The sequence below is a fragment of the Hibiscus syriacus genome, unplaced genomic scaffold, assembly GCF_006381635.1.
Source record: "Hibiscus syriacus cultivar Baekdansim isolate YM2019G1 unplaced genomic scaffold, ASM638163v2 tig00110209_pilon, whole genome shotgun sequence".
In the NCBI taxonomy this organism is placed as follows: domain Eukaryota; kingdom Viridiplantae; phylum Streptophyta; class Magnoliopsida; order Malvales; family Malvaceae; genus Hibiscus; species Hibiscus syriacus.
In genome coordinates, this window is record NW_024062628.1 from 67,060 (window position 1) to 129,718 (window position 62,659).

General features: G+C 35.2%; 1 protein-coding gene across 2 annotated transcripts; it reads left to right on the forward strand.

Moving 5' to 3' along the window:
• The first annotated feature begins 33,134 nt into the window (after nucleotides 1-33,134).
• On the forward strand, nucleotides 33,135-36,209 carry LOC120113503 (double-stranded RNA-binding protein 2-like). 2 transcript variants are annotated; one of them, XM_039134644.1, is made up of 4 exons: nucleotides 33,135-33,666; nucleotides 34,923-35,142; nucleotides 35,246-35,904; nucleotides 35,935-36,208. In XM_039134644.1, exons 1-4 carry the CDS (start codon nucleotides 33,421-33,423, stop codon nucleotides 36,118-36,120), a joined length of 1,311 nt encoding a protein of 436 aa, XP_038990575.1. In that variant the 5' UTR covers nucleotides 33,135-33,420; the 3' UTR covers nucleotides 36,121-36,208. The 2 variants fall into 2 exon arrangements, with proteins under 2 accessions (XP_038990575.1, XP_038990574.1); XM_039134643.1 differs by having other exon boundaries at nucleotides 35,246-36,209.
• The last annotated feature ends 26,450 nt before the right edge of the window (nucleotides 36,210-62,659 follow it).

Below are 62,659 nucleotides of genomic sequence, written 5' to 3' on the forward strand. Positions count from 1 at the left end.
ATCTTTTTAGTACTAGATCACCCTCTTGGAATTCTCTTGGATGTACTTTTTTGTCATGAGACTTCATCATCCGTTTTTATACATCTGTCCATGGCAAATAGCTTTCAATCTTTTCTCCTCAATAAGGTTCAATTGATCAAATCTAGCTTGGATCCATTCAGATTCATCCAATTTTATTTCTCTCAATATTCGAAGCGATGGAATCTCAACTTCAATTGGTAAGACTGCTTCCATCCGTAGACTAAAGAAAAAGGCGTTGCCCCAGTAGATGTTCGAACAGTAGTTCGGTATGCATATAGAGCAAAAGGTAACTTCTCGTGCCAATCTTTGTAAGTTTCAGTGGTCTTTGTAATGATTCTCTTGATGTTCTTATTTGCTGCTTCAACTGCCCCATTCATCTTTGGACGATATGCCACTGAGTTTGCATGTTTGATCTTAAACTGTGCACAAAGTTCGGTCATCATTTTGTTGTTCAGGTTCAGAGCATTATCTGTAATAATCCTTTCTGGTAGACCATACCGGCAAACTATCTTTCTTTATGAATTTGCAGACTGTGGACCTCTTAATATTGGTATATGAAGCAGCTTCAACCCATTTGGTAAAATAATCAATTGCCACAAGGATGAAACAATGTCCATTCGATGCTTTTGGTGTGATTGCACCAATGACATCTATTCCCCACATAGAAAATGGCCAGGTGCTGTCATTACATGTAAAGGAGATGGGGGTACATGAATCTTGTCTGCATATATCTGGCATTTATGACATTTCCTTGCATAATCAATGCAATCTGTGCATGTAGCCCAATAGTATCCATATCTCATTATTTTTCTGGCCATGGAAAGACCATTTGCATGTGTTCCACATATTCCACTGTGTACTTCTTCAATGACATTTCGAGCTTCGCTGGTATTTAAACATCTCAATAGCATTTGATCATTGCTTCTTCTATACATAATCTCTCCATCAAGAAAATATCCAGCAGCCATTCTTCTCAAGGTTCTTTATCAATTTCCGATGCATTTGGTGGATAACTTTGATTTTTGATATATTGCAGATATCATGATACCATGGTTTACCATCTACCTCTTCTTCCACACTATAACAATGTGCAGGAATTTCATATACTTGCATTTTGATTGGCATCATATCAACTTTCTTAGTTGCCTGAAACATAGCAGCTAATGTAGCCAAAGCATCTGCCATTTGATTTTCTTCTCGAGGGAGATAATTGAAGGTAACTCTCTCAAATTCTTTTACTAATTCGAGGGTAAAATTTCGGTATTCCAACAATTTGGGATCTTTGTTTCCCATTCTCCTCGCAATTGATACACCACTAACGATGAATCTCCATATATCTTGAGAAATTTGATTTTTCTTTCTATAGCTGCTTTCAATCCCATGACACAAGCTTCATATTCCGCCATGTTATTGGTGCAAAAGAACTCCAGTCTACTTGTAAAGGGATAATAAACATTTTCTGGAGAAATTAACACTGCCCCGATTCCTCGTCCCAAAGCATTAGATGCTCCGTCAAAATAAAGCTTCCAAGTTGCAAATTTATCATTTGTTCTGACTTCTTCATTCATGGATATGCACAACAATCTTCATCGGGAAAATTGAAGTTCAAAGGCTGATAATCATTTGATACACGACTGGCCAGAAAATCAGCTATGACACTTCCTTTTATCGCTTTTTGGTTGACATATAATATCAAACTCAGATAATAACATCTGCCATCTAGCCATTCTGCCTGTCAAAGCTGGTGATTCCATTAAGAATTTAAAGGATCAAGTTTGATATCAACCAAGTAGTATGGTATAATATATTGTCTGAGTCTTCGAGTAGTCCACACTAAGCACAACATAATTTTGTATTGGTGGATATCGAATTTCACAATCGTAAATTTCTTGCTCAGATAATAAATAGCTTTTTCTTTCCTTCCTGATTCATCATGCTGTCCTAGTACACATCCCATCGAATTTTCGAAGACCGTCAAGTAGAGAATTAATGGTCTATCAGGCATTGGTGATACTAAAATTGGGGCATTGGATAAATATTTCTTAATAATATCCAAAGTTTCCTGACATTCTTCATTCCAGACTTCAGGATTGTTCTTTTGAAGTAATTTGAACACTGGATCACATTTGTCAGTTAATTGAGAAATGAACTGAGATATATAATTTAATCTTCCCAAAAAGCCTCGAATTTCTTTTTTTGTATTGGGTGGTGGAAGATCTTGAATTGCTTTGACTTTATCTGGATCAATCTCGATTCCTTTTTTGCTGACTACAAATCCCAAAAGTTTCCCGGAAGTTACCCCAAAAGTGCATTTAGCGGGGTTAAGCTTTAATTGATACTTCCTCAATCTCTGGAAAAGCTTTCTCAAATTTTGAATATGTTTTTCTTCAGTTCGGGATTTGGCAATCATGTCATCTACGTATACTTCAATCTCTTTGTGCATCATGTCATGAAACAAAGTTACCATGGCTCTTTGATATGTTGCCCCTGCATTTTCAATCCAAATGGCATTACTTTATAACAGAATGTGCCCCACATGGTTATAAATGTTGTTTTTTCCATGTCTTCAGGATTCATTTTTATCTGATTATATCCTGAAAATCCATCCATAAATGAAAACCATGCGTGCCCTGCAGTATTGTCCACCAGTGTGTCTATGTGGGGTAATGGAAAGCTATCTTTTGGACTAGCTTTGTTGAGATCTCTGTAATCCACACACATTCGAACTTTCCCATTTTTCTTTGGTACGGGAACAATGTTGGCTACCCATTCTGGGTATTTAGATGCCTGTAGGAAACCTGCATTGATCTGTTTCATTACTTCTTCTTTGATTTGCAACAACATTTCTGGCCTCATTCGTCTAAGCTTTTGTTGGACTGGTTTATATTCTGGATTGATTGGAAGCTTGTGTATCACTATATCTGTGCTCAAACCAGGCATATCTTGATAAGACCAGGCAAAGATATCTTTGAAATCTTGAAGGAGATTTATCAATTCTTGTTTTATCTGGATGGTCAGAGTAGTACCAATTTTCACCTCTTTTATTTCTTCATCTGTTCCCAAATTCACAGTCTCAACCTCTTCTTTGTGGGGTAGAATTTGTTTGTCTTCTTTTTCTACCAATCTTAATAGTTCAGTAGGAATATCACATTCCAGTTCATCCTCACAACCATTGATTTCTTCCAGACATATAGGCTGCTCTAAATTTATCACTGGATTAAATTTAGGAATACACATGCTATTAACACGGTGACACCTGCAAATTTAAGTCGGACATATTTCCGAAAGAATATAGTAAATTTATGAAATGTAAAAATGTAATAAAATGTAAAGAATGATTGCCATCTGAAAATTTTAAAGAAAATTTCTTATATTTAACATAATTTTTTTTACAAGATAACAAAAAAATTTTCATATTTTTGAGCTAAACATAAAGATTAGTTCTGAATATTACTCTGCGTTAATATTAAAAACTATAGGAAGATCTTCAGTGGTCCAATTGGTGAGTGTTTCTCCAGGAAGACATGGTCGAATCCTATCCAAGTATTTGCCAGTTTTGTTGTCATTCATGATCATGTTGATAAATAATCCATTCATAGCTTCTTCAACTATATCTTGATCTTTCGTCAACTTTTCTTCTTTAAAGGCTTCAACAAGCTGCTGTTCTACATTAATTGTTCCCCCTGATCTGAATGTGGTCTTCAAATGTGGGAAAGACATGTATTTCCAAAGGATTTCTCCTCCTTTCCATTTTGCCTTTCTGTCTTCACATCTTCTTTTCATCTCTTTATTCTTTTGCTGAAGATTGGGCTTAAACCCTAGCCCAAAACGATCTTTTTTACATCTTTATACTGATAGGAACTGAAATCCCTTGAAGATTCTTTCCTAGACCTTTCCCAGCTTTAGCTCCGATGCCTAAAGTTTGTTGTACTGTCATCTTGGTGCAATCAGACAATCTGGGATATGGAATTTTACTTCCTTCTGCAATAAAGGTTGCATTTACAAATTCAAGAGCTCGGAAAGAGCATTCAAGAGCATCATCATTGGTGTCGATATATGGAACATCACTTGTTACCGATGCAATGATTTTTTCTTCAGCTCCTACGCATATTAGTTGTCCATCAACAACAAATTTTAATTTCTGATGTAATGAAGAAGGAACGGCTCCTGCTGAATGAATCCATGGCCTCCCTAATAGACAATTATATGTGGGGTGGATGTCCATCACCACAAAGTCAATATTGTACACGACTGGGCCAATTAACAACGGTATTTCCATTTTCCCAAGCACTTCTTTTTGAGTACCATCAAATGCTCGTACTACATTCTGATAACTCTTCATGTGTGATTGATTCAGAGGCATTCTTTGAAGTGTGACTAGAGGCATCAAAATTGAGAGCGGATCCATTGTCAATCAATACTCCTGGCAACACATGACCATGACAGTGTGTCGTGATGTTCAAAGCTTTTACTGACCCCATTCCGCCTTCCGGTATTTCATCATCTGTGAACGTTATGTAATTGTCAGCGGCTATATGTCCCACAATTCTGTCAAGTTTATTGAGGGATATATCTTCGGGGATAAATGTTTGATTGAGAATTTTCATCAAAGCATTTCTATGTGCTTCTGAATTCATCAATAGATCAAGAATAGAAATTCTCGCTTGTTGTTTGTGTAGTTGTTCAACCACATTATACTCACTATGTTTCAGGAATTTCAAAAATTCTTGAGCTTGTTTTTCTGTCACAGGCTCATTGAATGCTGGAGGGGATTCATCATCAAATACCTTCTGAGGTATTACCATGGCTTTTCATTTTGCTTTAACTTGTTCTGAAGCATTGGATGTTTCGGGAGAGTAACATCTCCCACTTCTCGTAAAGAAACCGACTTCGCTCACTGCTTCAGACGTCGATGTTGTATCCAAACTCTGTATTTTCTCTTCTGTTTTTTCTAGAGAAACAGATCCTCCTACCATTGAAACATTGGTAGTATAATTCCAAGGTACCCTACGGGTATCTTTGTATGGAAATGGTAGAGGAGTGGTGATAACTACTTTCGGCTTTATTGGTGCAGGAATCACCGTAGATGATTTCACATTAATGATCACAGGATCATTTATTCTTTGACTAGGTTTAGAATCCTCTGACGAGCAAATATCATCTTCTTTTTTTCCTGGTTCTTCCTCAAAGAATTCTATTTCTCTATTGTTCATCAATTTTTGCACCAAATCCCTAAATTTAGGACATAGTTGAATTTTATGCCCTTTCTCCTGATGATATTCACAATAATTCCTGCCTTCATTTTGCTTTAGCCTGAATTGTTGTGGAATTATACCGGCTAAAGAGAGTTGTTGGAATACCCAAACAAACGGAGATTTAATTTCAGAAATGTCAGTTTTTGCTTTCTTTCTGTTCTCTTCCTGAATTGCATTCACGTTTTTATCTCCATGATTTGGCAATGGATGATTTGATGCAGATGGTGTATTGAATTCCAATTTCCCAGTGTTGATCAAATTTTGAACCACCCTTTTAAATGCTAAACAGTTTTCAATGGAATGACCCGTAATTCCTTCATGGTAAACACAGTGTGCCTTTGTATCATACCAAGGAGGGAATGGTGGTTGCATGGGAACCAAAGGATAAGGCCTTATGACATCTGCTTTTAACAGTGAATCATAGATCTCCGCATATGGTACTGGTAATGGTGTAAAAGACAACCTTTCATTTTCTTTTCGAGATCCTCTGGACTCTGTTCGATTAGTGTTTGTTTCCTCTTTCTTAACCCTTGGTTGGGTTATTGTAACACTTTTCGATGAATCCTTGCTGTAAGAATTTGCATTGTTGACTTCATTCTCCTTTTTCCGGTACGTAGGTCTTTTGGAACTAGATCCATCATTTGATTCAATCTTACCACTTTTCAAAACATTTTCAATGAGTTCTCCAGAAATGACCAAATCTGCAAAATTTCTGGTTGCATTCCCCATTAGATGATTTAAATAAGGAGCCTTCAAGGTATGAACAAATATTACTGTGGCCTCTTTTTCTGACAAAGGTGGTTGAACTTGGGCCGCAGTGTCACGCCATCTCTGGGCATACTGTCTGAATGTTTCATTATTCTTTTTCTCCAAATTTTGGAGAGTCCATCTATCAGGAACCATGTCTGTTACATGGCGATACTGCTCTAAAAATGCTTTAGCCAAATCTTTCCAGGATCTAATGTTGGCTTTGGTCAATTGAGTATACCATTTTAAAGCCGGTCCTGTCAAACTATCCTGAAAGCAGTGAATTAACAATTTCTCGTCCTTCACATATCCTGCCATTCTTCGACAAAACATAGTAATGTGGGATGAAGGGCATGTAGTATCATCATATTTATCAAATTCGGGAGCCTTGAACTTGATAGGGAGGATTAGGTCTGGAACCAAACTCAACTCACTAGCGTCAAACCCATAGAATGATTCAGTTATTTCCACGGATTTCATTCGTTCTTCTAAACTTTTGATCTGTCTGGTCAGCTCTTCATTTACTTTTTGTTTCTCATTCAGCTCATTCAAATCTAGGATCAAATGCTCAGTATTAAGATCCCCTATTTTCACATCGGATATAAGCGGATTTTTGCTTGAAGATGCAGGATCCACTTGTTGGTTTTCATGTGGTTTGGCTTCTTGAAATGTAGATGTACGAGCATTAATTTGTATAGGTGTAATACCAGAATGATAAATTGGTTCTGGTGGAAAACCTAGAGGATATATGGGTTCTTGGTCGAAAGATACAGGATTTTCATGCATTTTTCCACTGATAGCCTGCCTTTTAAACAAGTCCACTATTTTCTTCATCATACTGTCTTGTGAATTTGCAATACTGGCTTCAATTTTTTCCAGCTTCATTCTCATTTCTTCTTGTTCTTTATGATGTTGTTCCTCAATACGCTGTATTTTATCATCCATAATTCTCTTAGTAGCTTGTCTAGTACCGTAGTGATGTTGTATTTCTCTTTTGGCCAGAATAACTGCGATTGAAAAATATTATTTTTTCCAAATTTTAATTAATGAATTTTATTATAAAATTATTCATAAAGAAAATTATGAAATGAATGATGAATGTATGCAAAATTTATGTATGCAAAAAAGTATTGATCCCAAAAAGTTAACTGTCATAGAACAACTTTCATCGGCATACAAAAGTTTCTTTATAATAGTTCATAACTACAGATAAGGCATAGCTTTCCTATTAAGCTCTATAATTTCTTTCATTAACCATGACACCTTCTTTCCGCACTTAGAAACTGGATCAACTTGATGCTCAATTATTTTGGCTTCAACAGCTAGTTCCCCAACATATCTAGCAACTTCGCTCATTTGAACCATGGCCTCGAACACCATATTGCTTCTTTCTTCACTTCTTTCCACATAGAACTCAGTTGACTTTTGCCACTGTTCATTCATTTCTTCAAGAGTCTGCTCTAATTCAGTGATTCTGACTTGACAATTGTGCAGAATTTTTTCAAGATCTCTAATGCGTCTTCACAGTGAAGCATTTTCCTCATTACTTTCTTTGAGGTCATTAGGTCCTAGACGAACCTTTTCTTGGAACAATGATTCCTCAAGTTGCAAAATGTAAGCATTAAACTCTGAGTTTTTATTTCTAGACTGATCCAGATCTTCTTCAAGTTTTGTTCGTGCTTCTTGCGTTCTTTGATTAAGCTTCTGGATTTGCACATCTTTGTTTCTGCATCTTTGCATCCAATTTCTAGCCACTTCCTGCTCTACCTCAAGTCTGGTGTTGAAATTTTTTCTTTCTAGCTCCCATTTTTCTTTTTCAATATTGGATTCTTCCATCTTTTGGCCTCTGACTTCAATTTCGGCAATCAACTGGTTCATTTCAGATTCAAATCCCTTGAACATGATATTTTTCTCACCTTTAAATTTATTAAAGATGTCATTCTTCATTTCTTCTAAATCTTTGGCTCGATCTCTTTCTCTTTGCATTTCATTCATGATCTCGCGATGCTCAGCCTTGTGTTTTATAATTCGCTCTCTTCTGTCGACCTCAAAATCTTCCATTTTTTGCTTTCCTTTCTCAAGGCTTTTGAGTAGACGGCTATTCTTTCCTTTCAGATCTTCAACTCGTCTTTTCTCGATGTACAACTCTCTAGTTATCTGTATTGTTGCTTGGCTTGATCCTGATGCTTTCCGGGATTTATATAACTCCTGGTAATTTTTCTGTAAGGCTCTGTACTCATCCTCACCTTTTTCTTTATCTTTTCTCAACATTGCACATTGTGATGAATGAAATTCAATGTCAACCCCCAACATAGCTTTATCTTGTCTCATTTGCTCTAATTCTTTCGACCATCCTTCTCTTTCTGCTTCAAACTCAGCTCTCAAGATTTCAATCTCTGACGGAACCACCTTAATGCGATCTTCCATAGAGATATCCTCATTTTGATCTGGTAGAGGAATATTTTCGTTTTTTCTGACAGATCTCCATTCTTCATAATCAGGAGTTAGCATTTCTTTTGCTGCTTTAGCTCGGATACAAAAAGTTGTTTTCCAAGCTGTAACGGCTTCCATAATACTTATTTTATAATTTTTGCTGTGAAATGTGAATTCAGATGACTGTAATCCAGCAGTGACAGGTACAAATTGACGACCTTCATACTGTCTTATGACCAGAAGTGGTGCATATCCAATTCCTCCCCATAATCCGAGCAACATTATCCAGTTGTAATTTCCACATTTGTAAATGAATTCCCTTTGTATTTGCCACGGGACTCGCCAAACAATGTCATTGCTTTGCAAATTTCGAAAGGCATTAATCCACATATCTTTCTTAATTTCTTTCGGCCATTCCTGCTCTAGAAATTCTTTTAATGGTGAGTAATCCGTATTAAAGTGTCGGTATGAAACCTTTTCTGTCCTCCAGAAATGACTACGGATCCAAACATATAACAACTGGGTACACCCTGAGAATCATCCACCTCCTAACTTTCTACAAGCATTTAACGATCTGAAGGTCTCTGCTAGGATTGCAGAAGCAGGATTAATCTTTTTCGGTAGCTGTTCAAACAAATCTACCACTGCAGCTTCAACATATCCCAATACTTTTGGGAAAATGACCGTACCATATATACCCAGAGCAAATAAATCGAATCGTACTTTAATATCTGGATGGCTCTGAATAAGTTCTCTAATGTTGGTCCAAGCAATGCCTTCGCTTTCGCCTTTTTGTTTTGTACGGGATGCCACCCATTCTTCTCGTACCCCGACAATCTTTGCTAATTTAACTCGAAAGGGTTGAGTTTTAATTGACTTTGAATAGATTCGATTCTCCAAAGCCCCATCCATATGTAGCAAAGTTGTGTACTCTTCAATAGTAGGGACCAAATCCTCTTTATTGAGAGTGAAGCAATTGTATCCTGGATTCCAGAATTGAATTAGGGCTCGGAGTAATTCATCATCAACTTCTACATAGAGCAAATATGGGATGTCTCCGTAAGTCTGATAAAACTGCAATTTTTTGTTTGAATCCCAACTTTCCCAAATGCTTCGCAAATCTTGCGTATCATTTCTTTTTAGTGAAACTGGAGCATAACTGGCCAAGTCAGATATATAATCATCCTGCAGACTATCTCCTTCTTGTCTTTGTAAGTCCTCAGCCCACTGTCGTACTTCTGAGTTTAGAATTACTTGATTTGAACACTTTTTATCCATAGATGAAGGCTTTCCAATGAGACAATTAACACAAGGATCAATGTCTTTTATCTTGTATGATGTTATGCAAACAGAAAAATAAAGAACACACAAAAAGAAAATAAATTAGTTTACATAATAAAAAAATTCAATAATAACATTTACATAAATATTTTTTATTTAAACATGCTTTAAATAATTTAAATATACATGTAATTTAATCAGTAAAATAAATAAACTAGAAAGTTAGAATTCATTTCTCCTGTGTGTACACCTATTTTAGACAAAATTTCGGCATAACTTCGGATCGGAAGAATTTCTAAGGTTTTTTATATGCAGGGTTTCAGATCTAGGAGTAAAGGTACTCGAATTGTCCTTGTTAGTGCCCCCTTGGGTTGCTAACCCTCAATCCTAGTCCATTACAGACTAAAGTGGATTGAGTTCAATTCGAGGAGATACATTTCTCTATGCCTGACACGGAGAATAAATTCTCACGAAGACATAAAGCATATGAACCCCGGAAGTTACTTGCTAGGTCTGACACGGAGAATAAATTCTCACGAAGACGTCGCTTTCACTCCCACTTAAAAGGGACAACTCAATTATAGAGCTTTATGTTATGCAATGCAAGTGTTGTGTGTGAGGAGAAATGTTCAAACCTTTGACAGAAAAATAAATACTGAAATAAAATACTTGTAAATAAAACATATAAATATTATGACAATAATAAGTAAATATAATCTTTTTGAAAAGAAAAAATTAAAAATTAAATATATGAATTTTTAATTTTTAATTAATAGAGACAATTCATAATTGGTTTTTAAAAGTTTGACCAGGGTCCCCAGTGGAGTCGCCAAGCTGTCGTAACCGGTTTTCGTCCGGGCACGAAATATTTATTTGGCGGGAAAATTGATGTGAATAAATGGTTTTGAAAATAAATAATTTGGGAGTCGCCATCGGCCTTTTGGGTTAGATAGGTCGAATACCTAAAAATTATCTTTTAACAGAGTTTTTAAGAAAACATCAGTTAAAAGATGAACTGATCTGCGTTTATAACCAAAAATTCGTTCTTTTTAATAATAAAAAGGGATTCGTGGTCGGTTACGTTTAGGGAAGGATTAGCACCCCTACAACGCCCAAAATTGGTACTTTTTAATTATAAATTGTCTCTATTATTATAAATTTAAAAAATTCAAAATATATTTAATTTATAATACTATTATTTCAAAATTATAAAAAATATTTAAAAATATCTGAAAAGGACTTCTAGGTGCCTTAAGACAGCTCTTTTCTTTGATATTTAAATTAAATAACATTTTTATATATTTTTTTAATTTTAAAATACCAGAATAGGACATCCAGTTGTATTAAGACTGTCCTTTTCTTCGATATTGAAAAATAAATATTAAAATAATTAAAAAAAATATTATTTATTATATATATTTATGAATACATAATAATAAAAATATTTAAAAATATAGACAAGTAAAATTAAAACAATAAAAAAACAACTAGAACGATATATTTAAAAGCAGTAAAATAAATGAAAACATTTAAAATAAATGACTAAATTATAGTAAAAGTAAAATTAAAAACCTAATTCATAATTAATCAAAATTATAGGGATTATTCATGCTATTTTCTTATTTCATAATTTAGTGACTAAAATAAAATTATCTAAAATTCGGATATTATAATAAAATAAATTAAAAATATAAACTAGGGATTAAAATATTATTTATCAAAATTAAGGGATTAAATCTGTTATTTATCTTAAATATATTATTTTAATATGAAGGACTAAAATAAATAAAATTAAAATTTCGAGATCAAATTAAAAATATTATAAAATCGATTTAGTGACTAGAATGTAAAAATTACAAATTGGAATGACTTCGGATGGGATTTACCCTTTGTGAAATTACAGAAATACCCTCCCCGAAATGACGTCGTTTGGGAGAGGGTATTTATAACCCAAACCGACTGGCCCGTAGGGCCAGCTTCTCATTTCATTTTCTCTGTTCTCTCTCTAACAGAGAGAACAAATTTGTTCTCTGCCTTCTCTCTAGCTTCCCTCATCGAAGGGAAGCCGGTCACCGGACGGCAACCGTCTGCCTCCGTGACTGTCACCGCCGGCCACCGCATCCGGTGGCCGGAAAAATTTATTTTTACACTAATAGATAGATCGGACCGTCCTAAGGACGGTTCCGGTGGTATTTTCTCCTAAAAAGCTCCCAATCGGAGCGAATCTACAAAAGTACCTTCGGTGTTTCGAAGGTTCCGGTGAGATCCGATGGTCGGGGCTTCCTCGGTAAGTTTCTCTTCTTCCTTTTTCCTTCTTTTTTGTTTCTGGTTGTGGGATGTTTGACTGAGATCGTTGGTTAGTAGTTTTTTTTTTTCGCTGTTTTTTTTTCTCCGGTTCTGTCTCTCTCTTTTTTCTCTGTCTCCGTGTGTTTTTTTTTCAGGTTGGGGTGGTAGCCACCACCGGTGTGGCCATCGGACCGGTCCGAAGATGGGGTCTCGGTGAGTCACCGGACTACCAGTGGTGACTCACCCCGTAGCTATGGCGTGTGGAGGGCAACTGGTCTTCTGGAGTCTTCATTTGGAACGTGGCAGCGACGGAGGCGGCGAAAGAGTGTCGGCAGCGGTGATTGGAAACTGGGGCGGCGCCGCGTGGCCCTAGGGTAATGATACCCTAGGGTTTCTTCTGTCATATCTGAGGACCGTTGGATCTCTCAGATCCAACGGCTGTGATGAGGCGGCCGGCTAGATTAGGGTTAGGAAACCCTAACTGAAACCCCCAAATGTTTAGGGTTTCTGGTTTGTTCTGGACCGGTTCTGGTTTGTTTGTAACTGGGCCGGTCCATTTGTAATTGGCCTGTAATTAATTATTTATATATATTTAATATATATTTAATAATAATAATAATAATGATAATAATAATAATAATAATAATAATAATAATAATAATAATAATAATAATAATATGGATAAAAAAAATTAGTATCTTCAGAAGGTTATCAGATTAGAGAATTCCATAGGATGTAAAGGGGACCGAAGAGGAGATAGAACCCCGTTTGGTGAAGTTAAAATCCTTGGACGGGGATCTACAAGGACTTGTTGACGCTGTTTACAACTAGTTGGCTCAACGAATCAACGCCTCCGAAGACTTGGTGATAAGTTCGAATGAGGAGAAGGAGAATATTATAAAACAACAAGGGGCATGTGTGGAAGCCAAGCTCACTGAAAGGATAAATGACCCTGAGAGTGAGTTACTCATTTACAAGACCTTCATAAAGAATGAAATGTGGGGCAAAACTCCGACACCCCCACTCAGGATCGTTGTCCTAAAGCCAAAAGAGTTTAAGGGGTCACGGACAACCCAAGATGCGGAGAACTTTATTTGGGGCATGTAACATTATTTTCATCGCATGAATATTGAAGACAATATCACTAAGGTAAATACTGCTTCTAGTTATTTGACTGATATCGATTGCGTATGGTGGTGATGTAGATGTTCCAAGGAAAAAGACAAAGTTGTTCCCTTCGAGACATGGAATGAGTTCGACCAAGAACTCAAGGCACAATTTTATTCAAAAAATGCCCAGTTGGCAGTCGAGCAAAGTTGAATCATGACCACTCAATCATGGATTATGTCAATAGTTTCTCTGAGATAAAGCTACATATTCTAGACTAAAGCGAGAGGGAAGGCTATTTTACCTTTATGGGTGGGTTACAATGGTTTACAAATATAGAGCTTCAGCGCATGGAAGTGAAGGATCTCACCAAGGCATTTGATGAAGCTAAAACTATTGCCCAGTTTGAAATCTGGAGAATCGAGCCTTCCAAACCAAAGTTAAAACCCAGAGACAATGATGGGGGAGACAAGGAGAGAACTTTATAAGCTGGATCTGACAAGCCTCCGAACAGGTTGAGTGATAAACCCAAAAGGTTTTACAAGTCATGGGAAAAAAACAACGTGTCTCTCGAGCGTTTCACCTGCGGGGGGAACCACTATGCGAGAAATTATTCGCGGAATGCGAAAGTGGCAGCTATCAAGGAGTCTGATGGTCTAGAAGAGTTCTCGAAGCTTGGTTCTATCATGTGTTCGCTGGAAACCAAGAAGGGACACAAGAAGAAGTGTTAATGTTTGTAGATGTCAACGTGGCAAGCTAGAAACTTGAGTGCATTAGTTGATACGAGTGCCTCAAAATTATTCATGTCTGAGCGGACTACCAATACAATTGACCTTTGTGTTGAGGAGGGAAGAGGTTTAATCAAAATCGTCATTTCCAAAGAAGCTCTGATTATTGGGGAGGTAAAAGGATTCAAGCTTAAACTCGGTGATTGGATCGATAAGGAAACGATTAAAGTAATTCCCCTGGATGATTTTGATTGAGGTTGGCCTTAGTTTACTTGACCAAATCAATATGTTCCCTATTCTATTTTCAACTACCTAGTGATTCTTGACCCGAAGTATTAGTGTGTTGTTCTGTGAACTGGGGTTCCAGAGTTGAGGCCAAGATGATGTTAGCTATTCAGTTCAAAAAGGTGGTACGTAATGAGGAATCAAACCTTTTGGTAAGCCTTGTGGTTGATGAGGTTGCTAAGGTTGATCATGTTCCCGAGGAGGTGGGACAAGTGCTAGCTAAATTTCGTAATGTGATGCATTTGGTATTGCCAAAGAGTATGCCCTAGAAGAGAGAAGTGGATCACAAGATTGAACTATTGCAAAATGCAGAGCCACCTGCTAGGGCCCCTTATCGAATGGATCTGTTTGAGTTGGAGGAGTTACGCAGATAGTTGAAAGAACTCCTCAATACTGGTTACAACCATCCATCTAAAGCACCTTTTGGCGCCCCAGTTCTATTCCAGAAGAGGCATGATGGATTGCTCAAGATGTGCATCAATTAGCAAGCTTTGAATAAGCTCACGGTGAAGAACAAGTATCCAATCCCTTTGATTGCTGACGTGTTTCATCGACTTGGTGGTGCAAGGTGGTTCACCAAGTTGGATTTCAGATCTAGGTATTATCAAGCCAGAATTGCTGAAGGAGGTGAACCGAAGATAGACTGTGTGACTCGCTATGATTCATATGAATTTTTGTGATGCTTCGACCTCACGAATGTTGTTGTTACCTTTTTTACTCAAGGTATTGCATCATTTCTTTGATAGATTTGTTGTGGTTTATCTTGACGATATTGTTATCTATAAAAAAAATCTTGAGGAGCATGTGGAACACTTAAAGAAAGTGTTCAAGGTGTTGCGAGAAAATGAGCTCTATATGAAAGGAAAAAAAAACTCATTCGCCAAGAAGCAAGTCTCATTTCTTGGCTACATTGTCAGAGATGGAAAAATTCAAATGGATGGAAACAAGATCTAGGCAATTGAAGAATGGAAGTCTCCGACCAAAGTGATCATTCTTTTGGGGCTTGCCAATTATTATCGATGTTTTGTGAAAGGCTACTCCAAACTTGTCACACCTTTGACCGATTTACTGAAAAATGACAAGGAGTGGGACTGGGATTTAAAGTGCCAAGAAGCCTTTATGGCAATTAAGCAAGCCATGGTGGGCGAGCCGGTGTTAGTGTTGCTAGATTACACCAAACCATTTGAGATTTACACTGATGCATTAGATGTTGCCATTGGGGGAATGTTGATGTAGGAGGGACATCCGATTGTTTATGAAACTCGAAAGCTGAATGACACCAAAAGAATGTATTTGATGCATGAGAAAGAGATGACTCATTGCAAGTCTTCATCGTATTATCTACTATAAAAAGTTTAGTTACACTTATCTGTTGCCTCACTTGTAGCTCGAATTGTCAAGTTCAAACCACTATCCAATTTTTTTTCTCTTTTCGTTTACTTAAACTTCGATTATGATCGTGATCTTTCAAAATTCAATTATCCAACAAAATAAATTTCAAACATATGTTAGTGTCAAACTAACTATTAAGCACATATTCGACTAAAATGTCAAAAAACACAATAAAATTCACTTAATTAATTTCTAATTCAATTTTTGCAAAATACCCTTCTTAGTTCTTGAAATTAATATTCCATAACCAAAATTCACTTAACTTCCCATAATTTCACAACTAACCCACAACTACACATTTCTTTAAATTTAATCCCTATAATTCGAACATCTCACCCATTAGTCCCTATCCATCACTTTTATTCCATGTTAGTCACCATTTCCAACTTCAAATAATTCTTTCAAATCAAATACTACAATCTTGTATTTTTGCTATTTCATCACCAACTTTTCCTAAACTTCCAACTTAATTCTTCATCATTCACCATCTTCCAAAATAATCCAATTCACTATTTTAACACTAATTTCCAGCATAGTACTTCAATTTCCCAATAATCTTTCAACTTTACAAAATCTACAAAAAGGTCCCTTAAGCTTAACATTACTCCAAATTGATCCAAAACTTAATTCCAATCACATGAAATCATTCATATATCAATTCTAAGCCTTAAAATAACTTTTGCAAAAATTTTTTCTAATTATTTCCATCTAGGCCTAATCTTTCAAGCATTTCTCCTAATGGTCTCCAACTTTGTTTCAAGCTCAATTTCATCCATTCCCAGTCATTTCTAACCATTTTCATAACAAAAACAACAAAAAAATTAACATTTCTCATAAAACTCATACATGATCAAATACTTACAACTTGGTCCCTTAGTGGTTTTTAAATAGAGAAAATAACCTCAGTGACCGAAAATGCCTTGTAATATACGATTTTAACCAACTTTTTTTGGATTTGCCAAAATGACCAAGTAAATCGCAATGCGATCTATAATTCGCGATCTCCGGTATCGCAAATCAGTTTCCAGATTCGCAACGCGATAGTCGAAGTTCGCATTGCGATTCATTCCAAATTCGTTGCGATAGTCCAAATATTACATTTGTTTCTTAAGAATTTTCTCTAAAAAGATAGAATTCGCGCGGACGTGTCGAAGACACGTATTACCACGACCACGACCACGACCACGACCACGACCACGACCACGAGACGGGACGGGACGGCGACGGCGGCGGTGCGCGAGAGTCCCCCTTGTTCTCTATCAATCAACAAGGAAGTGGGAAAGCCAAGCCTTAAATACCATTCCCAATAGTGTTTCCAATACTATGTGGGATTGAGCATTACCAACACTTGTTTCCAATACCATTACCTTCATTGTCTGTAAGAGTTTAATTTTGAAACTTAAAAAATATTTATTCGAATAAATAACTTACCCTTTGAGGACTTTGATGGAAGAAAAATATTAACCAAACAAATGCAAAGGAGACAATGATGGAAGTTTTCAACTTAGGATGCTACGAAAACTAGCTGATAATGACACAAAGGAAACATATCGAGTTGTTTGGTCATCATCTACTCTTTTCAAGTAAGTCATTTGAACACTATAAGAACCCGAATCAGAGTTAGTTTTAGCAATTACTTCATTTATGATCAAAGTCCTCAAAGGGTAAGTTATTTATTCGAATAAATATTTTTTAGTTTCAAAATTAAACTCTTACAACAATGAAGGTAATGATATTGGAAACAAGTGCTGGTAATGCTCAATCCCACATAGTATTGGAAACACTATTGGGAATGGTATTTAAGGCTTGGCTTTCCCACTTCCTTGTTGAGTGATAGAGAACAAGGGGGACTCTCGCGCGCCGCCACTGCCGCCGTCCCGTCTCGTCTCGTGGTCGTGGTAATACGTGTCTTCGACACGTCCGCGCGAATTCTATCTTTTTAGAGAAAATTCTTAAGAAACAAATGCAATATTTGGACTATCGCAACGAATTTGGAATGAATCGCAACGCGAACTTCGCCTGTCGCAATGAATTTGGAATGAATCGCAACGCGAACTTCGCCTGTCGCAACGAATTGGGATGAATTGCAATGCGAACTTCGCCTGTCGCAACAAATTGGAATGAATCGCAATGCGAACTTCGCCTGTCGCAACGAATTGGAATGAATCGCAACGCGAACTTCGACTATTGCAACGAATTTGGAATGAATCGCAACGCGAACTTCGACTATTGCAACGAATTTGGAATGAATCGCAACGCGAACCTCGACTATCGCGTTGCGAATCTGGAAACTGATTTGCGATACCGGAGATCGCGTTGCGAATTATCGATCGCATTGCGATTTACTTGGTCATTTTGGCAAATCCAAAAAAAGTTGGTCAAAATCGTATATTACAAGGCATTTTCGGTCACTGAGGTTATTTTCTCATAACTTTTAAGTTGTATATGATTCCATAACACTTGTAAGATCAAAATCAAACCTAATTTCAATCAAATTCAACTTCCCCATCATCCACCAAAAATACCCATTTTCACATTTCAACATAAAATAATGCAATACTTATACCAATTTGTAGAGAAACTAGTGTAGAACATTTTCTTATTTCACAACTTATCCTAAATCTCACTAAAATGGATCAAAAAATGAAAAAGAAAATTTCTCACATTGGCTATGGATGTCTCGAGCAGTTGGAGAAGATGGAAGGATTTCTCTTCAACTTTCTTGTACAATATCTCCGAATTTGAGTCTTAAAAACCAATTAAGAATGAATTAAAATTTCATTTTGGCCCAAAAGTCAAAATTGCCATTAAAATATTTACTCCAATGCCATCCTTTTATCTCCATTTTAATATTCTTATTTAAATATAAAAATCTCATTTATCAATTTCCCTCCTTGCCCTTCCTATTTTCCAAAAAATTAATTTAGTTAGTAAATTGCACTATTCCACTTTATAGTCAAATTCCACTAATCTGCATCAAATTCCACTGATTCAAATTATCATTATAATTTTTCTAACTCAAAACTACCTTCCTTTAAATTTTTGTGAGCTTCCGATTCAATCCGGTTATCCGAATATTATACCGATCTTTATCTTTTAATAAACTTTTATATAAACTCTAGATCAAAAAATATGAAACCCACTCAAATTATATTCTTGGGCTGAACTTCTCATCTACATACTCAAAAACATAACTTTTAAAAAAAAATTTAGTCCTTAAACTTTTACAACTTTACACTTTGGTCCCCAGATTTTTGAATTTTACATTTTAGCCACTAGTCCAAAATTTGGGATATTACAAATGTGCAGATTACCTGGCAAAGAAAGCGCTCGACATGGAGAGGGAGAATGAAACGTGTGTCCTAACTGATCCTCTTGAAGGTTTAATGCCTCTGCCTTTGTTGATAGCTGATGGTAAGAGTGTTGAGCACATAAGAATATAGACAGTCAACTGCTTTGCAGTCCTCAGTTTTGTACCCAAAAAAACCAATATTACTATAAAGGTTATGTAGTTTGTTATATTAAAAAATTATAATATGATATTTTTATGCAAAATTTATTAAATATAAAATAAATCTAATTAGAAGATTAAGACATCTAAAATTCAGAGAAAAGAATGTCTGGAAGGCCACAAATTACAATGGTGGTTGTACATGTATGCTAAACTTCATCTCAAAAAGTATAATGGAAACTAGTGTTTACGTAAAGGTTCAAATGATACTAATTTTAATGTTGGTTACATCTATTCAAAATCGTTTCAAATATAATTTATGAAGGGTAAAATAAAAGGTAATAAAATTTCTTTTTGATGATTAAAATAAATTGTATAATGTACTTTCGACGTTGTTACGAGTAATACCGCAATTTATCTTGAAAATTATTGTGAAATACAAAACGATACCTGCATACACTTCGATAGGTTAACTTCTTCCATGAAAATGCTATATCTCCTCAACTGTTCTGATCACTTAAATCATACATTGAAATGTTTCTATTTACTACTATTGCATTATTTGCCTGATTTTGCCTATTTGGTTCCATTGAAATTCACTTTATTTTTTTTCTTCTATTTTTCTGAATAGAAAAAACCTAAAACGGACAATTTAAGAGGAAGGAAGAAAAATATTAAAGAATGATATTGTTATAATTATTCTCAAAATATTAGAGAGAGGAGGAGATGATTATAATGTCAAGTCGGGTCGAGTTTCTCATCCAAAACTCAAATCTAATTTAATCACATCATTCAAGAAATTTGACTTTATTCGTAATTAACTGAATCAAATCAAATCAAAATACGTGAGATTCGAGTCAAATGTCATCCCTAGTTAGAGTACGAGTGTTAATGTATTTTTTAGAAGAAGAAAAAACTAATAGTAAATAGTTACTTTTAAAGTAGTAATTAAATGAGAATCTAGAGCTAACAAAACTAAGAAACAGATTTCATAAAGCGAACAAGAAGCTAAAAGATGAATCCATAATGTTATTGAAAATAAATGTCATTTGTTGTCACCATGACCGTCATCATCAGACTACCATTTATTACTTCCTATCCATCCATTTATCCATATAGCATCTATCACATCTATCTTATTGACAGCTGATCTTTGTAAATTTATTTGAGCATCTGATTGTTAATACTGTGAATGCCCCAGCATAACTATAAGATTTGAGGGCTTTGTTAATCATTTTGAATCTCAGATTTCATCATGTCTTTTTTGTTTTCTTTAGACGTGATTTGCATCTTGACCATACTTGTTTTGCCCTTCACCGAATGCATAATTAAGTAATTAACAGTTTTTTGGCAATGGGAATTGTTTTGTCTGTTAATTTTGTTCTTATGTGCTATTGAAAATCATTGAAGCCTTTTTGGAATTGTGTTGGAAGTTAAATCATGTTCTTTTGGGGCCCTTCACGTGTCTTCTTGAATTGCTGCTTTGAAAGTGTCCAACATTCCTTAGTGGTTCTTGTAAACCTTTCCATGTTTGCTATCTTGTGGTACTTAAATATGTTATATGATAGTGGTTCATTTTTTGTTCTATTCAAACTAGCTAGTCAATCTTCCATTGCTTCTGATACCCCTTATCAAGTACATGCTTAATGAATTTCAAAGGCTTTGAAATGTGTCCAATGATGTTGTTGCTTAGGGTAATTCATCCGTTCTCTTTATCTCTAAACACATGGGCTGGTGTTCATGAAAATAATGAGCTCACCTATTGGGTATTATGTTTTCTATGAATTATGTCTTCCTTTTAAGTTGTTTACTTCTTTCAAGTAATCTTTGTGGTATCTTTTACCATATTTAGTATGTAGTCTTTGAAAGTTTAGTGTTTTGCTGAGCTGATGACATTGCTTGTTGCAAGATCGCAAGTATACCAATTTCTTTAATTTAAAGAGTTAGATATTTGCAATTACTAAGACCAACTCCAGTGCATCTCCAAAGTAGAGAAAATCTCCACTTTGGAGATGAATTTCAGCTCCAGCCCATCTCTAGAGTATAGTCTAGAATGTAGAGATGCTATAGTGATACTCTATATCTGGCGCATCACTGTAGCTGCACTATATAATATATACTTTTTTGTTATTTTTCTGATTTTTTGTTTTTGTTATTTTTTTACTTTCTTTTGTTTTTTTTTTTCTTTTCCTTTTCTTTGTTACATTATTTTCTCTTATTCTATCTTTTATTTTTTTATTGTAATTTCTACACAATAAAATAAAAAATAAACATAATATAATAAATTCAAGTAGATTAAATTGCAAGATAGAAAAAAATACATTGAAATTAGATAAATAAACATACTAATAGTTAAATATTGTGAATAAAGTAGAATTGGTGGTAATGTAGAGATAGTGCTGGAGATGAATTATTGTTTCATCTTTAGAGTAGAGATAGCTCCATTCTTATTTCCTTGGACCTTCATTCATCTGTCTTAATCAAAGTAAGGTTTCGAAATTCATCTCAAATATTTTGAAATTTTAAAACTTAAGATAAGGTCTTCAAACAATGATAATCCATCTCTAACAACTATAAACTCATTCCTCGCTAAACAAATACTCGAAGAACACTTCAAGAAGATTACCATGTTGGACTAAAATTCATAATTATGAGCACATATTTATAATGTATATTGTTATAAAAAAATATGACATAAATTAAGTGACCAATTATGTTATAAAGTCATAAGGTATTAGAATTTTCATGGAAATAAAAGTGTAGATACTATTAAAGTTGTATTTATAGTTCGATGAGGGACAGAGTTATAAGTATAGATAATAATTTATTCTTAAATTAGCTATATAAACGGGTTATGGTCCTATTTACTCTTATTCCAGTTAGAGAGTTTATACTTAAGGGATTCTATCTTCTTGGAAGATCACAACCAAGGAAAGATTCAAGGATTTCAACCTATCAATTAATTTAGGTACGTTTCCGCAAATCTAGTATTTTATTCTTGATGATTTAGCATGATTAGATCTTAGTTTGATTTCATATTTATTATGATATAGTTATAACAAGTGGTATCATCGCCAAATCATGTTGAATCATTAAGAATCAATTGACTTTAAAGTTTATGGTTGAGAGATTAAAATTTTCGTGTGAATTTTTTTCTATAATTTGATTGCTTGTCTAGATATTCAATCGGGTATTATATTGTAATTGTTGGGAAATTAATTGAGTTCCCTAATCTTTAATTGAGTGCCCTAATAGCAATTCTTCAAATACGTTTTTTTCCTTTGTTGTTTAGGTCATCTCCAGCGCATCACTAGAGTAAAGAAAATCTTCACTTTGGAGTAGAAATAGTGCTCCAGCCCATCACCACTTTGGAGTAGAGATAGTGCTCCAACTATATATTTTTTTGTTATTTTTTTTATTTTTGGTTTTTGTTTTCGTTTTTTAATCTCTGTCTTTTTTTAATGCCTTTATAGAAATTTCCATGACTTCTACTTTTTATACGTCTTTGTCATTGTAATTTATGAAGGCTAAGAACTAGGGTATTGGAGAAATGTTGCCTTAGTTTAGGTTTTAACCCATTTGACCTTATTTATTCTCGTTGCTTGATATCGTTGACTTCTGTGTATTCTTCTCTTCATGTTTCCTTTTTTTAATTTTAGTCGGATCTTATGTTTCTGTCTATATGCAGAGCTTTTTACGCAGAGATTAAATTGCAGGGATTAATTCTCATTACAGATGTGCATATGTAGACTGCATTTGTAGACTGTTTAACTATGTATTTATTTTTTATTTTTATACATGCATTGCATTTTATCTTTATTTTTAATTTTCTGACTGCCGGAGGTCTTCCACGGAAGCTGCTCTCAACCTGGCATTGGGGGCAGCCTACTACCTCCCCTTACCCCGTACCCCATTACATATGAGAATAGGGTTTTGTTGTTGTTGTTGTTGTTGTTTTTGTTTTTTTACTTTCTTTTGTTATTTTCTTTTCCTTTTCCTTTTCTTTGTTACATTATTTTCTCTTTATTCTATCTTTTATGTTTTTTGTTGTAATTTCTACATAATAAAATAAAAATTAAACATAATATAATAAATTCAAGTAGATTAAATTGCAAGATCTTAATTCTCCAATTGTAGAAGGAATAGATCTTAATTCTCCAATTTTCTCTGTATTTTCGCAATGTTTTTTTATGCATGTTTGATTTATGCTTTTTATCTTGATATTTATTAGAAATGTATATGTTTTATTTTATATTTACAAAATTAATATTATAATAGTTAAATATTGTGAATAAAGTAGAGTTGGTGGTAATATAGAGATAGTGCTGGAGATGAATTATTGTCTCATCTTTAGAGTAGAGATAGAGATGTTGTAGAGTATAGATGAGGGCTGGAGATGGCCTTATGGATTGGATTCGACTTTCATTTAGCATAAATGCTGCTATAATTCTATTTGGTTTATTGTTGCAATATGCATCTGATGCTTTTATTAACATAACTGCTATACTAGTTTGATCCACGAATAGGTTTACCTTGTTGATTTTTATTTATTGATGAAAGTGCCACCATTCACTTTTATATTGGATCATATTAGTGTGTCAAAAATCATTACGTATGAATTGCTTTGATGCCAGCTATGTTTTTTTCTTCTCAAAGTTGTCGAGACATTGGGGGAATGTTGGTAATGCTCAATCCCATATAGTATTGGAAATACTATTGGGAATGAGTATTTATGGTTTGAATTTCCCACTTCCTTGTTGAGTGAAAGAGAATAAGAGGGACTCTCGCGCACCGCCGTCGCCGCCGTCTGTCTCGGCTCGGCATGGCACAGCACGGCTCGGCTCGTGGTCGTGGTAATATGTGTCTTCGACACGTTCGCACGGATACTATCTTTTTAGACAAAATTTTTGAGGAATTTCTCTTTGAAAGAAACAAATGGAAAAATGTGAAAGATTTCAACTGATATTTATAGGTTGCTGAGGACTATTTAAATTTAAATGATAACAGTTGGTTTATGAGAGTTATCAGAAATTAAACAGCTTTTCCTAAATTAAAAAGATGTATCTGGATTGATTTTCAGCTTTGTACAAAGGGGACAAACTGTTAATATCAGAGTTATTTTATTTAATTCCAGGGGTTACATGATATAATTTCGGGAGTTATAACAGCTGAATAATGATGCAATGAACCTGGACTATTTCTGAGTCAGGTTTATCTAGACGTTTCAGCTGTTACAAAGAAGAGATTTAATCCTGAAATTTTATGGATGATTTTAACCCTATTTCTAGCCTATAAATATTGAGCTATATTCAGTTTCTTAACTCACTCTCAACATTCAGAATTCACTCTCCAAAAGAAGAGCAATACCACTGGCAGTCCACTCCGATTTCGGGTGTACGGAATTCGGAGCGACTGTGTTAACCTCGAGGGACGGTCCGCCTACTGCAGCAATTACACACATCGGGGCGAATTCGTTTCTAAGGCAGTGGTTATACCACGACACGGTTTACGAATCTGTTCCTTTTAATTACTGTTTATATTTACAGTCAGTGCTAACGGTGTAGTTTTGCAGTTTATTTTACCAACAAGAAGTATGCATGATTCAAATTGAATGCTTGGTTATTGTCATCTTTATTAGGGTCTTACAAGATTGAATATACATATTTGGTTTTGGTTTCTTGAATTAAGTTTTACTTTAGTTGGATGAATCCATAATTTTGAAATTCTTGAGAAGTAGATAAATATTTAAATTTTTGGTTTCCAATAACGTCGTTTAGAGAACATTATTATAGGTTACTTCAAAAACCGTGACGTGATTAGAAAATTCAATTTTAGTTTTTGATTGTTATTGACACGGAATATATATTTGACATTGATATATTCGATTTAGTTTGATTAAAAATAAATAAATAAAAATATTTTTAAATCTTTGAAAAAGTTTTAACTCACTAGTATGTACTTTTTGACAATTGGTTAAATTTGTTATTATTTTAAAATCAGTTTATTTTTTGTGAGTTATGAAATTATGAATTAAATGCATGCTTGAGGAAATTTTCAAAAATAATCTAAGACTTGATTTTTCGATTTTTGATAGCACCATTTATGTAGCCTTATTTTGAGTTATTTTGGATATTGTAGTGAAATTAGAAAGTTCAGTTTTGACCTTTGATTGTTATTGAAATATTAAATTTGAATACTAATATTTATTTTGAGACGAATTAATTAAAGCAATAAGTCGTTAAAGCGACCTCAATTATGAAAATATTTTATACATGTTATGTACATGTAACTTAGGATATGTTAGTATTGATTGACCAAAAGAAAGATTAATTGTTGGCATAATTGCATGTACAACTTTGGTAATAAGCATGTGATAAATATTCGGCTTGATGTGTGAGTAATAGATCGACCCAAAGGAAGATTTTTGTTTGAAATGTTTTTATTATCAGTGTTTGGTTACCATATCAGATATCACTTAAGATGAATAGTTTGTCTAAAAATGAAATATTAATGGAGTATTCGATATCTTCAGATAAAGTTTAAGAGTATTCAAATTTATTATTATTTTGGTTATCTTTTAATTTAATTAAAAGATAAATTAAGAGAAATTGATTGGGTGCCAATATTTCTATGACTTTATTTATATTGTTAATGCAATATATGTATATATTCAATTCGGTTTTTTCAGTTTTGATTGTTGGTTAATAGAATATATATATATATATATATATATATATATATATATATATATATATATATATATATATATATATATTGAAACAAATTAATTCATATTATGGTTATGTCTGATAATTTGTTAGATTAATTGAAACAAAATGATGCCAAAGTGACATCTTTTGTGTAGATTGATTAATTGAACCCAAGGAAAGATTGTTAATATTATTGTCTAAAGACTTGATATTGACGTAGTGTTTAGTATATTGTGATGGGAATTAGCCATAATTTGAATTTATTTGTTTACTTAAGATGTGAACTTCAGTTTTATTTATATTTTGTTCTATATTTAAATTATTTATTTATTTATTGTTACCACAATATTTGCTCTATGAAAAATGCACTTAGGAAATTGAATATGAAGGGATGGAAAAATGCACTTACATAAGGTTTTGGTTGTATGAACATAGACCTTGTGCTAAGGAAATAACAAATTTCACCTCTCATAGGGGATAACATTCTTAATTGGTATAAGGGATTTTGAGAGGTAAAATTTATTTAAATTGCATAAGTCTAGTGGTCATGAAGCACAACATTTTTGAAGCCTTTAGGGGCACATAATTTGAAAATATTACTAAGGCTAATGGTTTCTTTGACGAAATTGAGAAATATTTTTCCAAAAAGGTTTAAATGACATCACTTTTGACTTCTTTGATGTCTATAAAGTATAAATGTCAAGGATATGTTTCATATTGCTTCAAGACTTAAGACACTTAAGATCGAGTTTTTCTGAATAATTACTTGTTCTTGTGATTTCAGTGTTGTTTCCTATAAAGTTTAATAAACTCAAAGGGAGAAATGAACTTTAAATGAGCTCATTTTTCATTGCTCAAGAGGAAGAAAGGTTCAAGCATAATGAGTCTAAAAGTACTCACTTGAAAAGTGCATAAAAAGATAAGGGCAAAAAAATCATAAAGTAGTTGTTAAGGGTCCAACTTTAAAAAAACAATATGTTACTCTTTTAAATTAAGTTGGGACATATGAGGAGAAATTAAATTCTAAAATAGTAAGCAACTACTTTGGTTATTTTGAGCGGGTCCAGGGTTTATAAGTTTTATGATCTCATAATTAAAACTATTTTTAAGGTGAGATATATAACAATATCTTTTAGGATGTTGAGTTTGAAGGGAGAAATAAGGTTTAAGGAATTAATTTTGAGGAGGAATTGGATTATAACTCAATTCCTATTATCACTTTTGATGATATCAATGTGTTCATACATGTCGTTAATCAAGAAGTGAGTCTAGAATCTCAATAAGATTATTTTGAATAATTCTCCAATTAAGAAAACAAATTGTTACGGAATATCAAACTCAACAATCTCAAAAAACAATTGTCATTAGGAAGATCCACGAGATGAGAGAAATATTATTTTAAATTATTTTGTTTCTACAAGAAATAAGGATACAGTAGAATGATGAAAGATGATCTAATCAAATTTAATTATATCATAAAAGTTATGACTCTCAAAAGTGGATTAATGTCAAGTAAGAAGAGTATAAGTTTTATATATAAAGTAGGTATTAATTTTGTAAAGACTTTTTCTTTGGTTTCATTGAAAGACTCTTTCAGAATAATTATGATACTTATTGCTCATATTTGATTTTGAGTTACATAAGTTGGATTTCAAAATTGTGTTTCTCAATGGTAACATTGATGAAATATTTTATACGATGAAATCAAAAAATTGTTTTTAATGATACAAAATTAATAATATGCAAATTAAGGAAATCCATTTATAAGTTCAAGTATTACTCACGTTAATTGTATAACAAACTTCAGCAAGTGATTATCTCGTTTGATTTTTAGATGAATTTGGTTGATAATTGTATATATTATAAGTTCAGTGGGAGTAAACCAAATAGTACCCCTTATTTCTAAAGGAACCAAGTTAAGTCTTGATCAGTGCCCTAACGATGATTTTGAAACTAAGAAAATGTAAAAGGTTCATTATGCTTCAAAATAAATAAAGAATCTAATATATACTCAGGTTTATAAGCATTCAAACACAATGTATGATTTTAGAATATTAAGCAGATATTTAAGTAATTTGGGTATGGATCGTTTGATAGCAGTCAAATTGATTCATACAATATATTTAAGAAAAAAAATGTTACATGCTCAAATATCAGAGGTCTAGTAAGTAAGAGATCATCATGTTTATGGACTTCGATTTATTGGAATATGAATGCAAAATTTTGTCAAATAAACTGCAAATTATGGATTGATAAGAAAAATTACCTGAATTATTTTGTGACAACTAAATTGCATTCCTTTTTTTCCATATATAATAGAAATATCTTATGTCTAAGTACATAGACATTATGTTTCTGGTTCTTATAGAAAATTCAGAATGATTATGTGTTTATAGAGCATGTTGGTACAAACTCATAATTGTGCGCTTACTAAAGAACCGTCACCCAAGGTCTTAACACTACTCATGTGGGTGTAATATCATTTAAGGATATTCGATTTTAGTGGGATTTTGTAATTTTAATGCTCGTTTATTATAAACACAACTTTAGTTTAAGGATATTTATTTTAAAGTTATTTTCTACATAAATAAAATTTGTTTTGGTTTATTCACTCTGGTTTTGGTAAAATTTGATATCACTCATGTTTAAAGAGAACTAGTTAGAAATAGACATGTGCGGTTCACATTGCATGTAATTTCCATGCTACGCTCCATGAGTGATCTATGTCATTTGACTGTGTTTGTATACGTGACTATTGATGGGTCTAGTCATGATAAATATGGCAAAGGCTACTTTGATCCTATATGGATATAGTTGATGGACGAGATTGTTATAGAATACCTATTGTATGATAGCAAAATTTTGAGCACATAAGGTTATACATTTACTAGGAAACATATTTTGCCCAAGTGGAAGATTGTAGGATTAAAATCCATAATTATGGGCATATGTTTATAATGCATATTGTTATCATAAAATATAGCATAAATTAAGTGATCGATTATGTTATAAAGTCATAAGGTATTAGAAGTGTCATGGAAATAAAAGTGTAGATACTATTAAAATTGTATTTATATTTCGATGAAGACAATAACTTATTCTTAAATCAACTATATAAAGGGGTTGTGGTCCCCAAGAAATAGACAATCTTGTATTTACTCTTATCCTCGTCATAGAGTTTATACTTAAGGGACTCTATCTTCTTGGAAACATATTTTGCCCAAGTGGAAGATTGTAGGATTAAAATCCATAATTATGGGCATATGTTTATAATGCATATTGTTATCATAAAATATAGCATAAATTAAGTGATCAATTATGTTATAAAGTCATAAGGTATTAGAAGTGTCATGGAAATAAAAGTGTAGATACTATTAAAATTGTATTTATAATTCGATGAAGACAATAACTTATTCTTAAATCAACTATATAAAGGGGTTGTGGTCCCCAAGAAATAGACAATCTCGTATTTACTCTTATCCCCGTCATAGAGTTTATACTTAAGGGACTCTATCTTCTTGGAAACATATTTTTCCCAAATGGAAGATTGTAGGATTAAAATCCATAATTATAGGCATATGTTTATAATGCATATTGTTATCATAAAATATAGCATAAATTAAGTGATCGATTATGTTATAAAGTCATAAGGTATTAGAAGTGTCATGGAAATAAAAGTGTAGATACTATTAAAATTGTATTTATAATTCGATGAAGACAATAACTTATTATTAAATCAACTATATAAAGGGGTTGTGGTCCCTAAGAAATAGACAATCTCGTATTTACTCTTATCCTCGTCATAGAGTTTATACTTAAGGGACTCTATCTTCTTGGAAGATCACAACGAATGAAAGATTCAAGGATTTCGACCTATCAATTAATTCAGATACGCTTATGCAAATCTAATATTTTATTTTTGATGATTTGACATGATTAGATCCTAGTTTGATTTCTTATTTATTATGATACAATTATAACATATCATGCCCATCTAGACTTAAAGGTAAAGGGAACAAAATCAATTCTTCATTATTTCATCCTTCTTTTGTAAATATTGTAAGGGGCTTTTCCTAAGGAGGACACCAAAATGATTCTTTGTTGCCTTATTTCTCTTATAGGTAGAGGTGGAAAACGGGTCATTCGGATCAGGTTTAGATCAGGTCATTTCGGGGCTAGATTAAATTCGGTTTAATTTGGTTTGTATTGGATCGTTTTGGTTCGGATCTAGTTTGGGTGTACGGTGAATCGGATCGGGTGGAGTATCGGGTTAGGTCAATTTTCGGGTCGGGTGATTATTGGATCGGTTGTTTTCTAGTTCCGATCAATATCGGATCGGTTGATTTTTTTATTTGATCAATATCGGGTCGGGTCAATACCAGATCGGTTGATTTTTGGGTCTAGTTAATACCTGATCGGTTAGATTTCGGGTAGGGTCAATATCAGATCGGTTGATTTTCAATTTAGGTCAACCTTTAAATCACGTCAATTCTGGTTGAATTGGTTATGAGTCTAATCAAAATCAAGTATATATAGAATAATTGATATATACTTGTAAAAATATGCCTTCTTATTTGTTAATTTTATCATTTATGTTTAATTTCAATTCTCAATCGTTCAATATTTTGAATTAAACCATCGTTTAGAGATGATAAATCAATCATTTGACACAAATACTATCCTATAATACGTATTAGAATTTATTATCAAAATTTTATATCGATCTCGTATGAAAAGTTTATAATGAGAACTATTTGATAAAGAAATAAATTTTTTATTAAAACTTTTATTTCCAATTATAAATTTAATATTTTTATTAAATTTTAAAAAATAATACATAACTTTATTTGTTAAGTTTTAGTCGTAACATAAGTAAACTTTATATTATTTTTATTATAAATATAATATTATTTCCTTTGTTTATGTTGTTTTCTATTATTTTTATTATAAATCTAATATTTTTATAACAAGTAATATTAGTAAACTTTATTTATTATTGTTTTCAATTATACAATTAAATTCTTACTTTTACATTCCTCTTAAACTTTCTATTATTTTATTATAAATATAATATTTTAATAAATTATCGATTTTATTTAAATTAATTTATTATTGAAAATAACTTTTATCGTTTAATAACTTTTATCAATTTTAATTTGTTCTAGTGGCTTTAGGGTCGGGTTAAATTCGATTCGGTTTACTTTCGGATTTGGTTAAATTCTCTTCTAGTTTCTTTTGGTTCGGGTTAATTTCGATTCGGTTAATTTCGGTTTCGGTTCGGGTTAATTTCGATTCTGGTTGATTTCGATTTCGGTTCGAATTAATTTCGGTTCTGATTGATTTCGGTTTCGCTAAATTTTGGATCAGGTATGGTATGGGTCGGGTATCAGATCAAATTTGATTATTATGTTCGAGTTAATATCAGATATTGAGTTGGATAAATCAATTCGAATAATCGAATTCGGTTTAAGTTTGTCAGGTCTACTTATAGGACAAGATATATTAGTTTGGGGCCATCGTTCCTCGGGGGTTTATTCAACAATATCATATATTTGGCTACTGAAATGGGCTTTAACTTGGACCCAATTTAGTTTTTTCTTACATCTGAATTGTATTTTAAATAAATAATATTAAGGATAAAGTAGACAAATTATCTATTGACTATAAAATATTATTTTGTTAAGTCTCCTAACTATTAAAAGTTATAAAATGATTCTCTGATTATAGAGGGTTGCGGGTTGCTTTGTTCAGTCCCTCGATTATTATAAGTTATAAAACGATTATATGGTTATTTATATATTCTAAATTCATCATTTTTTCGTTAAAAGATTAATAATTTTTTGAGTTGGATGTTAATCTGCTGATTAAGATATGATCGACATTGTTGTTGCTTTTTAACACTGACTCAACAATATAATGTCTCACTAACACTAACTCAACAATATAATGTCTCATGCCTTAACTCAATGATATAATATAAATATAGACTAGATCCACAAGATACAATTTAAATAGTTATGATATCAAATTTTATTATATATTAATAAGTATATTAATGTTCAGTTTAGGTACACAACAATTTTTTCTTTAAAAAATGAGTTTGAAATATATAAATATATAAATAATTATTTATATTTTTTAATAATTAAAAAATTCAAGAAAAATAATATCTTATTTTATAACTTTATACCATTATTAACGATTTATAGTTTTTTCTCCTTTTATCTATAGTGAAATATCATTTTAGTTCCGTTAAAAGAAATAAATGTAAATAGAATTTGGTGGCACTTTGGTTATTGGAAAGAAGTCAAACTTCATAAATTTCATAGATTATTATTACTATCATCGTTATGATTACCGTTTGTTCCCCACTTACCTTGTTGTCCATCACGATGAAATATACCCTTCCTATTATTACTATTCGATGCCTAAAATTACGATAACGACTTCATAAATTCACATCCCGCTCCTCAACGTATCTGAAAATCTGAATGGACACGAGGGGCATACTTGTAATGGTGCATCCTCGATGATGCAGATTCTCACCCAGACCGGTCCATGGTTCTCACACAATCATCATCAATTTTCATAAAAGGAGTGCACTCTTATGACTCCCCCACCATCATCATTATTTATCTCTCACTTTTCAAAGTAAAATTATATTTCAGATTTTAATATTAAAATAGACATTTATGTAAATTATATTTTTTAAGATTTATGTATCAAACAATTTTTATATTAAAAATGATAATAAATATATTATGTATAAAACAATTAAAAGTTATACAATATTAAATTTATTGAACGATCTTAATAATAAAATATATTATTTTTTTTAAATTTTAAATTCAAATAATTATATATATATATATATATATATATATATATATATATATTACACACTGAAAACAGATGCTCATATTTTTCTTCAATTGCTCATTAATTTCTATTGACCCAATGCGTTGTTGGATTACGGGGACATTGATAATGTCCATCCGCAGACTTTAATAGCCTCTTTACTTGTTTGATTTTATCTTTGCCTTTTCGTCTGTGATTTTCACACATACCCTTTTACACCTCCTTTTTAATCAATAAAATTATTAAAAATTTAAATATATATATTTTCAATTTTAAATATTCTAATATTTTTTATAATATTTCTTGATTTTTAACAACATATATAAATACACTCTACAAATATAATTATTTGAAATTGGAATCTTTTAAAAAATAATATTTATTTAGAATTTGAAAGTTTCAATGAATTAATAATTGAAATCTCACAAATTAAAATAAACAATCTTCTTTTCAAGAAATTCATTTTATAATTAAAAGAAAAAGGAGAGCAAGGCCATGCAGCCTAACGTTCGGTTGACTCCCAGCAATATAATAAAATAAATAAATAAATCAATTGCCATTAAAATACACACCTCCCAGAAAAACAAAAGCTCTTCCCTTTCCCTTCCCATTTCACCAAAAAGAATCCCACTTCTCTTTGTTCATCTTTCTACCCTTTTTGGTGTTCTACAGTGCCTGGGAAACCCTAAAACCTTGATCTTCCCTGACCCTTTTTCTATCTCAACCCGACCCGGTCTGGGTCCGATCCCAATGTCCCTTAGTCCACCATGAAATCACAGGAAAAGCATTCAAACGGAAATTAGAAAAATAAAAGAGTGTTTTTTCCCTTCTTGTTTTAAGTTGAGGGAGAGAAAGAGAAGGGAGAAATGTATAAGAACCAGCTGCAAGAGCTGGCGCAGAGGAGCTGCTTTAATCTTCCCTCCTATACGTGCATTAGGGAAGGTCCAGACCACGCGCCGAGGTTCAAAGCCACCGCTAACTTTAACGGCGAAACCTTCGAGAGCCCTCACTACTGCTCTACTCTCCGTCAAGCGGAACACTCCGCTGCCGAAGTCGCACTCCAATCCCTCTCTAATCGTGGACCTTCTCATTCCCTCGCCGCTAGAATCCTGGTAAGCTTTTTTCTTCAAAGCTTCTGCTAATGTACGCCTTTTCTTTGAAATCTCCGCCTCTTTTGCCAAGTTGAGCCACGGGGAGTGATCGGCGTCTTCCTGCGCCGCCGTTCTGATCACTGGAGGTTCAGTAAGCTGGTTTTCGGGAGGGGATTTTACTGGAATGCCCTTGGATGTTTAATGAAGTAACTGAATGCAGTAGGATTTTCTTGACTTTTTAGCCGGTGACGAAAGCGAAAAATTTAATTAATTTTTAAGTGAAATAACAATGGGGGAGTGAAGAATACACGTTGTGACATTTAATGCCCTTAATTAATTAAATGTATGATTTTTCCGGGAAACAGCTGTGATTCGATAATTTTGGTTTTGTAGGTGTAATTAAAGGCTTAGTATGGGTGCATTTCGGTCATATAAAAATGCTTCCTTTGACTGCCCGGCAATAAAACGGTTGAGAGGGCATTTTTTTTAATATTTTGGTGTCTTAATCTCTTGCGGACTAAATAAATTCAATTAGGTCTTTGAGCATATGTCGGTCCAATATTGCAACCAAATTTAATAAATGTGTGTAGATTTTCTTCCCTGGTAAAAAAATGAGATCTTTCGGGTCGGGTTGTCTGATAAGGAAGAACCGGAAAGGGCGGGTTCGGTTTGGGTTTCTCAACTTGGAGAAATAGTTAGTTTTGCTTTAGCAAATGAGTAACCTGAATCTGTCAAAAACTAGAGATATAATCTTTGAGGGGATATTTTTAGGCGTAATCTAGAAAAATGCAGATTGATTCTCATAGTGTATGCTTAGCTTGGCTTATGAAAAGGATGTAAATATGATGAAACTGATCAAAATGGTGGCTTGGATTTCGGTTGGGATTATGTAGAACTACAAGTATGAGACGTTTTGGTTGAGCATTTCATAAAATATTCTTGATAACGTTTGGTATGTAACTTGTCGGGTTTCTTACCCGTTTCCTCGTTGCATCTTAGGTTTCAATTGTTGATTCGTTGATTTTGACTTCATTATAGAAGTAGTTTGTAAACTTATGATTGTGTGCGCATCCTTGATATGTAACATGAAACGAAGCTATGCGCTTTTGGCAAACTATGTTCCTCTCAGCCAGTTCATCAATGCTAAAATCTTGTTTATAACAAATTATCAAATTCTGGATGAATTTTGTGTGGGTTTATATCTGAATCTTCTTGAATATGCCTTGGCTGTCTCAAGTTTTATTGGGGTTGATACTGATATGGCTTTGTTATGTTAGGATGAGACAGGGGTTTACAAGAACCTCTTGCAGGAAATTGCACAAAGAGTTGGGGCTCCATTGCCGCAGTATACGACGTTTAGATCAGGCCTTGGACACCTACCTATTTTTACAGGAACAGTTGTGTTGGCTGGAATCAAATTCACTGGGGAACCTGCTAAGAACAAGAAACAAGCAGAAAAGAATGCAGCCATGGCAGCTTGGACATCTCTAAAACTATGTGTGTCCTGGTTCCATTTCTCCTATGGATTAACGTTCTGATGCTAAAATAGTGATTCATTATATTCTTTGTGCCAGAACTGAATTCTATATCTTATTTCTAGTGGCAAAAGAAAATGCGAGTTCTTCAGAGCCAGAGAACAACGATGAGCTTGAACAGATAACAATAGCTCGGGAGCTGTTGAATTATCGAATAAAGGAAAAGATGGCTTTGGCAAACTCCTTCAATGGCCCAATATTATTTACAAAGAAGTTTCCTATTCAAAATCCGAGACCAATTAGTCCACAGCCTCCTGCTACCACCTCAAAAATCCTTCCCCTAATCTGCCCAAAGTTGGTTTCTCGGAACAGGTCGAAGTCAGCAGCAGCGAATGACAAGCCCATACCGACATCATACCAAACACCTGTACCTGAAAGCCATGGTGCTCGTCCACAGAAATTCCCTGCAGCTGGAGCAGTTCCTTATGTTCCCATCCGACAATTACGGGCACCTTGTCATGGCATCGCTCCACCAGTTACAATAAGAACTGCAGTGCCTGTTTTCTCTGCACCACCGCGTCCATCACCATCTGCAGTATCCCCTCAGCCACCAGCATCAGCAATTCCTACGCATCCAGCACAGTATCTTCTTCCAGCTCAACAACCACAATCTGTTCCTCCTCATCAATCACCGTCACTACTCCCCACCCAAGTACTGCGAGCTCCTGTCCGATCCGCCCCATCTATCACCATCAGGCAGGCAGTTCCTGTATTTGCCGCTCCACCAGTACGTAAAGAAGATAAACAATCCATTCCTTTGAGAAATGAAGGTATTGCGACGTTTACTGCTGCTGCCCTGCCCTACAAATCACCTGCTCAAGCAGAGGAAGCTGCAAGCACAACATCAAAGAATCTGCAAGAATCGGAGACAGTACAGAGTTTTAGAACATCTCAAAATCTGATGGCAACGAAGGACCGAAATTCGAATTCAAGGCAATAGAGCAAGAGCCAATGGTTTTGTGCTGGTATCAAGTTTGTTTTGTTACTGTAATCTCATATACGAGTGTTATCTTTTTATTCTCTTTTTCACCATCTTTTCTTTTTGTCATCTCAGAAGCTACAGTTTATGCAGATTAAAGTAAGAATCAGCATTAAGCAGTCCCATATAATTGCATTTTCAGTTAAAGACTGTCTAAAGTAATGTTGCGAAGGCAAAATTCTGATGATTTGAGGTACTTACCAAAACACTGTAGGTGATATGACCCAAATTCCATGAATGGGACCTAGAAAGTTCCTGATAATGACCAAAGTGGTCCCTTGCAAGGACACTGTAAATCAAATGACCAAAGCCTCTTTGCATGGGATATTACCCGCTTCTCTTTGAGAATGACAGCACAATCAAGTGCTAACTGAAACAAACTTTAGGCTGTTTTCATTCATCTGAAAGGAACATCTTCTAGTCATGTGTAAACCTAAAACCATTTTGGAGCTTGTTGAGAATAGGTTGTGGAACACTGGAGGTCCTTATATTATAGGACTGTAGACAATAGGTTTTGGTTATTTTTGTCGGAACTGTCTTTCGGTTGGGCCCGAAATTAGATTTTAACTTGGGGAAAATGGATTGGGAATCGTCACCGATCATTTATTTTATTAAAAATGGGTTGATCGAATATCTTATTTCTTACCTGATCTGCGTTTTACCAGTGATATGTCGGATTCGGGAGTCAGTTACAGTCAATGAAGGGTTAGCACCATTGAACTGCTCTTTCAGTACTACGTAATTTTCAGTTGTCTTAAATTAAGAAAATTACAAGTCTAATTTAAAAGGTAAAATAACGATCCAAATTACTTATCGCTAACAGTTTTAAAAGTGTACCCTTACAAAAGTCAAGAGATATGTTAGGGGGAAAATGAAAACAAATATAATTGAGAGAGAAAAAGGAAATAGGAATTCAACATGAAGATAAAATATGAAGAAAATAATAATAAAAGAAGATAGAATAGTAAAAATCTATATACAATTAACAAACAAGAATAAGAAGGAAAGTAATAAAATGAACATATAAAAATGGAAATAAAGTAGAAAAGAAAAAAAAGAGAAATATACATATATGCAATATAATCAAATAACAAATAACCAAAATATATATAGTAATACAAACATCAAAAGTATATATACATAGTGATAAAATATAGTAATATATAAAATATATAATAGTGATAATATATATATATATATATATATATATATATATATTAAAATGACGAAAGAATAAATAATAATAAATAAAAAAGTAAACAAATAATAATAAAAATAATAGATAATACAAAATATATATAATTAAATATATAAAATAATAAATATATTGTTTAAATTAAAAAAATAAGAAATAAAAACGTTAATAATAAAATGAAGGGACCGAATTGAATGAAAAATAAAATTCGGGTTCGATTTTAGGAGAAATTAGGGATGATAATAGAAGAAATAAAGAAAAGGGGACCAAAACAGAATTAACCCATTTTTATTTAAAAACACGCGCGTCAGAGGTTGAAGCGGGTCAACACGCGGGTCATTGGGTCAGGCCATGGGCCTACTATAAAGCCTAAATTTTTCAGAAAATGCTCATTTCTCATCTCTTCACACGAAAGCCCCCTTCCCCTATCCTTATTCTCTCTCGGTGTTCTTAAAAAATGAAGAACACCAGCCCGGTTTCCAGAAAATGGCCATCGGCCGCCGCCTCGTCGCCGCCGTTCATCGGCGGCAAAATTATATATATTTTTAAAAATCTCGAAAGCATTTTCTTCCTTTTTCAAAGCCAAAAACGTTTTTTTCAAAAACAAAGTCCCAAGGGCTAGATCTGGAGATAAATTTTCAAAAGAAAGGCTTCGCTTTGCTGTATCGTCCAAAAATGATTCTTTGGGGTTTAATTCCAACAAAAATGGCATATCAAAGACGCTACACCAACATGCAAGCCAATATCACACCAAACCGAAGGTAAAAAGGAAAAAATATACCTTTATTTGCTTCAAAACTTGTTACAAAAATGTCTAGGATACCCTCGTATATGCTGGTATTTTTGTGGTATTTCTTTGTAATAACTCTCTGTGTATCGTGTAAACTCTCTGGTAATCGTAATATTCATATGAAATTCCTCCCTCAAAACAGTGGTGATTACCTCTTATTTATAGCCTAGGATTTGATTATATTTAGAGTCCTATTTATTAGAGTTCTAATGTTTTTGGTCTCTTTTGTGGTGGACGAGCTTTCCCTGCACCAGAGGATTCGGGTTGTTGGAGGTAATCGTGTGGCGTTAGGGCTTGCTTGGGAGACGTTCGACGCTGGGATGTTGTTAAAGCAATTAGGGTTTTCAAATAATTATGTGTCATCTGCTGTGGACCGTTGGATCTCATCTAGATCCAACGGTCGTTGAGGCTGGCGACTGGGACAAGCTAGGATTCTACAACCCTAATTTCTTTGGGTTTAATTTGGAGTAGGCTACCTGATGGGTCTGGTTTCGGACCTGAAGAGAAAAAATGTAAAATAAATCAACATTTATATACATACTGTATAATATATAAATATTGTAACATATATGGGGCGAAGTTGTGTGTCTACAGCTGCCCTTCTTTGCTCATTATCGTGTAACGAAAATTGAGCAAAGATTAAAAGACACAAATTTCGGTCACATCGAATATCCTCTGTCTTAGAGTTGAAATCTGATATCATAAAATAACTCCCTCGTCGTGAGGTTGAGTTGAAACTGGAAAATTTTGAGCACGAAATCTTTCGTCATGCAGTTGAAACCGAGCTCAAAGTTGAGACGTCTTCTGGCTCAAGATACTTCATGGTGAAGATGAAACTTGACTTGAAGACTTTGGTGTTGCTGTGTTACAAATGACTCATTTGTCGTGAAGTTGGGTCAATCTGTTTGCGAAGTTGAAATTGCATATGGCCCCTTTGTCGTGAAGTTGAGCCTGGTAATTGGATATTCTTCGTCGTGAAGTTGAAATCCAATGTAAGTTGCGCCACTCCGAGGCCAATATCCTTTGCTATGAAGTTGAAATTGACTCTGGAACTGGAAATTTTATTGAGAAACACTCATTCTTTGAGTTGGATATCCTTCGTCGTGAAGTTGAAATCCAATCTAGAGATGGATGATGCTTGTGTGTACGATTCCCTTCGTCGTGAAGTTGAAACCGCGGGTGGCCCCTTCGTCGTGAAGGTGAGCCTGGTAATTGGATATCATTCGTCGTGAAGTTGAAATCCATGTAAGTTGAATGTTCCAAGTCCAATATCCTCCGTCGTGAAGTTGAAATTGATTATGGAACTGGGAAATTGTTTGTTGACAGTCAGCCGCCCCTTCGCTGTGAAGTTGAGCTTGTGCTGTCTTGAGTCTAATATCCTTCGCTGTGAAGTTGAAACTGACTCTGAAAGTGGGAAGCCCCTTCGTCGTGAAGTTGAGCCTCAAATGACACGATATCCTTTGTCGTAGAGTTGAAATCGTGGATGTGTGGGTACGATATCCTCCGTCGTGGAGTTGAAATCGTGGATGGCCCCTTCGTCGTGAAGTTGAGCCTTGACTTGCATATCCTCCGTCGTGAAGTTGAAATCCAAGTATCGTATGTTGTGGGTGGACACGATTCCCTTCGCCGTGAAGTTGAAACTGTGGATGACCCCTTTATTATGAAGTTTGGCTTCGAATTAGATATCCTCCGTCGTGAAGTTGAAATATACTCTCGAGCAAATTGTGTCGCTTCGAGTTCAATATCCTTCGCTACGAAGTTGAAATTGACTCTAGCTAAAACCTGAAAAAGTTATGCATATATGTGATGTTATGAATGCAATGCTCTTAGGTGTGCCTAAAATGCATATGCAATATATGTTATCTTGGGGTTCTGGAGAGAAATTTCGATCTTCGATTGCACGTTTGGGATCTTGACTCTGGAATCTTGAAGTTCTAATCCCTGATCTTTAATTCTTCAAATGTTTAAATCTAATGTGCACATTCTATTTGTTTCTTGATTTGGGAAATGCTTCTCAACCATCTCAAGTATGTGTATGAGCCTTGATCGGCTTTCGGGTACCTGTACTTTTCAATGAATCTTTGTACAGTAATATGCGATTATCTTTTGCATAAGTAGATAAATCATTGAGTTTAAGTTCAATTCAAGATGCTCAAAAGAAATTGATTTAGAGAAAAGTTCGTCTTTATTCATAAGGGAGAAAAATAACAAATAATACATAACAAACATTTTGGAAAATGAATACATGATGAAGTATGAGATCTCGATAATGTGGTCACTTCTGAGCTGAAAAGCCGTCAAGTGACTTTGAACACAGCCTTTGCCAAGTGATATTTGAAAATACGACAACGTTCTGGAGAGTGCAACCTTTTTCCGACTTGTTGAGTTTGTAGGAGATTCAGATGACGGGATGTTTCCACTGTCTGGATTTCTTGAACTGATATCCAAATCGCCCTCTCGGGTTTTCAATTTGGACCCATCATTGGTTGCAAGACGCCCTTTGAGAGTTTTCATCTTGAACCAACCTTATTTTTCTTTTGTTCTTTTTCTCTTTTTTCTCTTTTTCTTTTTTTTTTCAATTTAGGGCGCCCTTTCGGATTTTCACCCTAAACGTTTTTCTCTTTTTTTGGTTTTTCCTTTTTTCTTTTTCCCTTTTTCCCTTTTTTCTTTTTCCCTTTTTTCTTTTTCTCTTTTTTCAACTTAGGACACCCTCTCGGGTTTTCATCATAAGCGAAGTACTTTTTGACTGCATCCGAGTTGATGTGATGTGACAGTTCAGGTTCGTCCATTTCAGCCAGGTCAAGGGCTCCTCCGGAGAAGGCCTTTTTCACAACATAAGGTCATTCCCAATTTGGCGTCCATTTTCCTCGGAAATCTTTATGGACTGGCCAAATTCTTTTTAGCACCAGATCTCCTTCACGAAATACTCTCAGGTGCACTTTTTTGTCATGTGCTCGGATCATTCGTTTCTGATAGATTTAACCATGATGAATGGCTTTCAGTCTCTTTTTATTTATCAGATTAAGCTGATCATATCTGGATTGTACCCACTCTGCATCATCCAGTTTGACTTCTGTCAAGACCCGGAGTGACGGAATCTCTACCTCAATGGGTAGCAATGCTTCCATTCCATAAGCTAGTGAAAATAGAGTTACCCCAGTCGAGGTTCGATAAGAGAACAAAGCAAAAGGCAACTTCTCATGCCAGTCTTTGTAAGTTTCCGCCGTTTTCTCCACTATCTTCTTAATATTTTTGTTTGCTGCTTCTACTGCTCCATTCATCTTTGGTCTGTAAGCAGTGAAATTGTGATGTTTTATGTTGAACTGTTCACAAGCAACATTCATCATCTTGTTGTTCAAGTTTGTAGCATTATCGGTGATGATCTTTTCAGGTAGACCATACCGACATATAATATCTTTTTTTCAGAAACTTACAAATAGTGGACTGAGTGACACTGGCATATGATGCAGCCTCTACCCATTTCGTGAAGTAATCAATTGCCACGAGAATGAATCGGTGACCATTCGAAGCCTTTTGATAGATTTTCCCAATAACGTTCATGCCCCACATAGAGAAAGGACATAGTGATGTCATTACATGAAGCGGATGGGGTGGAACATTTATCTTGTCTCCATAAATTTGACATTTATGACATCTTCTAGCATAGTTGATGCAATCACTTTCCAGTGTGGACCAAAAATAGCCGTATATCATTATTTGTCTTGATATCATATGTCAATTTGCATGTGCCCCACAAACTCCCTTATGTACTTCTTCCACTATCATTTTTTCCTCTTCAGCATCGACGCATCTTAACAGGACTTGATTATGGCTTTTCTTGTATAAGACGTCCCCATCAAGGATGTATCCAGATGCCATCCTTCTAATGATTCTTTTATCTGTCTCGGTGGCTTCCTCTGGATAACTTCGATGCTTGATATACTGCAAAATGTCGTAGTACTAAGGCTTAATGTCTTTCACTTCTTTAATTTGGTAACAATGAGCCGGGTACCCATACGATTGCATGTTAATTGACATCATTTCAGACTCCCCCCGCCCGCCTTGAATGCGGCTGCCAAGGTAGCTAAAGCGTCAGTCATTTGATTTTCTTCTCTAGGCACGTAGTGGAAGGTGACTTCATCGAACTCTTCGAGCAGATCCAGTATTAGTCTCCGATATTCCATCAGCTTTGTATCCTTGGTTTCCCATTCTCCCCAGAGCTGATAGATTACTAATGTTGAATCTCCGTATATCCGCAATGTCTTTATGCTTTGCCCCAGTGTAGCTCGGATTCCCAAGATACAAGCTTCGTATTTTTCCATGTTATTGGTGCAGTCGAAGTTCAGTCTGCTGATAAACGGGTAGTGATTCCCTTCTGGAGCGATCAAGATTACCCCGATGCCATGTCCTAATACATTTGATGCACCATCGAAATGCATTCTTCAGGAGCTGTTTGTTGAAGTACTTGATTCTTCCAAGGATATATCCATCAAGTCTTCATCTGGGAAATCAAAGTCCGAAGGCTCATAATTCTCATCGGTTCTACTTGCCAAGAAATTCGATATGGCACTTCCTTTGATTGCTTTCTGGCTCACGTACTCAATGTCAAATTCAGACAAGAGCATCTTCCATCGGGCTGACCTTCCAGATAGAGCAGGTACACCCATCATATACTTTAAAGTATCTAACTTGGAGATCATCCAAGTGGTGTGATACAACAAATATTGTCGGAGTCTTTTTGTAGCCCAGACTAGAGCATAACAAACCTTCTCGATAGGAGGATATCTGACCTCGCAATCGATGAACTTCTTGCTCAAATAGTATATGGCTCTTTTTTTCCTTCCAGATACATCATGTTGACCCAGGACACACCCCATGGAGTTCTCGGATATGGAGAGATACAAGAACAGAGGTTTGCTCGGGGATAAGGGACATCAAAACAGGAGTGTGAGACAAATACTCCTTCACTTTCTCGAATGCAGTTTGACAGCTTTCATCCCACGCTCCAGCGTTGTTCTTTCAGAGAAGACAGAAGATTGGGTCACACTTGTCTGTTAACTAAGATATGAACCGTGCTATATAGTTCAATCTGCCCAGAAAACCTCTTACCTCTTTTTGTGTTCGTGGTGGAGGTAGACTTTGAATAGCCCTAACTTTATCGGGATCGACCTCGATGCCTTTTCTACTGACCACGATTGCTAGGGTTCAATCTCAGTTGGAACTTTCTCAATCTCTGGAAGAGTTTCCTCAAATTCTCGACATGTTCATTCTTGTTTGTGCCTTGACAATCATGTCATCGACATAAACTTCGATCTCTCTGTGTATCATGTCGTGGAATAGGGTCACCATAGCTCTCTGATATGTTGCCCCAGCATTCTTCAAACCGAAGGGCATCACTTTATAACAAAAAATGCCCCACATTGTAATGAACGTGGTCTTCTCCATGTCTTCAGAATGCATCTTGATTTGGTTATATCCCGAGAATCCATCCATGAATGAAAATAAAGCGTTCCCGGCTGTATTATCTACCAACGTGTCAATGTGAGGTAGAGGAAAGTTGTCTTTAGGGCTCGTCTTGTTAAGATCTCGGTAATCGACGCACATGTGAACCTTCCCGTCTTTCTTTGGAATTGGCACTATGTTGGCCACTCACTCTGGATACTTGGCCACTTGAAGGAAACCGACATCGAATTGCTTCTTGACTTCTTCTTTAATTTTAAGGAGCATCTCGGGTTGCATCCTTCTCAGTTTCTGTTGCACGGGTTTGCACTCTGGCTTAATTGGCAGTTTATGAACTACCATATCTGTGTCTAGCCCGACAGGTCTTGATATGACCAGGCGAACACATCTCTGTATTCCTGAAGTAAGACTATAAGGTTTTGTCTTGCTTCAGCTGAAAGAGTTGTGCCAATTCTAACCTCTTTTCTATCATCTTCAATACCTAAATTCAAGACTTCGGTCGCCTCCTCATGTGGTAGTATTTGCTTTTCTTCTCTTTCTACCATTCTCAACAATTCGGTAGGCAAGTTACACTCTTCTTCAGTGTCGCATTCATCAAATTCCCCTAGATAAATGGCTGATTCAAAATCCACTTCCGGATTATGATCATCAGTGCCTGCATTATCGTTATCTGGGGTCCTGAATGAACAAAGAAGATATGTATGTGTGAGATGAAATATCCCACACGAAGTAGTCAAAGAATTAAATTTGAAAGAGAATAAAATAGAGTACTGGAATGAAAAAATAGAAAATAAATTCAAAAATAAAATAAAATAAAATAAATAAAACTTGTTTGCCATGTAAAAGGAAAAAATGCATACTTTATTGAAATTAAACCAAATGTTTATTCACCCTTACAAAAGATCACCTATTGCCCCGAGTATAGGCAAATAGGGATAGTTCGAATATTACTCTGAAAGGTTCTTGTAAACCACAGGTAGTTCTTCCACCGACCAACTGCTAGGCACGAACTCAGGTGGCAGAGGGCATATCCCAGATCTATCTTTGTTGTCAACATCTTCTGTGGTCACGATATTAATGTTCAGATCTTCCAGAGCCGCTTCTAGATCGGATGAGGTGGTCTCGAGCACATAACCACCCAACTTAAATGTATTGTAAAGAGGCGGTAATACCATGGGTTCCCGTTGAAGTTCACCTCCAGTTAACCTGGCTAGTCTTCTTTCTTGGTTTTTCTGGACTTCATTCCTCTTTTCATGGTAACTGGGCTGAAAACCGAGCTCAAACTGATATAACTTCAAAACAGGAAGGACTGGATTGATCCTTTCTTGTAGTAATTTCCCAAACCCTCTTCCAATCTTAACGCCTCATCCCAAGGTTTGCTTGATCTTCATATTGGTGCACTGGGAGAGTCGGGGTTTAGGAATCCTTCTTCCTTCTTCCACGAATATGGCATTCACGAATTCTAAGGAGCGGAAAGACCACTCCACTGCTTCCTCATCTACTTCGATGTATGGGGCCTCCGTGGTCACACTTGTCATGATATCTTCCTCAACATTGATAATTACTAAGGCCCCATCAATAACAAATTTAACTTTTTGGTGCAACGTGGAGGGTACTGCACCTGCTTGATGAATCCATGGCCTTCCCAAAAGAAAACTATAGGACGACATGATATCCATCACAAGGAACTCAACATCATAGGTGGCTGGTCCGATAGTCAATGGTACCTCGATCTTACCGACTACCTCTCTTTTTGTCCCGTCAAATGCTCGGACCACGTTCTGACAGACTCTCATGTGAGAAGTGTCTATTGACAACCTCTTTAATGTCACCAAAGGCATCACGTTCAGGGCCAGGGCTGAGCCGTTGTCAATCAATACACTCGGTAAAGCGTGCCCCTTGCAATACATAGTGATATGTAGTGCCTTTGTTCGACCTCTTCCTCCGGATGGAATCTCATCATCTGAAAACGAGATGAGATTATCATCTTTAATATTGTTCACCAGTCGATCCATCTTGCTGACTGGTATGTCTTGTGGCACGAACGTTTGATTAAGGACTTTCAACAGTGCTTCTCGATGTGCCTCCGAGTTTTAAAATAGTGCTAGCATTGAAGTACGCGTAGGTAAATTGTGGAGTTGTTCTACAATGCTGTACTCGTTGTGCTTTAAGATCTTGAGGAACTCTTTAGCTTCTTCCTCATTTATAGGTTCATTGACAACTAGCATATCTTCTTTGAATGGCTCAAGTGGCCTTTGCCCCACTTTGCTATCACATCCTTTGGAAGTACTCACCTAGCATTCCTACTTCCATAGAACTTGTAGATTGTCCTTGTATTGAAAAGGTTGATGTGTTGTGATCACCACATTGGCTAGTGTTGTTACTGTCATATTTGCCTTAGGGGTAATTATCAAAGGACTACCCCTACCGAATCTTTTGTCTGATGATTCTCCAGTGGCACAAACATCTGCTTCCAAAGAATCTTGAATTTCTTCGTAAAATTCCAGCTCTTTCTGGTCCATCATGAGCTGGACTATCGATATGAATTCTGGGCACTCTTTCACATTATGCCCCTCTTTGTTGTGGTAACAACAATGGTTACCATCTTCAATCCTTGTTGCACGTGAATGGGGTGTAAAAAGCCCTGCCTTTACCATTTTGCTCCATACCCAAGCCAAAGGAGTTTTAACTTCCGAAACACAAGTTTTGATTTTCTTGCCATTCTCGGTGGTGATTGCGTTGATTCCTACCTTCGGATGATTAAGCAAGGGATTTTGGGCGACATTCGTTGCTCCAGAGTTGAAATGGATCCAATTCTTGTTCCGCATTCGTTGTACAAGCCTCTTGAATGCGAGACAGTTCTCAATTGAATGTCCCTGTACACCTCCATGATATTTGCAGTGGATGTTTTTTGTCAAACCATTTCGGATATGGGGGATTTATCAGATCCATTGGGTAGGGTGATACCGCGTGAGTGTCGAAAAGTTGTTAATATAACTCTTTATACATAATGGGAATGGGATCAAACTGCTCCCTTTTCCCTTTCTCTCTTTGGTTCTCTTTGAGATTGGTTAGAAGTACCAGATGGTATAGTTGTAGTGGTTTTTGAACTTGATATCGTAACATCTTTGTTAGCGTTGTAGGTATTGACATTGTTGATCTTGCGATCCTTGCTCTTCATGGGAGTCTTCTTACTGGAGTCACCTCCTTCAATTTTTCCTTGTTTTATGGCCAGTTCGACTATTTCACCGGCCATGACCAGATCTGAGAAACTTTCCGATGTGATTGCCACCAGGTGCCCGAAGTAAGGTATCTTCAGGGTCTGCACAAACAGTTTTCTAGTTTCCTTTTCATCCAAGGGTAGATGAACTTGCACGGATAAATCCCTCCATCTCTGTGCGTACTATCTGAAACTTTCATTATGCTTCTTCTCCAGGCTCTGCAGCATAACTCGGTCTGGTCTCATATCATTGATATGCTTGTACTGCTCTAAGAAAGACTTGGCTAAGTCTTTCCACGTCTTGATATGAGTTCGGTTGAGCTGGTTGTACCATCGGATAGTTGAACCGGACAGGCTCTCCTGAAAGCAGTGGATCAGGAGTTGGTTATTTCCTCCATATCCTGTCATCTTCCGACAGAACATAGTGATATGGGCTGAAGGGCAGCTGTTCCCGTCAAACTTCTCAAACTCAGGAATTTTAAACTTAGGTGGAAGCACCAAATCTGGAACCAGGTTGAGCTCTATTGCGTCCAATCCATTATAATCATGGTCCCCTTGGACCATTTTCATTTGATCTTCTAACATCCTGATCTTCTCTTCCATGCCTTATTCTCCTCGTCAAAATCTGGGATAGGACAGTCGTCTGGATGACTGTCAGGATTTTCCAGAGAAGTCTGTAAATTTACAACCGATACAGTTTTCCCTTTGGCGGTAGATGAGTCACTTTGCAGTCCGGGTAAGATCCCGGATGAGGCAACCATTTGTGGGGTCGGTTGTATGGTTATCCCCTCAGATGCACCTACTCCGGGTGCACTTGCTTGTTGTTGCAAACCAGATAACTTAGCCACGATCTGGTCGACTAATGACTCCGTGCTTCTCTTAATGGACTCCATAGTACTTTGACTATTCTGAGCCATTTTGTCCTCCAATTCTTTCTGCAGTCTTGCCATGTTCTCCAATCTTCTCGATTCTGGCTTCCATTTGTTTCTTTTTTGCACTAGTGTTGTGAGGGTGATGTGTGTCTTGAGGTCGCGGCGGTATACTTGGTGTTTGCTCTTTTTCTTTCTGAGACATGTTCTGTTGGTTAATATGAATGTAAAAACATGGAAAATATAAAAGTAAATAAAATATAAATGCAAAGTATGCAATGTGATGTATGCAATTTGGAGGCATTGATCCAGAAAAAGTGTCCATTATTATAAATAATCCTTATTCAGACAAAAATGTTTTATCTTTTAAGAGACATAAAAACAAATCAAATGTACATTCGGACTAATCCTCTAGACCCCGAATAGTTTCTAGTAGGTTGACAAGTCTTATGCATTCATCTGTCACTGGTTGAATGCCTTGTCGAACCACTCCAGCTTCCCTTGCGAGGCCATGAAGATGACAGGCTGCCTCTTATACTTGATCCAGGAAATCTCGGATGGTTGCGTCTCTGGCCCTCACCCTTCGTTGTGCTTGCTCCTAACGGAAACACCACTGTAATCCTTCGTCGAAGGGCACTATCTGAAGCTCGTTCGCTTGCTTCTTGAACCCATCTACAATAACTTCTAACTCAGCTATTGTCTTGCCATCTCTCTCATGTTGTTTCTCTAGATCAGCTATCTGGATTCTCAAGCGTTGGTTCTGATGTTGACTGTCTGCCAAGCGCCTTTGAGCAGGATTCAGCTGTTCCTTCCAAGCTCTTTCATCAGGCCCTCCGAACTTCCTTTTCAGACTGTGAGCTTCGTCTTTCCAGTATTCAGAGGTCACTTTCAACTTGGAGTTATCATTGACTTTATCTTGATACCAATTTCTTAAGTCTTCGAGCTCAAAATGAACTATTTTATATTTTCTTTCCAATTTGTCTGCTCTATCTTTCTGAGAGTCGGCATCTAGCTTCCATTGATAACGTTCAGCTTCCAGTTCCTTAACCCTCTGCTTCAGCTCATTGTTCACAGCTTCAAACTCTACTTTAGCTATCTCAAGTTCCGAAGGGACAGGCCTGAGATGTTCCTCCATGGTCCGGGTGTCTTCACAGTCTTGCACTGAGATGTTAACATTCTTTCTCAGTCTTCTCCACTCCACATAATCTGGAGTAAGCATGTCTATGGCAGCTACAACATCCATCCGGAATACTTTCTTCCATGAATCAGTTGCTTCTTTGATCATCTTCTTATAATTGTCAGCATGATACACAAACTCTGATCTAGCTAGCTCGCATTATACCGGGACAAACTGACGTGCCCCATATTGTCTAAATTCTAGCAATGGAGCATACCCAACTGCACCCCAAAGTCCAAGTAAGGTCATAGTGTCAGAATCCCCACACCAAAAAAGAACGTCACCGAAGAACAACCAAGGGGCTCTCCAGGTAATAACTCAATCCTGAAGATGTATAAATACTTTCATCCACTTTTCTTTTGAAGCACCTTCATGTCATTTCCTAGCGATGAATTCCCCCAAAGGTGAATAGGTAGTGCTGAATCGGCGATAGGCCACCCCATTAGTCTTCCAAAAGTGGTTGTGAATCCAGACTTGAAGGAGCTGAGTACACCCAACAAACCTTCCTCTGCCAATTCTTCTGCAATGGTTGAGAGATCGAAAGGTTTTGGCTAAGATGGTAGGTGCTAGGTTGGCTCGATTCGGGATTTGTTCAAACAGCTCTACCACAGCAGCATCAATGTAACCCAAAGTCTCAGGGAATATAATCAAACCATACAGACCCAATGCAAATAGGTCTATTTCCTTCCACTCATCGGGATGGTTCTTCATCAGTTGCTTGATATGAAGCCAAGAAATTTCTTCCTCACTGCCTTTACATCGAGCCCGGTCAGTTACCCATTTTTCGTCAACCCCAGTAACTTTGGCTAGTGCATTCTTGAAATGTTGGCTCTTGATGTGTTTAAGGTAGGCCCTCTCTAGTCTGATACTTTCACAGTGCAATAGTGTAGTGTACTCTTCAATGGTGGGCACCATGTCCTCCTGATTAAAAGTAAAGCAACTGTATCCCGGGTTCCAAAATTGAACCAAGGCTCTGATTAAAGGCTCATCAGTCTTGATATGAAACAAAAGTGCAATGTCACTGTACCGTTGGTTGAACTTCTGTTTCTGATCATTCTTCCAACTGTCCCAGATGTCTCGAAGGTCTTGCAAATCATTCTATTTTAGGCTGATAGAGGCATAGCTGACCAGCTCTGACACATAGCTTCTTTGAAGACTGTCTCCCTTTTCCTTCTGAGTCTTCTCGGACCAAAGTCGTACCTCAGGGTTTTTAATCTCTTGTATTACAACACCTTTGTCCATTTGTTCAGATTATTTTGTGTAATAAACGCTTTTTTAGAGATCAATGACCTCTTGTTATGATGCAAATGCTAAAAAACAAACACATGCAAAAATTTAGTACAATAAAAATAAATAAATATAAAATGTCGAAATGGAAAACACATAAAAAAGAAACATGGTTAGGGTAAAAATATCATAGGTTTTGGATGTGGTTTCGGGGTAGGCTCTAATTCTTTATAGTCTCCCGGTTTAGGTTCTAAAAAACGGTACCCGAGTTTCCTTGCCAGCGCCCCAACACATGCAAAAATTTAGTACAATAAAAATAAATAAATATAAAATGTCGAAATGGAAAACACATAAAAAAGAAACATGGTTAGGGTAAAAATATCATAGGTTTTGGATGTGGTTTCGGGGTAGGCTCTAATTCTTTATAGTCTCCCGGTTTAGGTTCTAAAAAACGGTACCCGAGTTCTCCTTGCCAGCGCCCCCTTGGGCTTACCAGACCCTTAGTCCTAAACCCATCACAGGCTTGTATGGACTAAGTTAAACTCGAGATGACACATTCCCTTATGTCTATGCGGAGAATAAATTCACACAAAGACATAAAGTATATGAATCCCGAAGGCTACTTGCTAGGCCTATGCGGTGAATAAATTCACACGAAAGCGTCGCTTTCACCCACACTTAAAAATAGGTTTGGAGCTTGGGTTTAGAGCCTTAAGTGAAAAATGAACTTTGATCGCTGAAATCATTAGAAAACGATTAGTACAATTATTTACTAGAAAAATATAATCAAAAGTAAGCAATAAGGATCGAAATGTTACCTTAAAATTTAAACTTACCCTTTTCGTTAAAAAGACAACTGGAAATTACCTTAGCCTGACTCACTTACTTGTGTCCCCAGCAGAGTCGCCAAGCTGTCGGAATCGCCTTTCGGTTGAGCTCGAAATTAGGCTTCGACTTAGGAAAAATGGATTGGGAGTCGCCACCGATCATTTATTTTATTAAAAATGGGCTGATCAAATACCTTATTTCTTACCTGATCTACATCTTACCAGTGATATGTCAGATTTGGGAGTCGGTTACAGTCAAGGAAGGGTTAGCACCCTTGAACTGCCCTTTCGGTACTACGTAATTTCCAGTTGTCTTAAATTAAGAAAATTACAAGTCTAATTTAAAAGGTAAAATAACGATCCAAATTACTTACCCCTGACAGTTTTAAAAGTGTACCCTTACAAAAGTCAAGAGATATGTTAGGGGGAAAATGAAAACAAATACAATTGAGAGAGAAAAAGGAAATAGGGATTTAACATGAAGATAAAATATGAAGAAAATAATAATAAAAAATAGAATAGTAAAAATCTATATACAATTAACAAATAAGAATAAGAAGGAAAGTAATAAATGAACATCAAGAAAATATAAAATAGATAAAAATGGAAATAAAGTAGAAAAGAAAAAAAGAGAAATATAAATATATGCAATATAATCAAATAACAAATAACCAATATATATATAGTAATACAAACATCAAAAGTATATATACATAGTGATAAAATATAGTAATATATAAAATATATAATAGTGATAATATATATATATATATATATATATATATATTAAAATGACGAAAGAATAAATAATAATAAATAAAAACGCAAACAAATAAAAATAAAAATAATAGATAATACAAAAAATATATAATTAAATATATATAATAATAACTATACTATTTAAATTAAAAAAATAAGAAATACAAACGCTAATAATAAAATGAAGGGACCGAATTGAATGAAAAAAATTCGGGTTTGATTTTAGGAGAAATCAGGGATGATAATAAAAGAAATAAAGAAAAGGGGACCAAAACAGAATTAACCCATTTTTATTTAAAAACACGCGGGTCAGAGGTTGAAGCGGGTCAACACGCGGGTCATTGGGTCAGGCTATGGACCGACTATAAAGCCTAAATTTTTCAAAAAATGCTCATTTCTCATCTCGTCACACGAAAGGCCCCTCCCTCTATCCTTATTCTCTCTTGGTGTTCTTCAAAAATGAAGAACACCAGCCTGGTTTCCAAAAAATGGCCATCGACCGCCCCCACGCCGCCTCGCCGCTGTCGTTCATCGACGGCAAAATTATATATATTTTTAAAAATCTCGAAAGCGTTTTTTCAAAAACAAAGTCCCGAGGGCTAGATCTGGAGATAAATTTTCAAAAGAAAGGTCGGGCTCTGCTTCATCGGCCAAAAATGATTCTTTGGGGGACCAAAACAAAATTAACCCATTTTTATTTAAAAACACGCGGGTCAGAGGTTGAAATGGGTCAACACGCGGGTCATTGGGTCAGGCCATGGGCCGACTATAAAGCCTAAATTTTTCAAAAAATGCTCATTTCTCATCTCTTCAAACGAAAGCCCCCTCCCTCTATCCTTATTCTCTCTTGGTGTTCTTCAAAAATGAAGAACACCAGCCCGGTTTCTAGAAAATGGCCATCGACCGCCCCCACGCCGCCTCGCCGTTGCCGTTCATCGGTGGCAAAATTATATATATTTTTAAAAATCTTGAAAGCGTTTTTTTCAAAAACAAAGTCCCGAGGGCCAGATCTGGAGATAAATTTTCAAAAGAAAGGTCGCGCTCTGCTTCATCGGCCAAAAATGATTCTTTGGGGTTCAAGTCCAACAAAAAATGATATATCACATGCAAGCCAAGATCACACCAAATCGAAGGTAAAAAGGAAAAAATATAACTTTATTTTCTTCAAAACTTGTTACAAAAATGTCTAGGATACCCTCATATATGCTGGTATTTTTGTGGTATTTCTTTGTGATAACTCTCTGTGTATCATGTAAACTCTCTGGTAATCGTAATATTCGTATGAAATTCCTCTCTCAAAAGAGTGGTGATTACCTCTTATTTATAGCCTAGGATTTGATTATATTTAGAGTCCTATTTACATTAGAGTTCTAATGTTTTTGGTCTGTCTTGTGGTGGACGAGCTTTCCCTGCACCGGAGGATTCAGGTTGTTGGAGGCAATCGTGCGGCGTTGGGGCTTGCTTGGGAGACATGCGGCGCTGGGATGCTGCTGAAGCAATTAGGGTTTTCAAAAAAACCCTTATGTGTCATCTGTTGTGGATCATTGGATCTCATCTAGATCCAACGACCATTGATGCTGGCGGCTGGGACAAGCTAGGATTCTGCAACCCTAATTTCTTTAGGTTTAATTTGGAGTGGGCCAGCTGATGGGTCTGGTTTCGGGCCTGAAGAGAAAAAAATGTAAAATAAATCAACATTTATATATATATAATGTATAATATATAAATATTGTAACATATATGGGGCGAAATTGTGTGTCTACAATTTCTATTTGTTGTTTCTGTCAAAGTTGTTTGGATTAATTGGTCAAAATTTGAATCTAAACATTTCTGGTCTCATCATTCTACTTCAATATAACACAGGTTCAAAGCCTATTCCCAATCCGACCTTTTCAAAAAAAGGAAGAAAAAAAAAGAACCCATCTATTTTTGAATTCTCTATTTGTCACCCTTCAACATTTTAAAGGTCAATGACATCCTAAAGCAAAACGGAAAAATAGATTTTTACACTAATAATATACAAGGGTAAACTACGTGATTCTTCATTGAACTTCACTCTTTCTCTTATTTCATTCATTGCACTTTCAAATTTGCCAATTTACTCATTAAATTTTTGAATTACTCTCATTAAATTTTTGAATTACTCTTATTTTGGCAGTTCTGAATTATATTATTATTATTATTATGGCTTAAATATAAAATAAGTGCTCAAACTATATCGTTTTTCACGAATTGATGTCTATATTATTTTTTGAATTATCCAGGTGTCTAACGTTATAAATATTATCATTTTAGGTACTTCAGTCGTAATGACTTTTATAAACCCCGTTAAATGACACGTGTCATAATCTTAGAATTTTAATATTTTTAATTTTCTTAGAAAATAAAAATAATATTAAAAGAAAAATCTTTTCCCCAACCGCGTCCCACCCCCTCTCCCTCCCCTGTTATGGCTTCCCTCCCTCCTTTTCCTTGACCAAACAGTCGATTAAATAATCAGCTGCCACAATCAATCTATTACCAAGATCGACTAAAGGAATTTAAGGATTGTGTATTTTGGATTTTGGGGATTAAGGATTGAAATGTAGGTATTTAAGAATTTTGGGTTTTGAGATGATAGAAAGGGTTGTGACTGATCAGTGAGTGGTTGACGACATATGGGTGGCCAATCACCGGCGAATGGGTGGTCGAAGATGACCGACAGTTGGAGTAAATGGGACTGAAATAAGATATTTTAAGAGTTTGGGTTTTTTTTTATATTTTAGAAAAATTGAGTTTTTTCAAAAATAAAATATTTTTAATTTCTTTTTAAATAAAATTACTAAACTACTAAATTATGATACGTGTTACTTAATGGATTTTTTTAATGGTCGTTAGAACCAGTGCAACTAAAGTTGTAACGTTAGCCACCTAGATGATTCAAAATATAGTTTAATCACTATTTTTTGAAAAACAGTATAGTTTGCACACTTATTTTATATTTAAGCCTATTATTATTTTGATATGATGTGCCATTTTTTATAATTATTAATATATAAAATATAAAATTAAAATAAATAGTGGTTGTCCATTGTTCCTTGTCGTTGGATACCATCGTTGACGATTGTAGATGGTGACCGTTTGATCCTAGATTTCATGTGACACTTCGTCTCAACTCCCTAAGTTCAAATTGACCTCCATTTTATTAGAACATGCTTCAAATATGATCAAAAATGAAAAAAATTTAAAACATCAACCATCGTAGATGGTTGTCGTTCGGTCCCAAATTTCATGGGTTGTTTTGCCTCGATCTCATGAGTATGAATTTGACCTTCATTTTGTCAAAACATGCTCCAAAGTCCACGAACATGAGATCGAAAGTGAAGAAACTGGAATGTTTCGGTCGAGATTCCTGAGTTTTGGGATACTTTTTAGTGAAACAACTACCAGATTTGAACTCGACGTGTCAAAACAAGATAATAAAATTCGATGAGGAAATATGTAATTTACCCCTTTTGGTTTCATTGTTTATATTTAGTATAGGGTTTAGGGTTGGACTTACGTTAGGGTTTTGCACGTGATATTGAGGACCACGTATCGTTCATTGGGAGAGTTTTTCTACACAAGTTTTTTAATGGATGGCAAGGCCTAAACCAATTCTTAAAAAAAAAAGCTGATGATGAAGCATAGATCCTTATTTTCTACAAATGGCGGAAGCAGCCGTTGGAGGTGAATAACATGATTAAGCCAGGCAAAATGCTTTACATTTATATTGTCATTGTCATTGTTGTTATGTTCATTTATTAACTTTTGACTACCCCATTATTCATGATTGTTCTTTCCTCAATAGAATTTCCCCATGTTTTTTTTGTTTCCCATTGATAGCTTGCCAATCTCTTTGACATTAATTTCTTCCTTACATAGTTTTAGTTTCAAAAACAAATAATTGCTTACCAACCAGGATGAGTTTGATGTCAACAAGGAATTTATTTCATTAGGCTAGTATCAGTGTTTTTAAAATTGGTATTCAATAAAACTCAATCCAACGGCCTTAATGGTTAAAACAAGTATTGTTCTTTTCTGAGATCCTCGACTCGAGTAATTTGTTTGCAAGGTGTGTCTCTGATAAAAGTTTTAAATAAATACTACTTTGATACTTAGTTGCTTGAATTTATGATCTCTAGGTAGGGGTGAGTAAAACTTGACTCGAAAAATCGATTTTTTCAACTCTGCTCAAATTGATTTTGAGTTGTAATTTTATAAACTCGTATCGACTCAAAAAATTTCAAATTCAAGTCGAGCTATAAAATACAACTCAAATAAATAAAATAGTAACCCAAATAACTAGAAAATTTTAGTAATTAATGGATTGATTTTCAAGTTTTAGTTGAGTCTCTCGACTCTGTATGATATATATATATATACACACACACATATGATTTTTTTTGAAAAAATATATATGTATTGTATGTGGTTATAAAAAAAACATTTAAATTGTAATAAAATAATATCATTATTTACAAATATTTACAAATAAATTTAAACAAATACTCGAAAATTGACTCGATTTGAAAAAATTTCAAGTCAACTTCGAGTTATATAATATGACTCGTCAACTCGAATAACTCAAACTTTTTTACTCAATTCAATCGAACGCTCAACCCTACCTTTAAGGAACAAAATCTTCTATTTCCTATTAAGTCCACTTGATGGGTTAAAGTTAAAGTGATTTAAATTAATTTTTGATTTTATGTTTATTTATATATAAAAGGGAATGTAAAAATTTATAGATAAAATATGTATTGTGCCTTTGAACTTTATGCCTTTGAACTTTCTTTTCTTTTCACTATATCCTATGAGATACAATCTAAGGTTGATTGTTTTTGAAAAAAATACCTTTTTATTAAATATTTATGTGTCTGACACTATTAAAGAAAATATTATGGATCTAACATCCTTTGTAGAAAGACGCGACCGATGCATCGTACCTTACGCTGATGTGGCACCACGTGGGGTAAGTTGTGGCCCATAGGCCACACCTTTCTGCCAACTGACACACGTCTGATAGGTGCGGTGCATGGGCCGCACCTTTGCTATTTAATCCGGACCGTTCACACTCCCCCATCCGCCCGTTTACACTCTCCCTCCCATCCTATAAATACCCCCTCTCAACCATTTTCATCACACCAAATCCTCTCAAAACCTCTTAAATCCTCTCAAATCATATAAAAAATCAAACCCCGGTCAAATTTTATTTAGAAGGTAATATATTATATTATATTTTATTTATTTTTTAGTATTTTATTTAATTATTTAATTATTTAGTATTTTATTTATTTTTTTGCAGTTATAAAATGGAAGGCGGTCTGCTTCGTTTGAATGGAAATCATATATCAAGACATTTTGCTAATACGATAACATTTTTAAAATTTAATTTAATTTAAATGATTAGTAATAATATATTTATTTAATTTTTTGTTATTAGTTAATAAATTATTTTTTGTAATTATTAATATTTTTAGGAGAACGACCGTATATTAGATCCTTTTATCCGTAACCTTAAGTTAGAGATACCAACTCATGTCTGGACGTATTTAATCGAGGCTGGATTCAGTTACATAGCTAGATATGAATGCTACTGTAGGATAGAACCAAACTTGATTTCTGCATTAGTCGAGCGGTGGAGACCGAAGATACACACATTTCATCTTCCGTACGGAGAGTGCACGATTATGCTGCAGGATATTTCCATGCACTTGGGGCTTTCGGTGGATGGAGATTTGCTTTCAGGGGTGGTGCACAGTAACTGGAATTCTTTGTGCTAGGAATATCTAGGAGGTGTCCCGCCAAATTTTAACGGTGTCAGATTTCGTTAAATTGGTTGGATGCAAATTTCCAAAATTTGAGTGAGGATGCCTCGGAGGATCAAGTTAAAAAAATATGCACAGACATGCATACTACAACTGATATGAGGGTTGTTGATGCTGAACAAATCGCGCAACCAAGTTCACTGTATGTGGTTGTGGCATCTTGGTGATTTTCATCTGACTGGATCACTGAGTTGGGGCTCGGCGGTTTTGACATTCCTGTATAGGGAGATGTGTCGAGCTATTGACTACAGGAAAAATGCTATCGGCGGATATCTCCTTCAGCTGCAGTCTTGGGCATGGTATCGCATGCCCTTTTTATGTCCTGTTGTGAAGAACTCGTTCGTATTCCCTCTACTATTGAGGTAATTACAAAACTAATTTCTTATGTTAATCATTTTATCTAGTATATAATAAAAATTATTTCCTTGAATAGGTGGTCTATTGACAGAAAAAATCATCGGGATCTACCTGATGAATTAGAATTAATGAGGCAACTAATTGATCAGAAGGCTAACACAAAGGTATATATTTAAATATTTGAAAATCTATTTTGTATTATAGCTATATAATTAGATTATTATTTTGATAAGCATTATATATATTTGTTTTAGTTTGAATAGGCCCCTTATTGTATTGATGATATGAGGATTTGTATTTCACATGAGTTAAGGGGTCCATTAGATGTTTGGATAGCGGTAGTCCCTCTGATCTGTTATGCGATTATCGAGTGGCACCCCACTGATCACCACTGATTGCGTACTCTGACAATTTGGTTTTGTACAACCAATTCCGATAGCACCTCAAAATCTCGACGAGTTGCATAACACCGATCGACGCGGTAAGATATATATATATTGGTTGCTGAAGTTTTATGAGTGGGTCATGATATGGGAGGATCGACATCGACGTATTCCCCATAGAGAACCCATTTATGTGGACCATTTGATGGTTGCAAATGGTTATTACTAGTGGTTTAACAGTAACGGGAAACTGCTCTTGCTTTCGGAGGATGCACGAGGACGGAGCATTCATTGACGTCAATAGAGACGTGTATTGTTACAACCCCATCGTCCCCCGACTCATGGATGGAGAGCAGGTGTTTTCGGTTCGTCGTCAGCTGCAGTACCAGAACCTTTACAGCAACCACCGTCTGTAACGATGTACCCCTGTAACAAAGGGTGGTTGCCACATTGGACCCAAAGACTCCATTGATGCTTTGATCATAGCTCCGCGATCTGAAATGACACAAATTTTTTCTCTCGTGATAACATGTGAACGTAAGTTTCGGAGGAAAAAAACCCAAGAATCTGTATCTTCCCCTTCAATAAGGGCAAAAGCAACTTTAAGAATGTTGCGATTACCATCTTGGACAACTGTCAATAGTAAAAATTACAGTTTTTCACTGCATTAATGCACTGTGGGTAAGTCCAAAAAACCCGGTAGAATTGACATCGATCGTGAAGAACTTGATCATTATGGTATGCATGGCAAGTTTCGAAGTCTACAACTGTCCTAGGATCCAACCTCCGCACCACCCTAAACTAACTTGGAAGGTCGTTGTAAGATGCATCTCATTCACCATGAAGTTTTTTAATCGCACTTTACTTTGCCAACCATGTTTTTCTGTATGAGACGGAATACCCATACTTCGATTGTATAGCAGAAATCAACACAACAATAACTATATGGGAGCTTTCTTTTACCATGGGCATGATGACTTGGCATATCACTTTAGAGTTCAAGTTGGGATGATCTTGGTTGTTCCCTCCAGCACAACATGTGTGAGGACTGTTGTATATCGTTAGTTCCCATCTATTATTTTTCCTCCTCCTTTTCGATAGGCGAACCATCCAATTGCAACCGTTTTCACGTCGGACACAGTGGCAGACATGCTTTTTTGGCGTAGAGCGGTCGACTCTGGACTGAACAGAATTACAGATATTGTAATTTTTTATTGTCATCATCGCTTCTTCTTTTCTTGAAAACTCTATGCCTAAATATAACTCACCATTAATTATTGATGAGTTAAATCCATAGTCACCGAGATTAGGCATATCCGCAAATTCTGGCTCGTACATTGCACCATAGTCAGCTTCATACATATGTGCTGGAGGTTCAGTTTGTACCATATTTGTAGGAACTTCATCTACATCATCGGAGTTAAACTGCGGTGATTCTGGGTGAACGAATAGTCCAGTCTCAGCACCATCCGCACCTGGCTCACGAAGCAGTTCTTCTGGTGGAGATGAGGGTTCCTCCATGCTGTCCACATTTAGGTCGAACAACCTGCTACTTGCATGCCTTCCCCTTGAACTAGAAGGCATCTCGACATTGTGATCGAAAAAACTCGTAGTAGAAATGCCTACCCCTTGAGCTTGAAGCCATCGTGTGAAATGGAAATTACACAGATTGTTGCGTCGAGGGCATCTCCATATTTAGGTCAAAGAAATTGGCAGATGAATTTATTCCCCTTGAATTGGACGTGATGTTGCCATACAGATTGTTTGTGGACCCACCTCAGTACAGATCGTAAGGAGTTGCTGATGAATGTCTCCCCATTAAACTTGATGGGATGACATCATGATGTAGATTTCCTATTATGGCGTTAAAGTCATTACACATTACTATAGTTGGGCTGTCAACTTGATCAACTTGTTCAGCTAGCCCATAGCAGGAGCTTAATGACAGACCCCGAACAGCACACACTTCAACAAACTTTGCATACATCTCCGTATCGGCGTCTGAATAATGATTTTGAGAATCAACCATCATTTCAACATCATCATTGTTCGATAGTTCGATCGTTGTATAAGTTAACGGAAACAATGATGTTGGAAATCTGTACTGAAGCGACGACAATCTTCTAGTATTTCCAACATGAACATTCCTTGAAATCTTCGTTATCATCTCCTCAAGAGTTATGTTTCTCTTGAAGAATATTTGAACAGAATGATTTGATGCGAACATAACACCCGTTTCATCTTCCCGAATTTCTCCATCATAATAGACAATAGCTGAAATTCTCGTTATTCTTAGAGTTTGAAAGGGATACATTCTTATATATGCAAAAAAAACCTGAAATAACCCTAATTAAATAAATAATACATGAATTAAAATATAACACAATAATTTTTTTACAAATATAAACGTAAATAATTTAAATAATATAATTTTATATTATTACCGTATCGAAAAAATATTTCGACCTATGCTCCCGCTTTCTAATTTTACAACCACAAAAATTAATTAAAAATAATTAGTACCATTTTTTCAAATAATTATATATAAAAAATATTATATATTAAAAATTTATCTTACAACGAAAGATCGAACGAACTTCTAAATCAAAGATAAGAGGATTGTCGGGTGATATTTACGGGTTGAAAGGATTGTTGTGTGATGTTTTCAGGTTGACATAATTGTTGTGTGAATGTTTACCGGGTTGAGAGCATTTCATTTATAGCCGAGAGAAAAAGTTTAAAAGCAGAGAAATACAATCATAATTATAAAAGGTGCGACTCATGCACCGCGCCTATCTGGCGCGTGTGTTAGCTTACAGAAAGGCGCGGCCTATACACCGCGCCTTATGCTGATATGACTCCAACTGGCATAAGACGCTACCCATGTACCGCACTTTACCCCATGTGGCACCACATCAACATAAGGCGCGGTGCATGGGACACACCTTATCTCACGTGGCGCCACATCAACGTAACGCGCGGTGCATGAGATGGGCAGTAAGATACAGTTTGATATCCCAGGACAGTATGACGTGAGGTGCTCATTTCAATCTTTGTTTTGAAGCCATGGAATTTCTTTAGAAAAGAGTAAGAGGGCATTAAATCATTAGATAAACTGTATTAATTTGAGGTTTAAAAATTTCCCTCTTATTAATTTGAGGTTTTAATTAAAATTATTAAATAAAATGTTTTAACCTAGTCCAGTTCCATAACAAATATTCATTTGTTTTTGGAGGTTAGATGAAAATACTGTTACAATCTACTATTTATTATTTTATTTAATAATTTTAATTAAAAATATAAATAATTGTAGAATTATTTTAAGCATTATTGAATTAAATTATAAAATATATTATGTTCTAATATAGGCACGTCTTGAGCATATATATATTTTTATTCGGATGTAAACAAAATTCAATGTCAAACATGCTCAAACGGTTATAGTTATTTTATTTAGATCAACTCATTGATAGGCGTCGTTATTATAAGTATGACATCGGTAATCTTATAATCGAAGTATTTATACCTCGAAAAAAGAGGTTGAGGTAGATTCTCTCTTCTTATGATTTACATTATTCACCTTCTCTAGCATAATTTCTTTATCATTTTTTTAGTAGAGAATTACCGATTATAAATCATCGTTACATTAACTATGACCCTATGCACAAATCAGACAAAAATTAACCTTGACGCAATCCACTTACTCCATTAACAGAGTTAAGTGAAATCCTTTTTCTAAATCACGAGGGTAATTATATTTTACACCGAACCTTAGAATAAGTGTCATTTACCCTTAAATTATGATTTTTATAAAGAGGAGGGATAAAACTAAGGAACCTATTAGCATAAAAGTGAAATAGACAGTGAGTAAAATCAAAACCTGCAATCATAATTGATGATGTTTGGTTGGAATAACTGTAGTGAAAAGCTCGAGAAAGATAATTTTAATAAAGAAATCACCACAGTGAAAAAGGATTTTGGTCAGTTACCAAGATCTTCACCTGTATATAGGCCAGGATAGGCCTCTCCATTGACTTTTTTTATTTTTCTTTTTTTCTTTACTTTTAACCATAAGGTCTAAACCTTAATACAATGCCATATTTTTCCACGTGTAAGTTAAAACCTTTAGGTGAAAAACTATTTATTAGGTGTAATGATGATTTGAATCCCTCAATTTTGTTAGAATTAAAGATTTAATCTTTGTACTTCTATAACATTATTAGTAGATCTAAATTAAAACATTCTTAGTTATTTCTATTAAAGAGAAGACATATTTTTAGAGAAACAATTTTAAACATTTGGTATTAAGCATGGCTAACTCAAATTTTTACATGAACTTAATCGTTATCTTTCTAATGAAAAACAATTAATGTTGTTATAAATTTGA

Excerpts from the sequence above, each read along its gene's own strand:
- LOC120113503 (XM_039134643.1), top strand. The coding sequence starts at position 33,421 with ATGTATAAGAACCAGCTGCAAGAGCTGGCGCAGAGGAGCTGCTTTAAT. Across the intron at positions 33,667-34,922 it reads CCCTCGCCGCTAGAATCCTG|GATGAGACAGGGGTTTACAA; the intron begins GTAAGCTTTTTT and ends TTGTTATGTTAG. Across the intron at positions 35,143-35,245 it reads TTGGACATCTCTAAAACTAT|TGGCAAAAGAAAATGCGAGT; the intron begins GTGTGTCCTGGT and ends TCTTATTTCTAG.